This window comes from Nelumbo nucifera, chromosome 1 (assembly GCF_055504915.1).
Source record: "Nelumbo nucifera cultivar China Antique chromosome 1, China Antique-T2T, whole genome shotgun sequence".
In the NCBI taxonomy this organism is placed as follows: Eukaryota; Viridiplantae; Streptophyta; class Magnoliopsida; order Proteales; family Nelumbonaceae; genus Nelumbo; species Nelumbo nucifera.
This window is the reverse complement of record NC_142649.1, coordinates 94648065-94702114: the sequence shown is the minus strand read 5'-3', so window position 1 is coordinate 94702114 and position 54050 is coordinate 94648065. Positions and strand designations below refer to the sequence as shown.

Below are 54050 nucleotides of genomic sequence, written 5' to 3'. Positions count from 1 at the left end.
ATTTTAAATAGTTAAAATAACAAAATTATGTAATAAACTAAAAAATTTTATTAAAAGTAAAAAATCATTATAATCAATTCCATAATAAAAATACACGGAATAGAATGAAAAGATATTTTGTCTCTTTCTCAAAAGCAGAAGGGCTTTGTATAGACATTCTTGAGCCATGTTCCTCGCCCTAGGCTCACCATTATTTCATTTCATTCTATTGATGACCAAAGAACATATACATGGAGCTATGTCGACTTACATATGTCTCGTTGACCAAACGATCACGTATATCAATAAAGAAATTGTGTAATAATAGTATAACTGATAATTTTATGGATTATGAAATTCAATAAATAAATAATATTGAAATAATTAAACAATTATATTATTTAAAAAGATAAATAATATTGTAAATAATTAATATTAAATATTTTAAATATTAAAAAATTAATAATTAAATCATATTTTAAATATTATTTAAAAACAAATAAATAGATTAAATAAAGAAAATAATAGATTTAATAATATTTGATAAAATATAAATAATTTAATTTTTTTAAATATCATTGAAATAATGAAAAATAAATTAAATAATTTAGTATTGAATCTTTGAAATAACAAAAATAGGTAATAACTTTCAAAAAGTGTCTTCAATAGATATTAATAAATATAATAATAATTACTATATCAATTAATAATTCTAGAAAATAACTTTCAAAAAAATGATATTTATTAATAATAATTTTAAGATCTTAACAGAGTAGTGGATATATAGATAAAGTAAATGAATTTTATGCAATTTAATAAAGTAACGGAGATGAGAGAGAATTAGTGGCATTGGTTATTGAAGGAGAGAGTTAATAGCATAATTAATGAGGAGAGATTATTAAAAGAGTTAATGAAAAAGAAGAGAGAGAGAGGGAATGGTGTTTTAATGAGGAGTGTTAAAACTTAAAAATCTTAAAGGTGATATTAGTCACTTGAGTTATTTTGTTTAATTTTAAAATTAAAAAATTCAGAAAAACTAGAAAAAAGATAAGTGCCTTTGAGAAGAAACCAGAGAGAAGATAAAATGACCTTTAGAATAAACCATAGAGAGGGAAAGTGTCAGCTTGGCACAACAGGTGTCCATAATTCTGCCTCCCTCCTCTCGAACTCTCATCTCTTTCCTTCTTTGATGCTCTCTATGCCTCCCTTTCTCTCCCTCTTTCTCTTGGTTACGAAAGGATTTCAGTTGGACTTAGTGGTGTTAGTGTTTCAGTTGGGCAGCTGGTTGGTATTATTGATTGGGATTTTCTATCAACGATGTGGGTGGGGTTTATTGGTAGGTTTTCTCTTTGTTCTTTTTGTTTTCCTTGTTCCAAGATCTGTTTTTTGGTTGTTTTATTCTCTTTGGAATGCATACTCTCATTCTCCTCTTTGTTCTTCTCAGATTTGTTAGTTCTTCTCTGTTATGGGTTTTTGTTTTTTGGTTGTTTTCTTTTGCTTTTGTTGGTTAATGTGTTAGTTCTTCTCTGTTATGGGTTCTTTTTTTTGGTTGTTTTCTTTTCCTTTTGCTGGTTGGTAAGTGTTGCAGTGGCTTCCTTCTCTGATGGAGATGGCTTTGTATCTAGTGCATGGTAAGGGTTTGCAGTTCGTCTGTTGGTTGTTCCCTTATTGACACTGTGGTTACTGTGATTCATGGTGTCGATGGTGACACACAGTGGTTACTGTGGCTCATGGTGCCGATGGTGACACACACACACGCAGAGAGAGAGAGAGAGAGAAAGTCTGCTCCTCTTCGTTCCTCTCTGAATTGGCGTTGGCATGACAACACCAATGAGAGATTCTTTAAGCTTCTTTGAGGTAAGTCGTATTCCTAAAGTTTTTGCTTTTCTTTTGTCTCTCTTCCAAATGTATATGAGAAACATTCATCTGCTTAGGGATTTTTGTTTTTTCAAATTTTCTACTTATTGGTGCCATGGGGGCCTTCCAAGGTTCCTATCTGAGTTATGATCCCTAATTACACCTCCAATGCATTGAAGTCTATGTGAACCACGACTCTGGTGTTTCAATTTCTACTCGATACCCTCTGTTTTTCGTGCCCAGGGATTCCATTTTCCTGGGATCTGGAGTCAGGGCTCTTTCTTTGAGCTTTATCAATTTATTCTTTCATCTGGACTAACCGTTTTGTGACCTTGTAGAGTTGAGCTAGCAGTGAAGCTACTACTATAATGGATTCTTGTTGTACAACCTTGAATCCCAATGCCCATCCTGTAGAAGTTAGGAAAGGGCTTATTAATGCATACCAAGTTGGCGAAGAGTTTGAGAGCTGATAATGGAGATAGAAAAATCAAAAATGGCATTGCGGACTTCTCTATTCTTTGGGATGTCAATAACGACATTGTGGTAAGTAATGCAGTACATAGCTCATTTCCTTCATCAATAAACTAATTAAATACATGCTTATTTTCTTCATATTTATCACAATTACCCAAAAATTAGGTCACTTTCAAATTCTAGAATAGTTAAATTCTTCATTTTATGTCCAAGTTGAAAATAGAATTGGTATTGATTTTCATGGATCCTTTTCTGGGTTGCAATTTTTTGTGATTCTATATGATTAAATTGCCAAAAAAAAGTGATCAAATTTAAAAGTTCCTTTCTACTCAGATTATTTTATCTGAATATGCTCTCACCCTTTCATTTATGTTTTGACTTCAAAGTGAGACCACCCAAGCACCACTATTTGGGAGGCAGAAGGCAGACCCAAAGAAAGATGTTTATAAGCTGACCATGTGAGACGCACCTCGGAAAGATAGAAGCAGCTGCACTTTAACCCTCCTAAATCAGCACATAGGTACAATCCTGGGTCAAGACCAGTCTAGATACAAAATGTAAGGCCAGGCCTAACAACTTGCCAGGCCAGATGGGATGAGCTTCTCCACCAAGTTTGGGATAACATCTATTAGTTTTAAAATTTTTTTGTCATTTTAAATACAATAGATGGATGCTAATTAAATTTAAATTCATGATATCAGATTTCATAACAGATTTGGATCTAAAGGTTTGGTAATTGGATCTTAGATGGGGATGTAGCTGGATCGAATCTGTTTACATCCTTCCATCGGAGCACTTTCTTCCTGCTGCTTCTTTTCTTCTTGCTTTCAAGGACCCAATAACGTGATAGGTTCGGCTCCAATTTTGAGTGTTTAGTCTGATTTGTCTCTTTAATCATATGGGTTGGTAGCAGTTGGGTGTAAGTTTGTTGTCTACTTGAGGCCTGATGGGCCCTTTCTACCTTAGCAGGTATTACATATTAATTTAAGGGGGATTAAGGGTAATAGGGATTTCATGAAAGTATAAACTCTACATGCACTCTTAAAAGCAGAATGCATCCAATTGCACATTGGGAATATCTCTTTGTGAATTTTATATTAAGGGTGTCAACAGTATTCAAAAATCCAATTTCGAATTCGATATTCGACATAATCGAATCGAATTTGGATAATTCGAATATTTAACCGTCGAATTCGGATATCCTATTCTTACTGAATAGTTAATCGGATTCGAATTTGGATATGACCTGATTCGATTCGATAAATATCCGAATTCGACCGATTATTTAATTCTTATATATAATATATAATATATATAATAGTTAAGTCATATAAATAATTTATATATTTATATACTTTATATCAATAAAATATTTATTTTATATTTATTAATTATCTAAAATAATTAATTAATTGAATTCGAATCAGATATTCGCATATTTAATCGGATTCGAATTCAGATATTAATTTTCAATATCCGTCGGATATCGAATCGAATTCGGATACCGGATTTTCTAATCAAATTTGAATTCGGATATTGCCTGATCCGATTCGAATTTGATCCGTTTACACCCCTATTTTATATACTTTAAAATTTGATTTACCATTTTCAGCATGTTGATACAAATGCTGATAGTACCAGCATGCAGAAATGAAGTTGGTCAGCATGCAGAAATGCTGATGGTACCAGCATGCAAATTTGTGAATTTTATCTCTTTGATGTTTCATCTGGTTTTTCAGAAACGAAGTTCTATCCAACATGCCGCATTAGCTGGATGACCTCTGTGAGCAGTTTAATGGCATGAAAGAGAGGACACGCTGAAATTGGGTTTGACATGTTATTCACAAATAGCAAGGATTTCCTATTTAGTGAAGATATCAACTTGGTCAGACTGGGTGTTCTGCTTGTAGTTGTCTGGTTTGCAATCAACATTGTATTTCAGAAAATGGTTCAATGGTAATCATCTAACTAACTGAGTGAAATTTATCCAATTAATAAGTTAGGTTATTTATTTCACACTCTCTCTTTCTCTCTCTCTCTCTCTCTCTCTATATATATATATATGAATCAATGAAACTCTATCGAGAATGCATGTAGTGGAGTGGAGATGAAAAATTCAAATTGCTTTCTCCTAACCCCTGTTCTAAATTGTTTTTGTTTCGTAGTTTCGTCTGGGTTCTTCTTCAAAAGTCTTGCTGTATCAGTGAATACAAAGTCTTGATTCTACCTTGAGGTTTTGGATTTTCAATTCTAAGTGAGGATTACAATTTAGGCATGTCAAAGTCTTGATTCGTCTGGGTTATTCTTCAAAAGTCGTGCTGTATCAGTGAATACAAAGTCTTGATTCTACCTTGAGGTTTTGGATTTTCAATTCTATGTGAGGATTACAATTTAGGCCCGTCAAAGTTTTATTGTTGCTTTTTTGTTATTTTTCTACTACAGAGGCATGTTTTTATTTTTATTTTTTTTCTTTATTTCCTTCTCTTTTGCTTCTTGCTTGAGGCCTAAACAGGGGCTCTGCCTTTATCTTCTTATTCTTTGTGATGACAGCTAGCTTTTCCACCATTTAGAGAAACATGGAAGGTTCTCTGAGTCGAAAACCCTAGTGCTTTTCAGTCATCTAATGCAAGTTGTGATACTGTGATGTATTGTCATGACAAAGGCATTTGTATGTCAACAATTTCTTATTGGACTAGCAAGTTTAGGCATTTGTATTATGGATTTGTCATTTTGGTATGTTGGGTTTTAGATTCATAGGATGGATGAAGGAGACAAATGCAAGTTATATAAGGATGATGTTTTAACTGTAGATTAATTGAGTCGCAAGTGGAATGTTTTGGTCTTTTAGTACTAGATTTTTATATGTTTCCTCTTCATTCATAATCACATCATGTTTTTAAATTTTTCATTTTGTTATTTTTTGTTTTGGATAATCTATTCTTAAAGTAAGATCTATCCTTTTCTTTGTAGGTTTTGTTTATATCTATAGAGCATATAGATATTTTGTTTACATTATATTTAAGAATTTTGTTTCATATTTGCGGCATTGACAATATCCAATTGTTACTTCATGAAGAGTTCTAATTCAAATGATGGGACTTCACATTGAACCAAGGCACCACCTAATCAACTGAGAAGGCTTCTTTCTCCTTTCCGTCTCTGTGCTTTTTTTTTTTTTTTAATTTATTTTATTTGTTACTCCCTATAATTTGTATAAATTTGAACACCTCTCTTTAGTTTACAAGAATGATGATGAACCTGTCTTTTGAACTTTTCTTTTAACTCTCTCACTCATTATTAGCAATTAAAATGGTGACTCATTATATATCCTCTTTATTATCTTCCCAGACAAATATATACATCTATGTTTTTTGCATGCATCAAAGGGGAACATATTATGATCTTATATGTTGTTACTTATAATAGATAGTCATATACATTAGTTGTTTTTTTGTTTATTTCTCTTTTCTTTATTTCCCGATCCAAATAAAAGAAACATAGAATAGGGAAACCAAAAACTAATAAGCAGAAAGTAATTCTATCAAATGGGGGTGAACAACAAGCAATGTTTAGCCTACCAGAATTCTGCATCCAACTAGGAATTCCTTTGAAAAAAGCAAGAAGATATACAAATGGATGTGTAATAAAAGTAAAAGTCACACCATTGATTATTATATTTTGGTAAATCCATCTCTATACAAATTGTATGGACCTATAGAGTTGGGTTATGTATGCTCTGGTGTAACATATGGATAGATTAGGTTGTGCAGTAGATTTTTTTGATTTAGATTTTAATCCTTAGGCTGGAGATTTAAGATTATTTTTGGCTTTTGCACAAGTAACTTGGTGGTGTATAATAATAATCTAACATCTAATGTTCTGTTAAAACACACGTCATATGTTTCCAAAGTTTGCTACTTTGATCATGATCACATGGGTCATAGTTACAGAAATCTACTTTTGGGTCCTTCAGAATCCTTTAAATAGAGATTTTGAGTTCATTGGAAGGATCAAAATTATCTCCTAATCTAATATTGTAGGACAACCAATCTATTGAAAAGCCTTTTTTTTTAAATGTATACTTGTGATTTCCATTTTGAGTTTGTGGGTTTGTCTTGAGCCAATAAAATATAATTTTGCATGTCTTAAATTCATAATTCAGTAGTTAATCGCGACCCAGGTTTTAGCTTTAGGGTAAATAATTTTAGTTCATGGCATATATAATAATGACATGAGTTCCATGTGCTACAAGTATGTTTTTGTGGGCACGTGAACTATACAATCCAGACCAATGTTTAGTAGCCAAATTTTAGCTTTAGGCAGGATGATGCTGCTACGTTAGCATGTAAGCTATTGGTTTTGTTATTTATGATTTTAGATTAATGGACAATTCCAGACAAAGACAAAGCTACTTGTCTAGACAGAAGGAGCAAGTTGAAAATTATTGGATAATGGTACATTGGTACCACTGCACAATGTGTTGGAACCATATTTAGGGAACATGGGGATCCCACCTTTGATTCTATTCATTTTGTATTTAAATATGCAAGAAAGAGTAAAAATTAGGAAAGTTAATTGAGATTGAGTTTGTCTTTTTATCAATATTTTATATAAGAGTGAAAGAATTTGTAGGGACAGGATAAAAAAGATATAACATCGACCGGGATTTTAATCCTACTACCACAATTTTTTTCCTTATTTTTGTTCTCCCAATCACTCGCCTAGCAAGTAGTAAGCTATTTAATTTAAGCAATCTTCTCAAAGATGTGTCAAGTTAACTAATCACATTTTGCCTCGTAAAATGCAGTCCAATGGCTGTTAGACTCAACTATTAAAATAGGGATGACATATCATTTAGGGAAGACTCCATAATTCCCAGCTCTTAAACTCCTCAAATTCGATGTTTGGGACTGACTCCAAATCTTTTGGAGTCGACCCCAAACTCAGAGAAGCAATACCATCTTGCTCCAAACTGCCTTGGGGATGTCTCCAAATCCAATTAGAGACCACTCCAAATGATACTTAGAAAGATTTTTTCAACCTTTTCACCTTTTAAAGCTTCTCAAATCAAATCTAAAGTCTTCCTAACCAATCTTGAGATCAAATGGGAAAAGTTAAGCCATTTTAATTAATATAACATTAAAACCAGTTATGGAGAATGATTTTAAAACATTCAGGCCCACATAAGTGCAAAAGAATTGTTTAGACAAGAACTTAGGCTCAATTTGGAAAGAGCACTATTTTAAAAAATCATAGTGGACCAGGCGGTCGAACTGTTTCACCCAGGAACAGTTGTGTTTCTGGATCCATTTTTTGGTTGGACCACTTTTTTTTTGGAAAAAAGGGGTTCAGGATAAGGGTAACTTTTCGCCCCTAATATCAAATAAAAATAATACTTTTAATATAATAACTAAAGTAGCATTATGAAAAAATATCAAATAAGGGACTGTAATACAGTCCCCTCTTTAAACCCGTAGATTGTGCGGCAGAGACCTTCAAATGAAAGATATAAGCGACACAGAAAGAAAAAGAGGAGGGTGGTGTGGCAACAAGAACTAAGAGAGAGAGAGAGAGAGATGTTTGACTTTGAAGCTCACCAGATTTTGAATGTCGATGGCACTTGGAAATTTAGCGTAGTTGAAGACATTCCATAAAATATAGTAGTCTTAATTTCAAGCATTGAAAACTTTTCCCCAAATTGTTGAGTTGGGGTCAATATTATGGGGGCGTTCTTTTATCCGATTTTGAGAGGGGAAAAGTTGGTCAATGGGATTTTGGTTCCCATCAACCAAGAATCCCTTGTTCTTTTTTCAGATTTATGTGGGGATTAGGGAAAGTTTATTTTCCTGTATACCATTTATCTGGGTAAGTGATACCCATCTCCTAGGTGGGTAAATAACTTTCCCATCTAAGGGGAAAATTGCCAACACTTGAATGGGAAAAAAATGCCTCTTTTAATAATGGACTTTTATGGCTAAAATGGTCATTGCCTTATTTACATGAGAAATAAAAGAATGTGGATAAATGCATTTACCTAAGTAAGTTTTTCCTGGGAAACACTTACCTGAGTAAGTGCATTTACCCAGATAACTAACTTACCGAAAAGCGAACAAGGACTATGTGTCGATAATTTTAAATACACTATGATGTATTGGCACTAATCAATTGTTTAAGTCGTGCATCCTATAATGATTTAATTCTAGTACAAGCTACTTAATTTATTGCAAATTTTGGTTATCAAGCTCATAAGGAAGTCACGAAATTAATGAGCAAGCCAAAGCATGAAAGTTAAGCAATTTTACACAAGAACTAAGCAATTTGAAAAGAGTACAAATACAAATATATATGTACAGTGCAAATATAGGTTTAGAAATATAAAATTCAGGGCTTGCACAATACATATTTTGTTTATACTCTTACCCTTGGAAACAGTATAAATACAAATATGTACATTCTAAATCTTATATTTACACTGTACATATTTGTATTTGCACTTTTTCCCAAAGTGATTGATGAAAGGAGCAGGGTTAGGTGAGAAGGGGTGGAGCTGTATTAGGAGATCATTGAATTCAAATGGCCACAAAGTCCAGCCAATGGATCTCACATGCAGATCCTAATTCCACCATAATGTGTAATATGTAATTTCAAAAACCTCCCAAAAAACAATGCTTAGGTTAGATTTAGATGGCTATTTTACTTCTATTTCTTTTAACAAAGCCCATACATCCCACATATATTACCCTAGGACAATAAAAGATTCTCAATTTGATGCAAAGATCCCAACACACCACAGGCACCAGCTAATTGAATAGATGCTTCTCACCGGTCTAAGATGGTGACTATCAGCAACCTTGACATGGGTCATGGGTACAAAACCGAGCAACCAGAATAGCCCACCAGACATCATTCTTTTTTATTCTTGTATGAGGGTCCATTGTGTATTAAGGCCTTGTTCGCTTTTCGGTAAATTACTTACCCGAATAAATGCAGTTACTTGGGTAAGTTTTTCCTGTGAAACATTTACTCGGGTAAGTGTATTTACTTATACTCTTTTATTTCTCATGTAAATAAGGCAATGACCATTTTAGTCATAAAAAACCATTATTAAAATGGGCATTTTTGGCCCATTCAAGTATTGGCAACTTTCCCCCTAGGTAAGAAAGTTCTTTACCCACCTAGGAGATGGGTATCACTTACCCAGGTAAGTGGTACCCAAGAAAATAAGTTTTCCCTAGTCCCCACATAAATCCGAAAAAAGAACATGGGATTCTTGGTCAATGGGAATCAAAATCCCACTGACCAACTTTCCCCCCTCTCAAAATCTGAAAAAAGAGCGCCCCCTAAGGCCTTGTTCGCTTTTCGGATAGTTACTTACCCGGGTAAGTGTTTCTCAGGAAAAACTTACCCAGGTAACTGCATTTACCCATGTTTTTTAATTTCTCATGTAAATAAGGTAATGACCATTTTAGTCATATAAATGTATTATTAAAAGGGGCAATTTTGTCTCATTCAAGTGTTGATAACTTCCCCCTAGGTGGGAAAGTTATTTACCCACCTAGAAAATGGATAGGTAAATCTGAAAAAAGAACATGGAAAATCCAATCCTATTGACCAACTTTATCCCCTCTCAAAATCCAAGAAAAGAACATCCCCTAAGAGATATCCATTATGGTGGCATTACAGAGATATCAGCAAACCGGTCTACAATCTCAGTCTAATTCCACTATAATGCATTTCAAAAGTGGTCTCAATCCAAGACGTCGCCATTAAAACAAGAATGAAGTGAGTTGTTAAACAGAAGAGAACAAAACTAGAAAAGCAAAGACCTTAAACATCGATCTCATGTTCCAGGGAATCGCGGAAATATCATAGATTTCAAATTAATCATATGGATAACTTAGTGCCGAAAGGAGTGAGGGAGGGTGTCGCCGGCGGTGTTCAGTTTCCATGGAGTTTGGTGGCTGTAAAAAAGATGGATAGAGACGAAAGAGAGAAAAATAAGAAAGAAGCTACAAAAGAGATAAGAGTGCAGTGGCTGTTTTGTGTTCAGGTCTGGTCCTGGTTGCTGCAACCGAATATGGGGATTGGGGAGAAAGGAGATAGGGTGACAGAAGAGAGAGAGAGAGAGATGGGGAAGGTGCATTACTGTGTTTGGGCCCGAGGTTGAAGACGATGTAGCATCTCACCTCTATGGAATGAGTTGAATGAAAGCCTTGTTGTGTAGCCCCATGAAGCGAAAAAAAAAAAAAAAAGAAACAAAAATGAGAATAAAATTAAGATTTAAATATTACACACTTCATAAGTTCATATCATAAACAAACGGCCCAAAACATTTAGAGAGTGTCCATTTGTGTCAAGTGGGGCCTTCAATTGTATTGGCATTCGTGCCACTAGTGCAGAATATGTGGCATAAACTCACCTTTAATGGGCCAAACGTTGTTTGTGGCCTTTTTTTAAGTCATATTGTTGGCATAGCCATGGTTCTATTGATGGAAAATCAGTCCCTTTAAGCCAGTGGTGGGAAATTAATAGAATGAAGATAATAAAACTGTAAAGGTGTTCGGCAACATGTATGGTTTTGTTTTTGAAAACAAAAGCAAGTGCCATATAATTTTGCCGATGTACAAAACCAACCATTTTGTAGAACACCCCCTAACCCTAAACGATTGGCTTAAAACTAATGCATCTGTTGAACTTTGGTCATCTAACCGACAAACCATATTCTGCTGGGGAAAAAATGATAAGCTAATAAAAACATTGTTAGCTGGGTCAGTGACTTTTATGGGTCATGTAGTTGGGTTGTTCTCTCGTAAGCCCAAAATCATTCGGCTGGTAGTCAATAAGATTAACTCTTAACTCTTGGTTGATGTTACTTACAATTAAGCACCTAAAGGGAGATTATTTGGTGCTAATTCCACCCATACGGAGGTTTGCAATTGGTAGTTTCTTTAATGTAATATACTGAAATCTGCGATAACTCTTACAATATATTGAAATCAGATGGCCTAAAGTATACAACCATGCCAATTCTTATTGGAGGTAATGTTTTATTTCAGCCTAAATTGGACAGACCCATTTGTCAACCAGTTGATTGGTAAGGTCTACTGCTGGTCGTAGCGGAGACTTGAGATCGAATCCTGTGTGACACCTGGGTTGGGGGATGAGCTACCCGACAGACCCATTTAACTCGAATTTTTTGCATTACTCCAATAATAAACTCTCATGTTGCTTGTGAGGGCACGAACTTATATTAATGTCAGCCAATAAAAAAGCTGCTTGGTCTGTTGGTTTATACCTCTCCAAAAGTACACAACCACCATGGAGAATCATCTCTGTAATTGCTGGCTGTAGAGAATCACACCTTTCTCGAGTCTCGATAATGTTTGATTAAGAGACCATGTACTTGGTCCTTGTGTCCTGAAGCGATCATTCTAACTGTAACTTCTGAGCATTTGGTAGATGGAAAAGCTTTTAGGCCTTTACCCTGATCAATTCTACAAACTTGCAATTGAGGGGGGATTGTCAATGAAAAGAAGTATCTGTGGCATAAGCTCAACACTCGTAACAGAGAATTTTATTCAATGTGCCACGGCCTTTACCCTAGGCCCCTACTAGCTTTAGCTCTTTGTTGCAACTTCCTGTATCAAGCCAGTGGACTATGAGGAGTATGATTTTAATTCAATCTGCCAGTTACCACGCTGTGTAAAATGTTAGTAACCAATCACGAGTGAATATGTATGTGTTTTATAGACATGGGACCCACACCCAAGTGTACGGAGCACTAGTACAAGTGTAAACTCATAATTGGTTATATAGCTTTTTGCACAATGTGGCAAACAACAGATCCATGCTCGTGCCAGACCTGTGCCATGATGCTTGTTCGTTAGATCCCTTCACATATTAATATGTAGGTTTCTTTAGATTCATCAGAATTTCCAAGGGGCTATTTGATAACAGCCAAAGATGCTGAACTGAAAGCTTATAGTTTTGTCTCTTAGTGAATAAGATTTTAATAAGGTTGTGAGCTCCTTACTGAAACTGCAGTTGGGTAGACTTGTATTTTGGAAAATTTTATTATTTAATTACTTTAAACTAAAAGATAAAGCAGGTCATGTAATTATTTTATTTTTATTATTTATATCTTTATAAATTACAAAAAAAAAATAAGAAAAAAAAACATTTTTGACATTATTTGCATAGTTTTCAAGGTGTCTAGGCGATTCTGGGCAACGCTGGGGTGCCTAATCGCCTAGGTGATAAAAATCTTATAATACAAAAAACTAACTTATGGCTAGTTCCATAGTTTTATACTTTTATATACCATTCAATATGTATATTAATTGAATAATAACAATTCTCTTTATTAAGAACATTAAATTTCCTCTAAAAATATGGCAAATCATCACATCTAAAAGATAAAAGTCTTTTACATATATTAGTTTCATTGTTTTCAAAAATAATACTACTATAATAGGATTTAATAGAGAAATTTCACATCAATTAACTTTATATGATAAATATTCAAGATGGAAAGTAAAATAGAAAAAACGAGTATGGAGTTTCTGTTTTATTTAATTAGAAAGAGAGAATTAAAAAAAAAACAGAACCTTTGACCTTTTAAATGTCAATGGTAAAACATTAAAACAAAGTATAATTGATATATATAGCATAAATGATATTATAAAAGGTGTGCCTTGTCATTTTTGTCGCCTAAAAGGGCACCTAGCTGCTAAAAGTCAAGACATTTGGGCGAGGCACCCAGCCAAGGGCGCCTAGTTGCCTAGGTGACTCCTTTACAACTATGATTATTTGTTGTTGAAACAATGGGTTTGATAAATCTATCTTATAGTTCTTTCCTACCATGAAAATCATGTAAAATAAATTACTTTTTTTCAAATCCTTTCCAATGTTTTAGGGAAATCCAAACATCTACTAATGTAACCTAAAACACCATATATCTAATTGAGACATACTTTGCATTTCAAACAACAAAATATGCAGATTTACTGAACATTGAATGATTAAGTGAAAAAGGGGCAAAAACTTACCTCTCCCTCTTCTTGACTCCAATGGGTTTTCTTCCTTTTTATGCAAAATCTCAGGCATTTTTGCAGGTAGACTCTCTCACGTGCTTCTAAGGAGATGTGAAAATTGGAAGTGACAAAAAGCTATGGGAGAAAACAAAACTTTAAAAATACAGATTTCAACAAACCAGTCACTGTATCAGTCCGTATTGACCACTACATCTTCAATACCATGCAATACAAACAATACTGATATGACCTAACACCTAAATCCACTCCGCCCATGCCACATGTCAATCCCTTTGAATACTGATACCATACACCCTGTGCCAGATATATCATTTATACCTTGAACCACGTTTACAAAGAAAATGTAAAAGAACAGAAAAGAAAATATATAAACCATTAATACAACTAAAAAAACAACTTAACGAAGCAGCGAAAGTGATATAAATTAAACCAAATTTGGAGGAACCTGGATATTAGAGGCCGTGATGGCTCGCTTGAAAGGGGAAAATGAGATCCCTTAGATTTAACAAATCTAGGTAGACTGAAAAATGCGCTGATATCTGGTAAAGATTCAGACGGCATTGACATTCTTTTTAAATGCAATAATAAAGTAACCATCTTCTTCATTTCTTAAACTCAATTTTTACATCTCCAAGAAATCCCTTGTCAAGTAGTCATAAGGTTCTATAGATCATATACATCCTTTATGTCATACTTTCTTATGGTCTCATAAAAAGTAATTTTTAAATAACAAAATTAACCCTAAGCCTCTCGATGTTATCTCATCTATTTTTTATGTGACAAAGATATCCCTAACACTTGCTAATATCTCTCTTCTCCAGTTCCCCTACCCCTGACCCCAAAAAATATATTCTACAACTACTGTTTGATCAATGAAATGAAGCACATTGATCGCTGTCCATTAGCATGCCAAATCCAAATATTAAACTAAGACTCCTCAATTGATATGCCTTCATGTTCAACAATTTGTCACTTCAACAGGTACTTCAACTATAGGTTAATATCATTTTGTTCGCCTTCATGTTCAACAATTTGCCACTTCAACAGGTCCTTCAACTATAGGTTAATATCATTTTGTTCATCTCTAGAACAACCATTATTTAAGGGTATTTTGGCTATATTAAAGCACACATTTCTCTGATCAGTACATTGTCTAACGTGTAGTAATTTCTTATAAGGTTAACTATGCTGTATGGAGCAAAAAGTGTTGGACAGTCGAGAAACATATACAAAAAATGAGTGTGGCAGAGTAGTCGATCAAGACTACAATCAGTTTTGAATTCGAAAGCAAAAAGAAAGATTTCAAAAGAAAAGAAGAAGAAGAGAGGGAGAAAAGAAGAAGCACACGAAGGGTTTTAGAAAAGAGAGAGAGAGGGTCAATCATAATGATCTGCCGACCCACTCTTAATATTTATATATGTTGACTAATTGTAAAAGGGCTGAATTGCCCTTGTTGCTTACATGGCAAATAAACTAATAAAAAGCTGAAATAACAAGCTGTAACAACAAACTGAAATAACTATCAACTAACACTGACATAACTAACAAAAAAAACATATGCTATGCTGCCATACGAACACAGTGGGGACCACAGCAGTAGGGTCAACATCAGTGTTCTCTACACTCCCCCCTCAAGTTGGGAATAGATATTTATCATTCCCAACTTGCATAGGTCTGCCTCTAATTTCTTCCTTGGAACAGCCTTGGTAAGAAGATCTGTGAGCTGCATGCTGGAGGTGATATACGGGAGACACACTTCTTGAGACGAAACCCTTTCTCTAACAAAATGTCAATCGACTTCGATATGCTTAGTTCTGTCATGCTGTACCGGATTATGAGCTATATTAATAGCAGCCTGATTATCACAATACAACATTAATGGCTTCTCATAAGTAATACCCAACTCCTCAAATAATGACTTCAGCCATAGGATTTCAGCCACACCATTAGCCATAAATCTATAATCAGCTTCAGCACTAGAACGAGAAACAACACTTTGTTTCTTACTCCTCCAGGAGACAAGGTTACCTCCTACAAAGGCACAATATCCAGAGGTAAACCTTCTGTCATCAACACTCCCAGCCCAATCAGCATCTGTATAAACCTCTACCTTCATGTGATCATTATTCTTGAATAATATACCTCTACCTGGACATCTCTTCAAGTATGTTAATATTCTCTCAACTGCAAGGAGGTGAGTAGTTCTAGGAGAGTGCACATATTGATTAACAACGCTGACTGCATAACTGATGTCCGGTCGTGTGAGACAAAGATAGAGGAGTTTTCAACCAACCGTTGGAACATAGCTTTGTCTTCAAGAGGCTCTCCACCCTCTGCACTGATCTTGTGATTCTGTTCAATAGGTGTCTACAGGCTTAACACCCAAAGAGACTCAATCTCACTGTTATCATTCCCTGTCACTACAATATCATCCACATATACAGCAAGCAAAGTTAAGGAAGAGTCCACTCTTTTAATGAACAATGTATGGTCTGACTGGGCCTGTACATAACCGAATTTTTCAAGGGCTTATCTGAATCTATCAAACCAAGCTCTGGGGGACTGCTTTAGTCCATACAAGGCTTTATTCAACCGGCAAACCTTCTTACCTGTCTCTGCATCATAAAATCCAAGAGGTAACTATATGTAGACTTCTTCCTGTAAGTCTCCATTGAGGAAGGCATTTTTAACATCCATCTGGAACAAGGGCCAAGAATAACTGGCTGCAAGGGATAGCAGAACTCGAATAGGGGTTATCTTTGCTACTATAGCAAAATTCTCCAAGTAGTCTATACCATAAGTCTGAGTAAATCCCTTTGCAACTAACTATGCCTTGTACCTTTCAATGGAACCATCAGCATTATGTTTCACAGTAAATACCCATCTACATCCAACCGGTTTCTTTCCTTTAGGCTGGTCAACTAGCTGCCAAGTATTATTCCTCAGAAGGGCATCCATTTCAACCTTCATTGCATCTTTCCACTCAGGAACTGACAAGGCTTCCTGCACTGTTCTGGGAATAGGAATATCAGCAATGGATGTGAGAAAGAACCTGTAAAAGGGGGACAGGCGATCATAGGACAGAAATTGGGAAATGCAGTGAGTTGTAGATGTGGTGCAACGCCGTTTGCCTTTACGGACTGCAATGGGGAGGTCAAGGTCATCCAAAGAAGGTAAAGTAGCAACAGTGGAAGGTATCTCAAGGGGACCTGGATCTGATAAAGGGATTGTGGTACCTGGATCTGGATCCGCAAAAGGAATTGGGGCTGGCCTAGACTGCTGATGACCGAAACCAACCTGCCTCCACCGCATGTGGTAGACTCTCAAATCCTGACACCTCTGACAACCCTCCCCATTACATCCCTCATCACTCAATGGAACAGGTAAAGGAACTTCTGATGAGTTAACCCCACTCTCACTACTCTCCCCCTTAGGAGAAACCCTAGGGTAATAGGGTACCTCCTCAAAGAAAGTAACATCCATCGAGACAAATCTCCCCCCAAAAATAGGTTCATAGCAGCAATAACCCTTTTGAGTTTGTGCATAACCGAGAAAAGTGCATTTGGAGGCCTTAGGATCAAATTTGGAATGATGAGGTCCAAGAATCTGAACAAAGCAAGTGCAACCAAAGGTTTTAAGGGGAAATAAATAATTCTTTATCGGGGTATAGAAGGGTAAAGGGAGGCTTCATGTCAAGAACCCGTGAACTCGATTAATGAGATACACTGTTGTAAGAATAGCATCGCCCCAGAAATAGATAGGCACATTGGAGTTAAACATAATGCTTCTAGCCACCTCCAATATGTGCCTACTCTTCCTCTCAGCAACCCCATTCTGTTGTGGTGTACAAGGACAAGTACTCTGGTGAATAATCCCATGATCAAGTAGATAAGAGGCCAGTGGCTTGGTAAAGTATTCTTTCGCATTATCGGATCTGAAGATTTTGATTTTGACCCCAAACTGGGTTAAAATCATCTGATGAAAGATCTGGGTCAGAGCAGGAACCTCATCTCGAGAACGCATAAGGTAAACCCAAGAAAAACAGGTATAGTCATCAACAAACAACAAAAAATATTTGTACCCCCCCAAAGAAGGGATGTGATACGGGCCCCAAACATCGGTGTGCACAACATCAAAAGAATTACTACTTTTATTACTCAAGGAATAAGATGTTCTACAATGCTTTGCAAGCTCACAACTCTCAAATCTCAAATTTGACATCTGAACAGACTCAAACAAATTTGGAAACAAACTCTTCAAAGACCGAAAGGATAAATGACCTAACCGATTATGCCAAAGCATAACCGGACAAACAGACTGAGAAACAAAAGACTTCCTATCTTCATGATCTTTCTAATGAAAACTCTCTCCAAGCAGATAGATCACATTCGTCTCACGGCCAGTCCCAATCACCTTCCTTATCTCCAAGTCCTGAAAATACATCGGTCAGGGAAACAAGTTACTGAACAATTTTGATGTTTTGTAATACTACTGACTGAAAGCAAGTTAGTATCAAGCTTAGGAATATGCAGAACTGAAGATAAGGAAATGGTATTAAACAACTTGATGTCTCCCTTGCCAGAAATGGGAACAAGGGAACCATCAGCAATGGACACTTTATCTCTACCAGAAGATAAGTGATAGGTAGATTATGACTGAGATGATTGAGTTGAATTCCCAACTTCCTTTTCCAACTAAGTTAGGGCAGCCCGAACAGCAGCTAAGGTGTCTAGAGGCATGCCTTTGTGCCCGATGAGGATGCAGAATCGGTATTAATAGCCATATGGGCATTACCCCTTTTGTTCCTCAGTTTTGCTGGGACTAGATGAGGGTGCAGCTTCCAACATGTGTCTTTAGTATGCTTAGGTTTCTTGAAATCTTCACACACTAGATCCCGCTTATCTTCCTTCTTTATATCCCTTTCTGTATCACCACCATACTTAGGTTTAACTGCTACCAAGGCTGGTGGGAAGGGCTGATGCTGCATCATAACCTTTCTCCTAGTCTCTTCACTATGCACCAAGGAGTAGGCTTGAGATAAGGTCACACTGTCCCTTGTTAGTATTTCTTGTCTCACAATATCATAGTTAGGATTCAAACCAGCTAGGAATTCAAAAACCCTATTAGTTTCAATTTGCTTTCTATGAGTCTGCGCATCCTTCTGACTTTCCCACTCAAGTGTTTCTAGGTGGTCAATTTCATGCCACAGAGCTTCCAAAGTACAGAAATAAACGGAGACTGATTTCTCTCCTTGCTTAAGGTTATTAACCTCACACTTCAATTCATAGGCCCTAGCAACATTAAGGGGTTGGGAGTAAGTCTCTTTCATGACATCCCAAATTTCCTTGGCTGTTTTTGCCCACAAATAGTTTCGCCTGATATGTAGCTGCATAGAGTTGCACAGCCATGTCATAACCAAATAGTTCTCCTGAACCCATTTGGTATACATTTGGTCCTCCTTAGATGGTTCTTTCACATCTCCCAACAGGTAGCTAAGTTTTCCTCTACCCCCAATGGCCATCATGGCCGATTGAGCCCATTCTAAGTAGTTGGATCCATCAAACTTCACAATTGTAATATGAAAAGCATTCTCAGAAATGTTACCGGAATTGCTAGTCCCAAGAACACCTTCCCCCTTATTCTTGAACTCCATTCTTGGTCAAGAATTAGCAATAAAAAACTTTTGAAGCTACTGTAATAGAACAACAACACCTAAACAACTGATAACAGTCGGCCTAGGTCTTCCAAAAACAAGGAAAAACAGAATTCTGTATGAAACCAGTTCAAATCTGATCTGAAACCAACGACAGTTCTGAATTTTAGGGTTTTCTCTCAAAACCCTAGAAAGAAAAAAAGGTTTTCCAACCGCACCTCTCAGAATAGACCAAGATGATTCTTTCAAGGTTATTCTCAAGCAAAAAAAAACTTACTTTATGAAAGAAAATCTCTGACCGCCACCTTCTGTCTGATGCAGAAACTGATCTTGGACTCTTTATCTTCCTCTGATTCTTCCTGATTATCAAGAACACAATCCACACTTTGGATAGGCGCTATAGTTTCTGATAACCTCCAAGAATCAGCCAAAAAAGGGATCCTCTTAATCTTCCAGCCCTAGGAAACTCTCATGTGGTTGGCTAGATCAGACTCACATGAGAAACCTTAATCCTTGCTCTAATACCAAGTAGTCGATCAAGACTACAATCAGTCTTGAATTCGAAAGCAAAAAGAAAGATTTCAAAAGAAAAGAAGAAGAGAGGGAGAAAAGAAGAAGCACACGAAGGGTTTTAGAAAAGAGAGAGAGAGGGTCAATCATAATGATTTGTCGACCCACTCTTAATATTTATATATGTTGACTAATTGTAAAAGGGCTGAATTGCCCTTATTGCTTACATGGCAAATAAACTAATAAAAAGCTGAAATAACAAGTTGTAACAACTGAAATAACTACCAACTAACACTGACATAACTAACAAAAAAAACATATGCTATGCTAACATATGAACACAGTGGGGTCCACATCAGTGTTCTCTACAGGCAGAAATGTCCATGCTGAGTTTTTTTTTTTGTATTAATTGCATGTTGAGATGATTAAGTGGAAAAACTAGAAATGATAGGGTCAGAAATGAAGTCATTGGAAATAATTTAGGAATAGCTTCAATAGGTGACAAAAAGAGAGAAAATATACTAAAATACTTTTTTTTTTGGTATTCATATACCAAGATGGTTTGGTGACATGTATTGAAGACTTTTGACAAAACCCATAATAAGTGATTTGTTTGTTGCAAGTTGAAGGGGTTAGAAGGGGTAGTAGACCAAAAAGGACATGGATAGAAATAGTACGAAATTATTTAAGCACTAAATATATAACAATGGAATGATGGATATAGCATTAAACAAAACAGAATGGCAAAATAGGATTCATGTAAGCCAACACCAAAAAGTTGGGATAAGAGTTGGATGATAATGATGATTTATTGGAACCTTTTGAAGGAATGGGATATCCATCACATGGACGCCCAAGTCTTGCGGAATGGAAAGGGCGAATTTCAAAAATTTCTCCCATCTTTGCAGGGAATCGAATTCCCTATAATTGAAAAACATGTTTTTCAATGATCAATCTTGAATCAAGAACCAAACCAGATCTGAACCAAAAGGAGTAGGAGGGAGGATGTACCTGATACAGAGAAGCAATATCTCCCAATGGAGGTGTTCACGCCCAAGGAATGATCCAAAATCCGCTCCCACTGAAGATGGCGCAGTGCAGGATGGAGCAGAATCAACAATGTTCTTCCAAAAGAACTTGACCCTTCGCAAGAATCAACTGAACGGCTTGTGAGTACAGCTCCAACCAATCTTTTCCCAAAAGATCGGAATTAAAATTAGATCTTGATTTTTCCCAAGAACTGGAGATCAAACTGAAGGTGATGGCGGCGGCAGGAAGGAGGCGGCAAGAGAGAATTCGCAGGGTGCAGAAATCTCTCTTCTTGTGATTTTTAGCTCTGAAGAAAATTGAACATCAATCACTAACTGTTTTTGCCCCTTTCTCTTTTCATAATCTTAAAGGGATCAGCTCCTAATCCCATTAGGAGTTGCTAATCCAAATCATATTTGGATTAGAAGTCCCTTTAAGTGATAAGAAATAACCCTTATCTTATCTGCAGATCAGATCAGCCATCTCCTAATCTAATTAGGAGGCTTCCAGATCTAAATCTTATTTAGATCTTGGACTCTCTAAGTGGATAGGGTCTAGGCCCAATCCTATCAGCTGATCCATCTCAGAATTCGCCCATTTTAATTGACTGATCAAATCAGCCCAGTTCGAAATGGGCTTAAAGCCCATTTAAAGTTATGTACTCACTTAACCTTCCAAACTGCTACCCAGTTGGGCTTCCTTGTATGGCGTGGAACCCAAACATTGATCTACACATCAGTCACATGGGTTCAGCCCAGCCTTTGTTACAAGGCCTGGCCGAATACACTGTTATGGACAGTGCACCCCCTAAAACCCATCTTATGGGCTCTATAGGCCCAACACTTACCCTAAGTGGTCCCTGGGCCAAGCCACCTTGTAACACCCAGGGACTGTGGGCAGATGCAAGATTAGCCCATCAGGTATTATCCCCAATGGTCTTACACTTAACCTCTCAGCCCATAATAATCAAACACTACCCGACAAAGGAGGACCTCTCCCTTGATTGCAAGGAACAGTGTTGCACTCTCCGCTTACATGGATCCCGGGAATTAAAACCTTTTGCAAATCATTTTGAAACCATAACATATATATATCTTTATATATAAATGTATTTTGCAAAACAAAATCTCAACAATTGAAATCGGCTGCCGACAGTCTTGGTTTCCATCAGAGAGAGTGCATCCCCGATCATTACATTTGTCCGACAAAGGGGTTGATCCTGTCACTATGATCATCCACTTAGATGAATTCTCGGACAATCCCAACATACCCAGGTTTTGACCCCCGCTAAGGATCTCACTGATTGATACATCAAAGACAGCTCAATCCAACACCTAGTGTAGTATCATAATCGAGTCTAGGGGTCAGGTGTAACTTTCCAGTTTTGCCCATCTATCTCTAAGGTCCAGGGCAATACTGGAAATCTGGTCCGGTTCAGAGGTTCTATTAATCCTACACTACATGTGCTTCGAGTCTCACCCTGGTAGCTGAGACAAGTCACCCCAACAGTTGGCCGCACATCAGTGTCACCCTTGACAGGATAAATCTCCCCAGATTTACCCAATGGCTGTGAACATTCTAAACTAACACAAGTCTCATTAAGTGTCCAATTTAAGGATATTACACAGAAACACACCACAAGAACATGAATCAAATGAGTACCTTATTTATTTACAATAAATTCATAATGTACATAATTCTGATTGAAGCTAAGGGCATACAACTGTCCAACACCTTTGACAGGGAATTCCTTGGAGATATCTAGAAAGACTCGGGAGTTTAGGCATTGTCAATAAAGTGAAAAGGAGGTTTTAGAAAATTCCCCTAAAAATAGAAAGAAAAACCATCATAATACCAAATTGTCTTCCAGCAATGACCTCAGACATAAAGCTATTACAGTAGGGCTGCATTTTGAAAGAATGCAAGTGCAGAACCAAAGTGAATTTGCACTTCAATTTGGTTTTGCAGGTTGTTAGTAAGAATGCATTTTTGTACTGAAAATGAAAGTTTTTTCAACCAGTTTTGCATTCAAAATAAGAGAAAAGTTTGATACAAAAATGAAATAAGTTGGTTAATTTAAAATCACTTTTTACACTAATTACCAAACGCAACCTTGAGGATTCCCAATAATAAGCTCTCTTGACACAAATTATGCTAATAGAACGGAACAGACTACAAAAGTGCACTAAATTTGTACAGTAAAATGGACTAGCATGGCAATACACTTCATTTTAGAAAGAACACATCCAACAAGAAACAATACCATACTAGCTTAGCAAATACGTAAGTGGATATATGTATTACCCATGTTGGTTAGGATAAACACAAATAGTATCAACTTTGATCTAGAGTATTACAATATGGGTAGTACTGCAATAATTGAAAGATTAATAAATTTTCAATGAGTCCAATCTTCATAACAGCAACCACATTACCAGAAAAGCAAAATCAGTCCATCTCCTGAGTCCAGATCTTCACTGTCTTGTCATTCCCAAGTGCACCAGATGCAATCATATTCTCAGATGGGTGGCATGTGACAGATATAACAGTATCTGTATGACCTTCCAATACCTGTGCTATTTTTCTAGTTTGAAGCTCCCACAGGTAAACATGGTTATCCTCTGAACCGCTGACAATATACTTTCCATTTGTTACAGAAAAAGTCGAAGATATGCAAAATTTTGAATTAACATGACCAGTGTATGTCTTCAAGAATTTCCCAGTTGAGAAGTTCCAAAGTCTCTGCAAAACACCATAGCATAGATCAAGTCCAGAGTGTGTCAGTAAAAAAGCAGAGCAACATATGCATATCACACACTTAATCCACACAAGCGTACGCACACACACAAACTAACATGGATATAAAAATCTCCAAGAGGAGAGCAAGCATTGAAGATCCCCCAGAATTGGCCCCTAGCTATTGAAGAGTGAAATTTTAAAAGTGTATCCACATGTAGTAAGTTGCAATGAAGCAAAAGGTGTTCAGTTGATTCCATAAGGTTTCCACACAAGTGACATGTATTTACCAATTGCACACCCCTGACTACCAATCAATACATTTTTTTGGTAGTAAATAAAAAAGAAATTTTATTAAGAAAGAAAGAAGAGAGAGAAATTACAAGATGGATATCACCAACAAAACAGTAGAAACAATTCCAAGGCCGGAAAATTCCCTCTAAACTTAAACCATGACCATCCCAAAGTCGAGATAAGAAAGCAACATAGCCAACAGTTCACAACAAAAAAAGACCCTTTGAGCAATTCTTATCCACCCAAAAAGAAACAAATTGTCCCAATAATTCACAGAAATGACCCGCCTAATCAACATGAACTCAAAAATAGAAAACTTCACATCTTTATATTCCCTACAATATCTCGACCCAAAAAAACCCTGCAAACTAAACATTTACTCTATTTCTCCAATAGCATGAGAAAAAACTGTGCCTCTTTGTTTTCTTTATCTTCTTATTAGGACCCACCCCGAGGAGACCCATCTTCAATGTTCAATCTGGTGAAAATTCTCTATACTTCAATTGTTTAATGGTGCATTTATTCTTAAACCTTCTTATTACACCAAGCAATTGTTCTCTTTCATTTGAGTCTTTAGACTTATTCATACCTTTCTAATTCAAGAACCACATTCTTCTCAAATGTTTAGGCCACCAACTGCTCTCCAACTCCTTCAACACCTTCTACAACCTCATTAGAATTTCGCAACTCCTATTGGTCATTCGTTGGCCTTCCCTTTCCATCCACCAAAACAAAATTTTCTTTTGCTTCTTTATTATTTGACTTTCCACAGTACTTTTCTTCTAATTCCTTGAATGTCTTCCTTGCAAGAGAAGCACGAGTTGCACCTCAAAAAACAGAAATTGCAACCTCAACAAACAGTAATCAAAACATATAGCAGTAGAAGTAACCCAAAATACAGCCTATCAGTATCGAGGAGAAGGCAAGAAAGTATGTTACAAAGCAACCCAAAACAGATGCTCTCTATTAACTCCTTGTTTTGCAAGAGAATCAGCCAAAGAATTTTCCAACCATCATACCCACTGAATTTTGACAGTCATATTCCCTGTTAGCCAAAACACTCTCGTGAGGATGTCCGTGAAACACCAAACTACTCATTCTGGGTCCCTTAGCCACCCCACAACTATTTGAGAATTACCTTCAATTGTAGCCTCTCTATTCCAATTTGGTTTGCAAGCTGAATTCCTTGCAGTGCAGCTAATAATTCTGCTCTAGTCAAATCTCCTGAACCGCTGGGCCTGAGAATAAGGCTAAAAGATTGCTGCCTTTATCTCTCAACACCCCACCTATACCTAAAGGGCCAGGGTTACCTTGGCTACTTCCATCGAAGTTCAATTTAACAAAACCTTCATGGGGAAGGGGGGACCCAATCTGTAAATAAACCTTCCCTACAGGAAGAACTCATAGCCACTGCAGCCCAATTTTCCGAAAGTCAGCAAAGGAGAAAGAATGAAACAAAGCTGTTGTTTTCAACCATTGTATTACCGTTGTCAGAATGCAGTCCTTGACTTTCTGAGAGGCTTCTTTCCTTCCCTTGAAAGATTCTGTTGTTCCTTTCCTCCCAGAGAGTCCAAAGTGAAGCTGCTCCGATCACTTCCACATCAACTTTCCTCTTTTTGTAGGCCAAGCAAAAGCTGAGGACTCAAAAAATAGAGCTACTTCTGTTGGAAAACTCCACCTACACTCAAAAAGAGCAAAAATCCAAGTCCAAAATGTTGCAGCAAAAGGGCAGGATAAAAAAAAGTGAGAACAATCCTTGCTATTAGATTTGCGAAGAAAACACCAAAAGGGGGAAATGCATAAGTGAGGCCTTTTCTTTTGCAATAAGCCAAAGTGTTGGCTTTCCCATGAAAAACCTCTCAGCAAAACACTAAAACCTTACGGGGAACAGGCCTAGTCCAAACATCCTGAACTGGGAAACCCAGAGAGGAAGTGATGTAAGATCAGCTCAGTTTTGGTCATTAGAGAATGTTGAAAGGTCTTATTGATCAGGGTTTTATGGCTGTCAATGGCTGTAATGGCTTCTTGAAGGAAAAAGAGAGAAAATACCGGGAATCACTCACAGGGTGCCTAGAATCACTCTAGGACATGGGAATCACTCACCATAGTTAGCATAAGCAGAAGAAAAACTCAATAAACTTCATTGCCTTTGTGTAAAACGTCCATACATACTTATAGACTCTAAACTCATAATAATCCTAGGAGTCAAACTATTAGACTCAATAATCCTAGTAGGACTCAAACTAAGCTGTCATATCCTATTTCAATTCAAAGACTCAATAACTCTAATCCTACTTATGCAATGACTCTAAAATTTTAAACATAAACAAACTATAACTAGACAATTTAAACCCTATTATTGGACCCCACAAAAAATGCAAAATGACAAAAATACCCCTACTGTCCAAAAATACAGAAATACATAAAATTCCAATTTTGCCTCTTCAGCTCCTGCATCATTCTTCCCCAGTTCAAAAAAACTCATCCTAGAGTTTTGAAGAACATGAGGATGAAAAGTTGATATGCCCCAATTACAAAAGGGGTAGGACTTCCCACAGCTACATGCTTGGACTGTAGAGTAAAGGCCATGCACAGAACTAGAAAAGGAACGTATTTCTGAAACACTGCCTTCCATAACCATCTTTGTTAAATCATCAATAACATTAGTTTCTAGAACACTTAATTCATCAACCAGCTATTGTGATGAATCTTCCCCTCACTTATCCAAACTCTCAACTACAACATTTGGAGCTTTTCCTTCAACCTCTAGCTTAGGAATCATCTCTATGTGTTCTGCTATCCTTGGTTCTTCAACAAACTCTAGGACTCCTTCCATTGTTGATGTTGGGGGAACTTGTGCTATGTTAGGTTGTAATTCTTGAATTGGTTCTAGTTGAACTTGAAAGGTAAAGTCACTTACATCCATACTAGGATCTACTACAATCAGCAGATTTGTATTTAACCTCAAGCTGATCATGGGTGTCGGAAACTCCAGTAATTTCTATTTTCTCTTGGCCTGCACCCTCTTGATTTTTAATATCTACAACTTCTATAGCTTGAAATTCTTCTTCTTTAGCTTCATCCCTAACTTCAACTTTAGGATAGGCATCAACATGCAAGGAATCATCTACTTTCTTTTTAACTTTGTACCTTCTTCCCCTTGACTTCAAGTTCTTTGTTGTAACCTATTGCTTCTTCTTTTGCTTGAAATTAGTTAGCTCCATATATAAATCATCATGGAAATCTATTGGGATGTACTTTTTTTGCAAACACCTCTTCATCTCTGCCCATGTATTAATTGGATTATCGCCTCTTTTTTCTAGTCGTTGCTCAAGAGTTCTCCACCATACTTTAGTATGACCCGTCAGCTTCATGCATGCAAATCTAATCCTTTGTTTGTCAAACATATCATGCCAATCAAAATATTCTTCTAGTACAGCAACCCAATCAAAGAATGCTTGCAGATCATCATCTCCTTTGAAATCTGGTATTACCCTTTCTCTTCTAACATGTTTGAAAACCTTGCTCCCATAGCCAACATTATTGGATTTGTTTTCTTCCACCATCTTCTCAAATAAGTCAACCAGAGAGCCTTCATATGGTTCAAAAGCCCAATTATTATTGATTCTAGACCTGTAAGATTGTGTAGAAGATACCCTAGGCCTATAGAATCGGTAACTTTGTGAGAACATAGTGAATAAACTGTAGAGAACATTGATGTGGGCCCCACAGCTGTGGTACCACTCTGTCTGTAGGGTAGAATGTATCTAGTCACAGCTGTGGTTATTTTGTTGTTCTATTATTTCTAGTTTCAGTTTTATATTGGTTGTTATTTGTTAGCAGTTATGATGTAAACACCAAGGGCAGATATGTCCTTTCATGTAACTAGCATAACCTATATATATATATTAACTTAAAGTGGCGGCGGCAGAACATTGACATTCTGTTCTTCTCCTCAAAATCTGTGTTCTATTGCTCTTCCATCACTCTTTCTTCTACATCTTCTTCACTTTCTCTTCTCATCGAACCTAAAATCTCTTAGTGATCAAGACTGAATAGCAGTCTTGAAAACCTACATGGTATTAGAGCCAAGTTAGGGTTTTTCATGTGAGTCTAATACCAGCCGACCACATGAGAATCTCCTAGGACTGAAAGCTGAAAAGGAGGAGTTCGCAGACTGATTCTTGGAGATCGCCAGAGGTACTAGCAGCTGTTGGAAACTTGCTAGGGTTGCAAAGTGTTGGTGGTCAAGAAAGATCAGAGAAGACTAGGGTTCAGGTAACCCTAGAAGGCAGCAAACTATTTTTTCCTTGTAAGTTGTTACTTTTTAATAGAAGTTCTTTCAGAGAAGATAGGTTGGACCTATCTGGAGGGGAAGGCCGAACCATTCTAGCTCTTTCTCTCTTCGATTTCCTAGGGTTTTACATTAAACCCTGGACCAAACTGTGTTTCTCTCTACTCTAGGGTTTGAAAGTGATCTGCGGAAAGCCCTAGTGGTTGACTGAACTCTGTGATCTACCTAGAGCTACTCTTAAGTTGATTGGTAGGTCCGATCAGATTCTAGGGTTTCTTATTAACCCTACTGCAAGCTCATCTATACAGTTTGGACTGTGCGACTGAATTGCTTCCTTTCAGGACTGATTAAAACCCTACTGAAAGCTCATCTATATAGTTTGGACTGTGCGACTGAATTGCTTCCTTTCAGGACTGATTAAAACCCTAACTTTCCCTAGCATATCAGTTTTGTTTTAAAGCTGTTCTCAGAGTTCTAAGGGGGTTAGAGATCTACGGACAGCTACTGCTGTGTTGGCTAGTTGGTTTCAGATCAGAATTACTTCGGTTTTGTGCCCATACACTGAGAATACAGATCAGGCCTATACTGTTCTGATTGTGATTGGTGATTCAAGTACTGTTTTGAGACTTGACAGAAATGGAGTCTAAAATTCAGGCAGAAGGCAGTCTTGGGATCATCAGTTATGGTGGTATTTCTGAGATGGGTGGTCAGATTACGACCGTAAAGTTTGATGGATCAAACTATTTAGAATGGGCCCAATCAGCCATGATGGCTATTGGTGGAAGAGGTAAATTAGAGTACCTCCTGGGAGATATGAAAGAACCTTCCAAGGGAGACCCGACATATACCAAGTGGATGCAAGAAAACTACTTGGTTATGACATGGCTGTGTAATTCTATGCAGCCTCATATTAGCCGGAATTATTTGTGGGCAAAGACAGCTAAGGAGATATGGGATGTTATGAAAGAAACTTACTCCCAACCCCTTAATGTTGCCAAAGCATATGAATTGAAATGTGAAGTGAACACCCTTAAACAATGAGAGAAACCGGTATCGGTCTACTTCTCTACCTTGAAGTCCCTGTGGCATGAGATTGATCACTTAGAGACTCTTGAGTGGGAGAGTCCCAAAGATGCTCAGACCCATAGAAAGCACATCGAGACAAACAGAGTGTTTGAGTTCCTGGCGGGACTGAACTCAAAATATGATATTGTGAGGCAGCAGATTTTGACTAGAGATAGTGTGACTCTCTCTCAGGCTTACTCATTTGTACACAGTGAAGAAACCAGAAGGAAAGTTATGATGCAACCCGTATCAGCCTTTGTAGCGGCTACACCCAAATCAGGGGGTGATTCAGAGAAGGACAGGAGGAAGGAAGACAAGAAGGATGTAGTATGTGAACATTGTAAGAAACCCAAACATACAAAAGAGACATGTTGGAAATTGCATCCCCACTTGGTTCCTGCGAAGTTAAGAAACAAGAAGGGCACTGCTCATGTAGCCATGAACACTGATTCAGCATCCTCATCTGGCACAAAAGGAACATCTTTGGAGACCTTAGCTGCAGTTCAGGCTGCCCTAATACAGCTAGAAAAGGAGGTTGGAAATTCAGCTCAGCCATCGCAGCCTCCATCAGCCCCTGTCACATCTGCCTTCGCCCATTCAGGTACTCGAGCTTCAGCCTATCATGCCTCAGCTCCAGCTATAGTGTGAAAGTTGTGATTTTGCTAAGCATTGTAGAAAGCCTTATTTATTGAGTAATAAAAGGAGTGATAATTCTTTTGATATTGTGCATACTAACGTTTGGGGGCCTTATCATATCCCTTCCATGGGTGGGTACAGATATTTTTTGTTATTTGTTGATGACCATACTCGCTTTTCTTGGGTTTATCTCATGCGTTCACGAGATGAGGTACCTTCCCTGACCCAAAATTTTCACCAAATGATCCTAACCCAGTTTGATGCCAAGATCAAAGTTCTCCGATCTGATAATGCAAAGGAATACTTTGCTAAATCATTGACATCTTATCTTCTTCATCATGGGATTATCCACCAAAGCTCTTGCCCTCATACACCTCAGCAGAATGGAGTTGCCGAGAGGAAGAATAGGCACATTTTGGAAGTGGCTAGAAGCCTCATGTTTACTTCCAATGTCCCTATTCGCTTCTAGGGGGACACTATCCTCACGGCGGTATACCTTATTAATCGGGTCACTTCTAGGGTCCTTGATATGCGATCTCCTTTTTCGCTTCTACACCCACGTGAGGACTTGTTTTCTATTCCCCTTAAGACATTCGGTTGCACTTGCTTTGTTCAGCTTCTCGGACCCCATCCCTCCAAGTTCGAACCCAAAGCCTCCAAATGCATCTTCCTTGGTTATGCACAAACTCAAAAGGGTTATTGCTGTTATGATCCTGTCTCCGGGAGGAAGTTTGTCTCCATGGATGTCACTTTCTTTGAGGGGACACCCTATTATCCTCGGGTTGCCCCTCAGGGGGAGAGTAGTGAGAGTGGGGGTTTGAGTTCTTGTCTTCAGGGGGAGAGCAGTGAGAGTGGGGCAGTTCCTTTACCTATTCCATTGGGTGATGAGAACTGCAATGGTGAGGGTGGTCAGAGGGATCAGGAGTTGAGGGAAAGCTGCAATGGTGAGGGTGGTCAGAGGGATCAGGAGTTGAGGGTTTATCACAGGCGGTGCAGGCAGGTTGATCCTGATCATCAGCAGTCCAGACCAGCTCCAATCTCATCTGCAGCTCCATGTCCAGATACTTCAGTCCCAGAGCCCACAGAGACTTCCCTTACAGATGATCTTGACCTTCCAATTGCAGTCCGTAAAGGGAAACGACATTGTACCACATCCACAGCCCACTGTATTTCCCATTTTTTATCCTATGATCGCCTATCTCCTACCTACAGGTCCTACCTTAGCTCCATTTCCAATGTCCCTATTCCAAGAACAGTGCAAGAAGCCCTATCCGTCCCTGAATGGAAAGATGCAATGCAAGTTGAGATGGATGTTCTGTTGAAGAACAACACCTGGGAGGTAGTTGATTTGCCAAAAGGAAAGAAACCAGTTGGATGCAGATGAGTATTTACGGTGAAGCATAATGCAGATGGATCTATTGAGAGGTATAAAGCTCGGTTAGTTGCAAGAGGGTTTACACAGACTTATGGCATAGATTACTTGGAGACATTTGCATCGGTAGCCAAGATGACTACTATTCGAGTTCTCTTGTCCCTTGCAGCAAGTCACACTTGGCCTTTATACCAAATGGACCTGAAAAATGCCTTTCTAAATAGAGATCTACAAGAAGAAGTTTACATGTGTTTGCCTTCTGGCTTCTATGATGCAGAAGTAGGTAAGAAGGTCTGCCGGCTCAACAAGGCTTTGTATGGTTTGAAACAGTCACCTAGGGCTTGGTTCGATAGATTCAGACTAGCACTTGTGAAGTTTGGATATGTACAGGCCCAGTCAGATCATACCCTATTCATCAAGAGGGTGGAGTCCTCTTTGACATTGTTGGCAGTATATGTTGATGATATTGTGGTCATAGGGAATGATAGCCATGAGATTGAGTCTCTTAAACAGCTTCTTCACCAAGAATTTGAGGTGAAGGATCTTGGTGTACTCCGGTATTTTTTGAGTATTGAGGTTGCTAAATCCAAACAGGGAATCTTTATATCTCAGAGTAAATATGTCTTAGACCTGTTGGCAGAAATTGGAAAGTTAGGTGTCAAGTCTGCAGATACACCAATTGAACAAAATCACAGGATTAGTGCTGAGAGTGGGGAGCTTCTTGAAGACAAAGTTATGTTCCAGCAACTGGTAGGAAAGCTCCTATATCTCTGCCTCACTCGACCAGATATTACTTATGTTGTTAGTGTTGTCAGCCAGTACATGCATTCCCCTAGAATCACACATCTTCTTGCGGCAAAAAGAATCTTAGCCTACTTGAAGAGATGCCCAGGTAGGGGTATACTTTTCAAGAACAACAATCACATGAAGGTGGAGGTTTATACTGATGCAGATTGGGCTGGGAGTGTTGATGACAGAAGGTCTACCTCGGGATATTGTGCCCTTGTGGGAGGAAACCTTATCTCCTAGAGAAGTAACAAACAAAGTGTGGTCTCCCGGTCAAGTGCTGAAGCAGAATACAGGTCCATGGCCAATGGAGTGGCTGAAATCCTATGGCTAAGATCTCTACTTGAGGAGTTGGGTATTGAGTATGAGAAGCCCCTAATGCTGTACTGTGATAATCAAGCCGCCATTAATATAGCACATAATCCAGTACAGCATGACAGAACCAAACACATTGAAGTTGACCGCCATTTTGTGCGAGAGAGGGTCTCATCTCAAGAAGTATGCCTCCCTTACATCACACCAATATGCAACTAGCCGACATTCTTACTAAAGCCGTATCAAGGAAGAAGCTAGAGGCGGATCTATCTAAGTTGGGAATGATGAACATATACTCCCAACTTGAGGGGGAGTGTAGAGAACATTGATGTGGGCCCCACAGCTGTGGTACCACTCTGTCCGTAGGGTAGAATGTATCTAGTCACAGCTGTGGTTATTTTGTTGTTCTGTTATTTCTAGTTTCAGTTTTATATTGGTTGTTATTTGTTAGCAGTTATGATGTAAACACCAAGGGCAGATATGTCCTTTCATGTAACTAGCATAACCTATATATATTAACTTAAAGTGGCGGCGGCAGAACATTGACATTCTGTTCTTCTCCTCAAAATCTATGTTCTATTGCTCTTCCATCACTCTTTCTTCTACATCTTCTTCACTTTCTCTTCTCATCGAACCTAAAATCTCTTAGTGATCAAGACTGAATAGCAGTCTTGAAAACCTACATAAACCATTAGCTTTGATACCAACTGATGTAGGACCAGCTCATTTTAGTCCTTAGAGAATGTTGAATGGTCTTATTGATCAGAGTTTTATGGTTGTCAGTCACTGTAATGGCTTCTTGAAGGAATAAGAGAGAAAGAAGAGAGAATACCTGGAATCACTCACAGGGTGCCTAGAATCACTCTAGGACATGGGAATCACTCACCATAGTTAGCATAAGCTGAAGAAAAACTCAATAAGCTTCATTGCCTTTGTGTAAAACGTCCATACATATTTATAGACTCTAAACTCATAATAATCCTAGAAGTCAAACTGTTAGACTCATAATAGTCTTACAAGTCAAATTGTTAGACTCAATAATCCTAGTAGGACTCAAACTAAGCTGTCATATCCTATTTCAATTCAAAGAAGACTCAATAACTCTAATCCTACTTATGCAATGACTCTGAAAGTTTAAACATAAACAAACTATAACTAGACAATTTAAACCCTATTATTGGACCCCACAAAAAAATTGCAAACTAACAAAAATACCCCTACTGTCCAAAAATACAGAAATACATAAAATTTCATAAAAATCCAATTTTGCCTCTTCAACTCCTGCATCAGGAAGAGGAAAGACAAAGTGAATTAAAAAAGGAAGCAACAGAGAAGGAACCTTTTGGGGATGGAGACCAAATTCTTCCGTCCGGTGACAAAGGGTTTAGGCAGACGTTACCAAGAAGAGAAAGGAGATCTGCAACACTGGCTAATTCAAAATCCCTTAAACCTCTAAGGAGGCTAAGATCCCAATTACGAGATAAAGGGGTTAAAGGTGAAGAAAGACAACTGGCAACCGGTTCCTTTTTGTGAAAGGAGATGGAATAAAGAAAAGGGAATAAATCCTTAAGAGCTGAATTGCCCACCCAAGGATCTTCCCAAAACTTACTAGATTCCCAGAGCAAACATCATACCTGATAAACTGTAGGAATCGAGGAAGGAGACTAAAGATTGCCTTCTACAATGAAGCCAAAGTAGCCTATTGTGATGTACCAGCATCCTAGCCATTTTACAAACAGCCATGAATACTACCAATTAGCTCATGCCACAGCCTCTTTCTCTCCAATGGCCACAGCCATTTTCCTAGAAGAGCCATATTCTTCTTGGCTATACTCCCTAAACCCAGGCCTCCCTGCTCTTTAGTCCTACATACAATCTCCCAATTGACTACGTGATCCTTTTTGACTTCCCCAAGTTCCCAAAGAATGTTCCTCATTAACTTCTCTGACCTCTTAGATTCCCTAGAGGGGATTCTAAAGATAGAAAGGAAGTAAATTGGTAGGCTAGCTAGTGTGGCCTTAATCAGAGTAACTCTACCACCCAAGGAAATGTAGTTCTTTTTCCACACTGCCAATCTCTTTCCAAACTTTTCTAGAACCAGATTTCAGAATCAACTTAAAGCCAAGAAGAGGTAGGGCAATCTAAGCACTTTGCAATGTCCCTTATAGCCCGATCTTCTAAATAGATGACTTCCACACAACTCTTGTTCCGGTTCAAATTGATAACCTCTTTTAGATTCCTCACATTCCTTAAATCATCCCCTTCACCAAAAAAATATAATGTCTTCAGCAAATTGGAGGTGAGTGACTGGGATATTATTCCTACCTATTCTCCAACCCCTAAACACTCCATCTTTGTCAAATTTTGAGATTAATCTACTAAACACATTTGTTATAAGGGTGAAAAGGAATCGTGACAGGGGATGATCACCTTGTCTTAGGCCTCTAAAAGCTAGAAAAAAAAAAGTCCTTCACTAGACCATTATCTAGCACTGAGCCCAAAATTTTACTGACTTCCACCTCTTTGTTCACCACTGTCTCCAAATATATTGCACATCCAATTTCATGGTTTCATCTAAAATCACCCAATCATCATCTTCCTTAACTTCTTCCCCACCTTCATCTTCAATTTCCTTATACTCAACCTAGGGAAAAGTTTCGTATTTTCTTCGCCTCACAAGTTTTTGCAATAGGCAATATCAAATTTCCTTTTCCTAACCCTGTTTCCTTTCCAACTCCTTCAGCTCCTACCTTTAAACCTCCTTCTTCCAAACTATCATCATCAACATTACCTTTACCCTCATCCTCTAAAATAGAATTTTCAACCAAATTTACCCCGTCTTTGCCCCCCTTTTCATTTTCTTCTCCCCTTCCCTCACTCCCTACACCAAGTTGTTCACCAAGCCTTACCATCCAGATCCCATCTCACCTCGTGATTCTCCTTCAGCTTCTCTACTTACCCCTCTGGACTTTTCTTCTTGAAACCCTTCACATGGATCTCCTCCCTTCTTAGCTTCCTCTTAACTAGACCTGTTCATGGGTCGGGCCGGGCTTTCACTCTGTATTAACAGATTTTTCTAAAACCCGAGCCCGAGCCCGGCCCGACCATTGGGCCTACAACTTGGGCCCGAGCCCAGCCCTCATAAAAAGCTCAAAACCCGGGCCTGGGCCCAAGCCTGAAATTTAGCCCATGTTGTTACTACTGCTGAAGCGGCTGAATAGAGAGAGAGAGAGAGAGAAATTATAAAGAAAAAAAAATGTATATATTAAATTATAAATATATATATTTCAATAAATATTATATTATTTATATATTTTATATAATATATAAAATACATATTATGTATTTTATAAAATATATAATGCTGAGTCGGGCAAGGCCGGGCTCGAGCCGGGCTTTTTGATAAATCCCGAGCCCGGCCCGTAAAACAGTCGGGCTTACTGTGTTAGGCCCGAGGTCAGGCCCGCGGGCCTAATTACATGACCAAGCCCGACCGGGATGCGGGTCGAGCCGGGTCGAGCCATCGGGCTACCCAGCCCATGAACAAGTCTACTACTCTTAACTCCTTAGTCCTTACCTTGGAACTATAATCCACACCCTGTACCTCTAAAGCTTTCAAACTTAAACAATCTTTTAACTTCTCAGAACTGACCCTTGAACATCGCAACCTCAACCTGATAATGCATGCCCCCACCCCTAGCCTGAAATCTTTATCATCTTGCACTTGCTTTTCCTCCCGACTTTATTCTTGTAGAGATAAGATGTTGTACACCAAACAAACCCAACTTAGCAATCCATACAAACTACAACGAAAACCACCTTGGAAGGTACTTTTACCTTCCATATCTAACTCCAAGCCATAGCCCCAGCTCTAGGCAAGGAAAAAGGCTCATATATGACTTAATCAAGAACCCCCCTAATTTGGCTATTTTCCATAGTCAACAATCCTTTGCATACAGCACTTAGCAGTGGCAATTGGGCGAGTTGGGTGGGTTTGGTTTGGGTTGAGCTTCAACCCAATCCATCTAACCCACCAACCCATTAATGACCCAGTTATATAAAATTAAATGGGTTGGGTTCAACCCAAACCCACCTTGACCCAATCCAACCCGCCCAAACCCATTAATCTTATATTTATGTAGTTAAAACAAAAAACTAACTCCCACTTGACAAATAAGTTGGTCATAGCTTGGAGGTAATAGTAGTTTTACACAAGTGGCGAAGGTTCAAATCACATTACATGCATGTTATTTTTACACAAGTGGCGAAGCTATTTGATTATGTTCAGGTTTCAAGTTTGACCGAACCACTTAGGTTCAAACTGGTCAGACCAACTTGAACTATCTAATTGGATTATCTTCGAGCTAATCACATTAAGAGTGGTTGAACCGTTTTGGATTTAGATTAGTCCAGTCGGACCAGACCAGACCAATTCAGTCGATGGCAGATTGACTCGAACCGGCCCATATTAGGTTGTGCACAGGTTTGGGACCAAACCGACTGGTCCAAAGCGGGTCACTCAAGGGGAGTAAATTGGGCCATCCAAATTTGGGTCGGCTGTACGAATGTAGGCTGGGTCGGATGATTCAAAGCATGTCAAAGCAGGATGGGCAGATTTCGCGTTGGATCGTACCAAGCATGGGTCGAACCAGTCTAACTAGCCCCGCTTTGTCTTCGAGTCGATCGGGTCGAGTTCAAACTAGGCTGGCCAACCCGGACGAACCGAACCGAGGTGATCGGGTCTGTTTATATTTAGACTGAGTTGAACTGGTCTGGACTCGGGTCGAGTTGATTTGGATTTATGTCGATTTGGTTGAAGTGTGTTGATTTGAGGCAAAACTAATTTTAGTCAATAATTAATAGAAAATTAATTTATTAATTATAAATCACTTCACACAAATGAAGAAAATTAAAACAAATGGCTAAGGAATTAATACTTATATCTTTAGTGGTTAACCCAATGGTTATCCAAAACCCAACCCATTTAAATTGACCCAATGGGTGATCAACCCATTTCCAACCCGCCAAGTAAATGGGTGGGTTGGGTGGGGTCAACGGGTTGGGTGAGAAATTGCCACCCCTAACAACACTAGGTGAAACTAGCGGATCAGTTCAAACATCTGAACAAGTCTGTTAGCTTCCCAGTTAAACAAACTCCTCAGCCTTGGGTTCCATATTACCTTGTCTTCTAACACTTAGTTTTTCTTGATTGTGGCATCCTTATTGTTGGCCAGGTTAAAAGATCAAGAATTCACACAACGGCCTAGTCCCACACCAAAAAATCTTTCCAAAAGTTAATACATTCCCTATTACCTAACCTAAAAGTTGTGATTTGCGAGAACTCATTATGTTTCATGATTCCCTTCCAAATACCTAAACCATGAGATTCTTGAGTAGGAGCTCTCTCCCAATCTAACCCTTGGCTACCATATTTACTTTTAAGAATTCTTCCACATATCTCCACTGCCATTTTTTGAGTAGAATCTCAAGTCCCGTATTCCCACACCTACTTCATACTTCTGTTTCCAAAACTTCCCCCAAGACACGAATCCTCTCATTCTGAGGATCCCCCCACAAGAAATATTGCCTGAGTTTCTCCAAGGTGTTATTGACTAAGAGCAAGGCTGAAAATATGGATAGGAAGTAGGTTGGCAAGTTCGACAAAGCTGACTGAACCAAGGTTATCTTCCCTCCTTTTGACCAAACTTTTCTTTTCCAGACAACAGGCTTATGTCTATACCTTCCTATAATTGGATCCCACATATCCCAATGTTTTAAAAGTGCAACTGCACAAGGCGCAAAAAAGGCACAAGGGTCAATTTGCGCCCAAGGTGCGAGGCGCGCGCCTTTTTGAAGCAACACACAACAATAAAAAATGATAAAAAATAAAAAAGAATGTCAAAAAAAATCAAAAAATGCAAAAATAAATCAAAAAATATTAAACAATAATATTGAAAAAAATATAAACTTTAAATTTTAAAATAAATGTTTTAAAAAACCTATTATCTAAAATTAAAATTCATAAACATAACATGTAAAGCATATTCAAATGTGAATTTAAAAATAAAATCAAACATATAAAACATTCTCAAGCATGTAAAACCCACAATCTCTTTTTTTTCCTCAATTGCATTACTTAAAGTAGCTAATGTGATGTAAAACTAAAACATATTACATTCCTGATTCTACAAGCTGCCTTTGTGCCATGCCCCTTGAGGCAAGCCCAAACAAGTCCATGTTAGGGTCCTAAATTCTTAGTTCTCACACAAAAAATAATGATTTTATAATTTTAATTGCTTTTTAAGTAGATATTTTAGTAGGATGAATGAATGAACAACATTACTGAATAGAGGGTTCTCACAGGGGTCCAGGGGCGGAGCCCCCGGCCCAACCGCTAGGTTCAAAAAAAGCAAAGAAGTGTCAAACTTTCAAAAGGCACACATTTGGGCTGAGGCGCAAGGCACATCAGACGTACACCTAGTCGCACCAAGCGTGCGCCTTTTGAAAGGATTGTGCCTAGGACCTGGGCAAGGCACCTACCCTAAAATGTGCCTTGCCTGTGCGCCTAGGCACGCCTTTTAAATCACTGAGATATACTTGGATCTATATGGTATATGGTGCCCCCCCATTTATGCCTCTTGTGCAAAACAAATGGTGAAAATAATTTCCACCCACTAATCTCGTGCAACTTTATATTTCTAATTTGGGAATTCTTTTCTCAAAAGAAAAAATCTTTTCTTCTCTTTTGGGTTCAAATGGTCCCCTCCAACTAATCTAAAATATTGTTCAGCCCCTCTATTTCCTTCCTTCAAAGAAAAGAGATAAAATTGTGTGGTGTATGAGGGTTGCACAAGGTTCAAAGTATTTTTTTTCTTTTGAGATAGAGGGAGACTTTCATTAAACAAAAAAAAAAAGAGGATGTACATGAGATGATGGTGTATCATATTGGAATGCACCCAAAAAGGGTTGCACAAGGTACAAAATATTGGTATCACATACCATATTGGGAAGATTGGATATAGATTCTGGATACAAATATACTGGGAATAAATGTAGATACTATGGAAAGATATGGATACACCTAGATACATTAGGGAAATCTTACAAATCCCACAAATACATCAATAACACTAAATCTTACTAATAATACATCAAACAATGTTTGAGTTTCCAATCTACCAAAAATCCATCACAAGACACATCAAATTGTTGTTAGATCAATGAGTTTGATAGATCATAGATAGGTCCATCTTATAGTTCTCATACCATGAAAATCATTTAGAATATATAAAATAAGTGATTTTCTAATTTTTGGTGTCTTTCTAAAAAATAAGAAAAATTCATTTTTGGCATAAATAAATCTTAGATCAATGAGTTTAATAGATCATTGATAGATTTATATAATAGTTCTTTCCTGTAATGAAAACCATTTATAACATATAAAAAATTGTTTTTGATAATTTTTGGAAAAATCCATAGATCTAACAAGTTTGGACTGCTGGTATAGATGAAAAACAATCAGCAATAGGTTCTTTGTTTAATCAAAGAAAAACAGAAAAAAGGAGAGGAGAATCAATGCTAAAGGAAGGGAGAACAAGAGAAAAGATCAGAAGAAGAGTCAACCGTACATCTTACTCCAACCCCTAATCACTTTTATTAATCACAATTAGAAACTAATAGGCCAATTACAAGATTGCCTTTAATGGGCAGTTGTCAATAACCATAAAGAAAAAAAAAAAGACTAAAGGCCCATTATCTCAAGAAACTAATGGACAAAACATTAAAAGATTATGGTCCATCCGACCGACTATCTCTACACTCCCCCTCAAGTTGAGCATAGATGTCAATCATGCCTAGCTTGCTTACATACTGGTGTTATTTAGCCTTAGGAACTCCCTTGCTAAGAACATCAACTAACTACTCTTCAAATGCAATGAAGGGTAGACAAACTTCCCCAGATGCCACTCTTTCTCTAATGAAGTGTTTACCTCAATATGCTTCGTGGTCATGTTGGATAGGATTATGTTCTATGTCCATGGCCACCTGATTATCACAATACAACATCAATGGCTTGTCATATTCAACACCCATCTCTTGCATCAAAGACCATAACCACAATAATTCAAATACACCATGGACCATGGCCTTATATTCTGCTTCATCTGAAGACCTAGCAGACCACTAATTGTTTCTTTCTCCTCTAAGAAACCAGATTTCCATCCATCATAGTAAAATACCTAAATGTAGACCACCTATCATCAATACAACCTACCCAATCTGCATCTATATTGGCCTCTAGTTCCATGTGATCATGCTTACAAAAAGGGTACCTTTTCTTGGTATATCCTTCAAGTAACATAGAATTCTCTACTGCAACCATATGTACATCTCTAGGGGCATGCATAAACTAGCTAATGACACAAACAGCATAAGAAATGTTAGGGCGAGTCATGCATACATACAACTTCCCAGGCAAACTCTAGAACACTTCCCTATCCTCAAGTAACTCTCCGTAGAAGCTAAGAGCTTTTGGTTCAAATCAACAGATGTGGTAGGTGGTTTTACCCCAAGTTTGCCTATTTTAGTAAGCAAGTCAAGCACATACTTACATTGGAAGATGAAGATGCCATCTTTAGATCTAGAAACTTCAATCCCCAAGAAATACCTCAATTCCCCCAAATCTTTTATTTCAAAATCAGCATTAAGGAATTTCTTAAGGTTATCAACCTCTTGCATATCACCACTAGTAATTAAAATGTCATCCACATAGACAATCAATAAGGTAAACAATGCACCTCTCCTCTTCACAAAGAGAGTATGATCTAACTGTGTCTATGTATATCCAAAGTGAACAAGGGCAGCTCTAAATCTTTCAAACTAGGATCTAGGGGATTGCTTAAGGCTATAGAGTGATTTATTCAATTTACATACCTCACCTTGCATTTCTTTTCCACATACCCTAGGAGGAAGAGACATATACACTTCTTCATGCAAGTCCCCATTCAAAAAAGTATTCTTTACATCAATCTAATAGAGCAACCAATCAAAATTAGCTGCCAAGGATAATAAAACTCTCACAAAAATCATCTCAGCAACAGGGGCAAATGTCTCCAAGTAACCTATCCCATATGCCTGTGCATACCCCTTGGCAACCAACCAAGTTTTGAACCTTTCAATAGAACCATATGCATGATATTTTATGGTATAAAACCATTTGCACCCAATGGACTCCTTCCCTTCAAGCAAATCAACCACATCCCAAGTGTCATTCTAATACAATGCCTCTATCTCAGTTCTCATAGCATCCCTTCGTTTTGGTTTTTGATAGTGCTTTTGATACAGAGTTTGGGATAGGCAAGAAGAAACAAAGACTAAGAAGGAATAATATGATAGGAGAGCAGTCCATAAGAGTGGTGCTTTGAAATGCAATGTGCAACACACTTTCTTTTTACCTTTTCTTATGGCAATGGGTATATCTAGGTTAGGGAAAGGGGATTGCAAAGGCATGGCCTCAACACTTGTCTCTTCAGCAACTAGAAGTGTAGGAGGCTTAACTATTGGAGTAAAAAACAACCTATTCATTCTTGAGCCTTTGCCACTAGTACCACCTCTGAAGGACAGGTGGAGTAACAAATGAGGGAGGATGTGGAGGCAGCTATGGAGGAACTGGAAGAGAAGAGTTAGGAGATGACTCAACAAAAGGAGACACAATGAAGTGACTCAATAAGAGGTTCACCACTAGACTCAATAAGAATAGGAAGGAGATCAAAGAACTCAAATGAATACTTCCCCTTAGGAGAAAGACCATAAAAGAGAACAGACTCCGCAAAAGTAACATCCATAGAGACAAAACGAGTGCCACTAACCATATCAAACCAATAGTAACTCTTCTATCATAACCAAGAAAAATACATTTGCAGGTCTTTGGTCTGAATTTGTCTTGAAGAACTAGAATATGGACATAGCAAGTGCAACCAAAGACGCAAAGAGGAAGGGGGAAAAGGTCTTTGTTGTGAAAAAGTAGGATAAAGGAAGACTTGAAACCAAGACTATGGCATAGATTGACAAGTTTTTGTAGTAACAACATCCTCCCCCCACCAAAAAAGAATATATATATATATATGAGGAAAATAAAATGCTTCTGACTATTTCAACAATATTACAATTTTTCCATTCAATAACTTCATTTTGTTGTGGAGTGCGTACAAAAAGAACTTTGGTGAATAACCCCAAAATCATCAAGATAAGAAGCAAGACTCTTTCCAAAATATTCATTTGCATTATCTAACTAGAATATTTTGATACAAGTATCAAATTGAGTAACAATAAACTTAGGAAATTGTTCACAATCTTTGGGAATTCATCACGCAAGTGCATCAGATATATCCAAGTGTACTAGAAAAAATCATCGATGAACAAAAAAAATATATATTGATAGCTACCCATGGAAGGTAAATGATAAGACCCCCACAAAGGATAGTGTTTCTACAATGCTTTGAAAATTTGCATGACTCACAATGCAGACTTAACAAACTAACTCCTTTAAACAATTCTGGAAATAAATGACTCAAAGTTGAAAAAGATAAGTGACCTAGCCAAAAATGACATAACATAATACAACTAATGGACTCTAACGAGGAAGAATCCAAAAGCAACTTTTAGTGGTTGTCCTTGCCTTTGCTTAGGAAAATCTAGCAGATATATTCCATTTGCCTCGTGGCCACTCCAAATCACCTTAAAAGACTGCAGATCCTTAAAAATGCAACAAGGAGAAAAGGTTATACAATAGTTTAATGATTTAGCCAAGCTTACAAACAAAAGGTCAGTGTGGAGTTTAGGGACATGAAGGACAAAGGTAATTGTAAGGGTATTTGTGGTCTCGATGTCTCCCTTGCCAAAAATAGGAGCAAGGAAGCCATCATCCAGGGTTATTTTATCACGACCAAAAAGCAAGTTATAGGAATTGAACAAAGTAGAAACACTAGTCATATGATCAGAAGCTTTAGAATCTATAACCCCAAGGGATTCTACGATTGTTTGAGGTAGTTGCATTGTTGGTAGTAGCCCGTATATCTTAATGTGCAAAAGTAGAGGAAGGTGAATGGCCTAAATGATTAGAAATTGTTGCAACTATGCTTTCAAGGTGATTAATCATCCTCCCATACTTCTCAAATTCGACTTTTACTACTGTCAACTACTCAATAGTAGTATTCTCCTCGTTACAAGTTTACAACCCTTGTCACCATTCGCAACCATGGTAGCATTTGCATTCCCAGTCTTTCCATTTCCAACTTTCTTACTGTTATTACAATTTCTAAACCAAGCTAGCAAAAGGTGTGGGTGTAACTTCTAGCAAGTATCCTTCGTATACTTTATCTTTTTCTAATACTCACATATAACATCTTTCTTTTCCTTAGTTGCCTTAGATTTCATCCCTACATTTGCAAAGTGGTCAACTAGAACTAACCCTTGAACCTAAACCCACCTTCTGCTTTCCTCCCTACTCACCATAGAATAAGCCTGAGAAAGGTTGCATTAAGTTCACCAACCAACCAATGACAGTATAGTTTTCTTCCATCCATTTCTCGTTGGAAGGATCATCCTCCTTAGGCTTTATTACTAGAGATATATCCCCAATTTCCTCTACTACAAATACTACAAACATATATTCTCATTGACTGTGACCAAGCCAAATAATTGGTTCCATCAAGCTTCATTGTGGTCACGGCCAGTAGAGGATCTACAGAAGCTCTCAGAATCTATCAACTTTGAGCTTTGCTTGATCTCTACTTCAGAGTGCTCCATTACTTCCAAAACTTCAATGAACAATTTTCAAATACCAAATAAGGATGACTAAAAATGATAATAACTGATACTGACCTTAATAGGATACCCAAACTATGGTTGCACCGCATCCAGCAACATGGGAGAAAACAAAAAATTCCAGCCACTCCTTGTAGTATCTCAGAATCTAATTCTACTTGGATCAAACTACGGTTGCACTACATCCAGCAACATAGGAGAAAACAAAAAATTCCGGCCACTCCTTGTAGTATCTCCAGAATCCAATTCTACTTGGATCAATCTTTATAAGAATCAAAAGGAAATCCTTCAAGCCTTAAGTGCCAAGTTAGAACCCCCTTTGGGACCCTTCACTCAAAATCTCCAGTTAGCTAGGGTTTCGTGCAAAAACTCCAAGAACTGCCTTGAACAATAATCTGATTGCCCCTTTTCTCTCAGAATCCTCTACCAACTGGACTCAATATCTTCTTTAATCAATCAACCATTCAGTTCTCCATGCACATTGTGTATGGGATTAAAATGAAAAAAGAAAAGAATAGTTGCACCACTCTGATACCAAGATGAAAAACAACTAGCAATAGGTTCTTTATTTAGTCAAAGAAAAGCAGAAAAAAGGAGAGGAAAATCGGTGCAAAAGGAAGAGAGAAGAAGAGAAAAGAGGAGAGAGAAGGAGAAGAGTCAAATGTGCATCTTATTCCAGCCCCTAATCACTTTTATTAATCACAATTAGAAACTAATAGGCCAATTACAAGATAGCCCTTAATGAGGCAATTGTCAATAAACATAAAGAATGGATGGTGATTCTAGCAATGAGACAAATAAGATGGCAAAAAGCCTCTGGATATCCTTACAAGATGGGAAACGCAATTTCTGGATGTTAGGCAGTTTCTTAGGAGAAGAAGGTGGCAGTTTACATCTGAGGTCAGTCGGAAATTGCATAGTAATTGAGATAGAAGGAACTAGGAAGATAGTGCTAATCAAAGGGGAAGGAAAAAGATCATATGGGAGAAGCTTTTCTTATGCCTAATGAAGATCCTAACTTGGAACATTCAAGGGCTAGGCAGAGAGCAGAAAAAAAGATTGGTAAAAGAGACTCTTCTTAGAGAAAATCCAGATGTGGTGATTTTACAGGAAACCAAAAACGAAAGCTTTAGCAGGAAGCTGATTAGAGAAATTTGGGAGGTGAAAATAAAAAACGGACTTGGATTGCTTCCATTGGTGCCTCAGGAGTGCATGTTATCATTTGAGGTGAAAGCTCTTTGTCGAGATTGGAAATCGATAGAGGACAGTTTTCAATCTCCATCCTCTTTTCTTCCCTCTCAGATGATTTTAATTGGATTTTAACAAGAGTTTATGGCCCAAACAATCAAAGAGATAGGAAGTTGTTTTGGGAGGAATTAAGCTCAATTGGTTTCTATAGTCAATTGCCTTGGGGTGTGATTGGAGATTTTAATGTGACCAGATTCCCCCACGAGAAATCCAACGGTGGTAGGCGAACCAAAAGTAATGAGAGCTTTATCTACCTTCATTCAAGAGTTTTCCCTCAATAGACCCTCCTCTGCAAAATGCTTACTTCACTTGGTCAAATCTTTAGTCAAGCCCAATCAGTTGTTGTCTTGATAGATTTCTCATTTCCCTAGATTGGTAAGACTAATTTCCAAAGCTGGCTCAAGTTACTGGGCATTGGAGTACCTCGGACTACTGGCCTATGATTCTAAACACTGACTCAGTTCAAATGAGTAGACCTTTCAGATTTGAAAACTTTTGGATCCTACATCCGAACTTCAACTCAGAAGTTATTAAGCGGTAGGAGTATGAGGTGGATGGTTGGGCTGATTGTAAGTATTCAAAGAAGCTTCAATATGTGAAATCTAAATTAAAGGCTTGGACTTGGAGTAAAGAAATTTTCAATCCTATCCCTAAGGAAAAGAGAGAATCTGGAAAAAGCTTATTCTTCTTGATGAGAAAGAAGCTAAAGGCCTGCTTGATAGGGAGAATTGGGAAAAGAGAGGTAAAGTGCAGGAGACCATCACCACAAAGAGGAAATCTTTCGGAAGCAGAGGGCCAGAGTGCTTTGGATCAAGGAAGGAGATGGAAATACCTGTTAATTCCACAAGTATGCAAATGGGAGAAGAAGGAAAAATCTTATCCTAAGAAATAATAAAAAAAGAAAAATCTTATCCTAAGTTTTAAAGTGGAAGATCAGTTGTTGGATAACCCATTTCAAATCAAAGAAGAGGTTGTTAATTACTTCAAAGGCCTTTATTCCAAGGATAGGGTTTGGAGACCAAATCTGTTGGTTTGGAATAGACCCAGACTCTCTCGTGTTAGTAAATGCTGGCTGGAAAGGCATTTCAGTGAAAAAGAAATCAAAGAAGATGTTTTTTCTTTAGATGAAGATAAAGCCCCGGGGCTGGACAGCTTTTCCTTGGCCTTTTATCATGAATGTTGGGACCTGGTAAAGGGGAACCTATTGCAAGTGTTTAATGACTTTTTCAAATTGGCAAAAATCAATAAGGGAACAAATTGTACCTTCATCAAGCTTATTCCCAAAAAGACTGGATCTTTAGAAGTCGAAGACTTCTGGCCTATTAGCTCCTTGGAATCCTTTACAAGATAATTCCGAAAGTCCTTGCCAATAGATTAAAAAAGGTGATTGATGAAGTGGTGGGCCCTTCTCAAAGTGTCTCTATCCAAGGAAGACAAATTGTGGACAGTGTGTTCATTGCTAATGAAGTGGTGGAAGATGGGAAAAAGAGAAGTCAAAGCGAAGTAGTTTGTAAAATTGATTTGGAGAACCTATGACAAAGTTGATTGGAATTATTTGTGAAGGATTCTTGAGTTGAAGGGATTTGGTGAAACTTGGATCAAATTGATGAAAGGATGCATCAAATAGGATAGGTTCTCTATCCTCATTAATGGCTCCCCTCAGGATTTCTTCAAAGCCTCTAGAGGACTGAGACAAGATTGCCTTCTCTCCCCCCTCCTCTTACTTTACTAGCCGATATTTTGGATTATTTTATGCAAAAAGCCAAAGAGTTGGATCTCACCAGGGGTTTATGGTTGGAAGAGACTATTCATATCTCTTACCTTCAATATGCTGATGACACCATTTTTTTAGAAGAGAATGTTTATGTTGTCCAAAATCTTAAAAGGATCTTTAAATGCTTTGAAGCAGTAACTGGGCTGAAGACAAACCTTGATAAGAGCACCATCTTTGGTATAAACACCTCCACTGAAGTGCTGAATGTGCTGAAGGAAGCTTTGGGTTGTAGAATTGAGTCCTAGCCAATCACCTACATGGGAGTTGGGACTTCCCCTCCCTCTCTATCTCTCTAAAAAAAGACCAAAACTCCCTTTGGGCTTCAATCATCTCCAACAAGTATGGTCGGAGAAGCCTTGGAGGGGGCAGCAACCAACTTCTACCTGAGTTTTCTACAGTCAATCCTTGGAAAGGCATTCTCCACTCCCTTGTCCTTTCTCCCTTTTCTCATATTCAAACTAGGTATCGGTGAAACTATCAAGTTCTGGACAGACTTGTGGTGGGGAAATAGACCCCTCATGGAGGCTTCCACCTCCCTCTATTGGTTAGTCCAAGATAAAAACACCCTAGTTTCCTCAACAGTGCTCCAAGACAATATAAGCCTTTCCTACAACTTCAACCTCAACTTTAGAAGAGCCCTGAAAGATTCTAAGATTGAAGAGCTCTCTTCTCTCCTCTCACAGCTCTCAAAGGTCATCATTTCAAACTCAATCCCTGATTCCCTAATCTGGTCCTTAACCCCCAATGTCAATTTCACTACTAAGTCTTTTTTTCATCAGCTTGTTGCCACCTCCAGTTCCTCGACTCCTCCTTTTCAGGCTAGAAAGGTTTGGCTCTCTTCAGTTCCCCCAAGGGCCTCTTTCCTCGTTTAGAAAGTGGCTTGGGGAAGACTGAATACTTTCAACATTCTCCAAGAAAGAGAGAGGGGAGGGGGTTCTCTCTCCCCATGTCTGCTCCTTGTGCAAGTGATGGGGAATCCATTGGACATCAACTCATCAACTATCAAGCAGCAAGAAGATCATGGCAGTTCTTCCTGGACTCTACTCTCGGGGCAAGTTACAGCTAGGTTCCCAAAACACTATTGGTGATCTCCTCAATCAATGGATTTGTTATGGTATGGGTGAGAGGGGTAAGATCTTTTCGAAGGCTATAAGCCTATAACACATGCGATCTTGTAGAACATTGGAGAAGAGAGAAATAGAAGAGTGTTTGATAACAAATCTTCTCCTTGGGATGCTCTCAAAAACAGGGCGTTGTCTTTGCTGTTTTCTTGCATGAATACGCATAAGACCTTTGAAGGTGTAAGTTTGGCAACCTGAGTAGATCCTGGCAGGACAATTTATTTACCTCCCCCCCCCCACCTGCTGATCTCCCCTCATACACTCTTCCACCCAGACAGGCTAGCAATTTTATCCTTCATTTTGATGGTAGCTTCAAGAAAAATTCTTCCTCTCAGTCGGCTGCTGGTATTGGTGGGATATTCTACAGTTCTAGGGGGATATTTGCTGGGCCTCTAGTGGCCCAATTACAGCTGAGGATGCCTCGGAAGCTGAAGTTTGTGCCCTCCTTCAAGGTTTAAGATTTGCAAAGGTCCTCCATTTCAGTTCACTTACAATGGATTATGGAAGATGATTCTAGAAATGCTATCAATAAAGAGCAGGGTCCGGGCTCTTGGAGACTGTCCAGCTTCTTACACTTTTTGGCTGACGGTTTAGCTGTTTAGCAAAGTTGGGTTTGGGAAGGGATTTTTTGTATAGTGTGAATATATTGCCTAACTAATATTGCCTCCTTTTTGTCTTTGAGGCTTGTACATCCTCTAATGTACACCCTTCCTTTTTCTTGTGTTTAATACAAAGTTATCTTTCTTTAAAAAATAAAAAAAAGGAACTAAGGCCCATTAACTCAAGAAACTAATGAACAAAACATAAAAAGATTATGGCCCAACTGGCCCACTATTTCTACATGTATAATTGGATAAATGTTGGTGGTCTAAATTGTCAAGACAGCTGACGGCCTGTAAAAACTGTCAAAAAGTTTAGATGAATATTGAAGATCTGCGAACCTATGCTGGCAGTAAACTTTTAGTGACAGTTATGACTGCCACTATAACTTTTAGTGGCATTCATAACCAATGCCATAGGCCCTGAACAGCATCATGTCATTCCACCCCTGCCACATGCTGAGCTTTCAAATACAAATATGATACCCGTATTGGGTGTATCATGTCAATATTTTGAACTTGAGGCTGCAACGTTATAGTGTATGTGGGAGGAAAGAAATGCAAGAAGTATCAATAAAAATGGCAAGGGGTGTATGTAGAGGAGATAATTGAAAATATATATCAATCAAGTTGGCACATTGAGCTAAATCAAGGGGTGAGTTTAGATCCTTCACAATTGATGATATTTTAAGAAATTGGAGAATGGTGGTTGACTCTTCAACTATGAGAACTATTATCAGCAGCACAATGAAACAAACCACCTACAAGTTTATTAAGATGAACTTTGATGGTTGCTGCCTTGGTAATCCAGGCTAAATCAAGGGGCACTGAGGCAACAATTATTTTGGGCTGCACTGTAAATTGGGACAGAAAAGTGTACTAAATTGGGAACAACATTCCCATCACCAAGTTGTACAAATTTGTCTTAACCTTATTTTTAAATAAAATACTTGTTTACTGATCAAAAAAAAAATCCAGGCTAAATCAAGGGATGAGTTTAGACCTTTCACAATTGATGATATTTTAAGTTTTTTTTTTACGAATGATAATATTTTAAGATTTTTTTATGAATGCTGATATTTTAAGAAATTGGAGAATGATGGCGGAATATTCAACTATTGAGAGCTATTACAGCAGTACAAGGGAGAAAACCACCTACAGGATTCATTAAAATGACTTTTGATGGTTGTTGCCTTGGTAATCTGGGACATTTTGGTGTAGAGGGTGTTTTTAGGGGCAAAGTAGGGCATATACTAGCATTGTATTCCAGCCCAACAGGAAATGGAGGCTTGGTCAGAGCAGAATTGTGAGCTGTGTTAGAAGTAAAAGGGCTAAGACTATGAATTAGAGCTATTTCATCAAAGAAGGTAATTCTCGAGTGGTAACAGGACGGGTGAATTGGTGAAAAGGAATCAAGGGAGTCCAAGGAGATATAGGCATATCATAAGGGAGGTAAAGGACACCATGAAGGACTTAAGAGCTACAATTCAATGGGTTCCAAGGTCTACCGGTATTACAATATCAGAGGTTTTGGGGACAAATAGGGGGAGCTCTGAGGAATTATCCATTTGATGCATCCAATGTACATGAACCACATCACTAACATCCATCCAAGGTACATGAGTTACATGATCACACTGGATTGGCCACTGAGATACTAAGAAGGTTGCAGGTCCATTGGATAACCTGATTTAGAGGCACATCCTTTCAGACTTATTTCTACCCCCATGTTTATTATAACAGTCCTATGAAAGTGTTGAGGACCAGACTGACTGCATCACTAACTAGTCAGTCAATACTCATTATGTGGTCATCTAGGACAACTAAGCATCTGCAAGGTTGACTAGTCAACCTAGTTAACTACAAAGCTTTATTTGTTTGTTTGTATCTGTAATTATTAGAAATAGTAGTAATAAAGAACATATTTGCATTTTGTTATATTCATGTTGTTGCTTTAAATATTTGTGATGGAACAATAATTTTTTATATCAATAACAAGAACTTTCATTAATCAGTTATAAAGAATAATTACAAGCAGGGGGAGGTAAACTATCTCTCCCCGAACAGAAGCTAGATCCCCCAAAAAAGAAAACAAAATTACAAAAGAGCCCAGAACAGAGATTCCTGAATCACCTTTTGCTTGGCTAAGCCACCAACAAATGAATTAGCAGATCTCTTCACCCAACTGTACTTTACTCCCATATCCTTAGCCAGCCACTTGAAATTTTCTTTTCATTGTTGTAGCCCCACAACCCAGTCTTATCTTCTTTTAGCTACCCTACTACCACCTCCAAATCACTTTCAACTATAAGCCTCCTTATATTCAATTCTTTTGCCCTTCGAACTCCTTCCAATGCCGTAAGAATCTCAGCCCTGAGGGAATCACCAATTGGGCCTGAGAACATGGTTGATACAATCCCATTCTCATCCCTGAATACACCCCCAATGCCAGATTGCCCTGGGTTCCCTCTACTACTGCCATCAAAGTTCAGCTTTATATAACCAGTAGGGAGAGGGGTCCAAGAAGGACTTAGCCCAGTTCTAACCTGGGCAGAGCTAGCAATCTCTTCCCACTTTCTCAGCAAGTCATCCAGAGTGAAATCAGTGAACAAATCTGAGGACTTTAACCATTGTGCCACCTTTAAGTGGATCAGTTCTATTACATTTTCAATGCTCCTCTCCCTGTCTGAGAAGATTCTTGAGTTTCGTTCTCCCCACAAGGACCAACATACAGCAGCCCTTAAGCATCTCCACATAATCCTACCTCTTTTCAAATGCCACCTAAAAAATGAGGAAGAAAATAAACTTTGCACATTCAATGGGGGATTCCACCTACACCCAAAAAGGGAGAAGACCCATTCCCAAATTGTTCATTCAAATATTGGATGATGGTATATAAAATAGAAAAAAGAATAAAATAAAAGAAGGCAGTGGAGGAGTTCTTTTTAAGTTTTCTTCCAAACAGTGGTATATTGGTATAGAGTTTCCACAGACAAATGGCACATTGGATAGTCAACTAGTCAAGGTTGCACTCTTTATTTGGAAACAAAGGCTGTGATTCCCTATCCTAGCCTATCCAGCTTAACTTTTTCTTTGTTTGCAAAACAAAGATTGTAAACTTAATGATCAATACCATTCCTTTCTTTCATAATTGTAGTCTATATTTATAATTTACTTATGAGACTGCATTAATATCTGAAATTTTGAAGATAAGTTTTTTTATAAACCGGTCAGTGCCTAAACATTGACTAGTCATTGCATTAACTAGTGAGGCCAAAATGACTAGTCATCATGAACCACATTGATAACACTATTAGAATTACTTTCCAGATTTTCTGTTTACTTAACTTAATTCTATTCTAAACCTTACACTTTAAAGCATATATCCTGAACTGAATTCAATCAATCTTTAGTCCTATTAACCAAAGCTATGTCATCTTCAAACAACATACACCATAGGTCTTCCTCTAAGACAACAAAACGCATATGAAGATTTCCTCTCGTATTAAACATACCCGCTCCTTTGGAATGAATATATTTAAAGGACTAAAAAAACTAAGAGGCACAATATGCAAAATCCCATACAAACATGCAAGAAATAATCTAAGAGAAGCAAGCATACTACTCATAGGTGAACTGAACAAGTTACTTGCAGGCAGTACCATAGCTTCACAGAATCGATTGGTGTCACAAATTATCAAAATATTAAAAAAAATACTACAGTAATAAGAGTTTTTGTCTTTCAGAATACGTAATTTAAACAAAAAATTGTCAAGAATTAATTCAGAAACAGGGATCCAATAGCAACTGCGAAACAAGAAGTATGTTGATAAAGCAGTGCTCTGTTAGTCGCAAACCACTTTGTATACATTGAATAACAATAACAATAACAATAACAATAACAAAAACAATAACAACAACAACAGCAATCATAAAGGAAATATTTTTGGGAAAAAAAAAGGAATCCCTTTCCGTAAGCAGCTAAAGCAGTGTCGACATACCAATGTATTATCCAACGTCCCAGCCAGAATAAACTTCCCATTAGGTGAGAACTTCACAAAGGAAACCGGCGGATTCTCATCATCAATGAGAGTCTTCATACAGTGCCCCGTAGATGCGTCCCAAATCCTACACAAACCATCATAACTACTTGAAACGATCAAGGACCCATCTCGGTTAAAATTAACGGCTGTAACAGGGTCCGAGTGAGCAGGCAAGACCTTCAAACACTTCCCCGTCTTCACATCCCATATTCTAACCGTCTCATCGAACGAACCCGAAACAATCATATTCGACTGGGGATTGTAGTTCACGCAGAAAACATAGTTGGTGTGACCATTAAGAGTCTTAACGAGTGAACAGGTTTGGACGTCCCATATACGCACGGTCTTGTCATCGGAAGCCGAGCAAACATAACGGGAATCAGAAGAGAAAGCAAAATCGGAGATGCCTTGTTCGTGGCCTTCGAACTCTTGAATGAAAGAGCCGTCGGAAGGACGCCATAGACGAATAGTCTTATCAGCCGATGAACTGCCCAGGAGCTTGCCGTCTTCGGAGAATTTGACGCTCGAGATGGCGCGCTTGTGTCCTGTTAGGGTTTGTCTTAGCTTGTATGGTTTCATGGCTTCAGCTGAATCCGAAGCCATTGATGGAAACTTCTGTGTCAAAAGATTCCTTCTTCTTCTCTGTCAGTTGGATGCAAAGCCGGATTTTAGTGGCTTCGGAAGAAGATAATGCGGGGGAAATTCAAACGAGTTGATCGACGATGACTAGCTGATCTCCCGAGGGAAACAAAAACTAGCCAACTAGAAGTAGTAAGTGCCCGTTTGGGACCTGAGAGGACTTTTCTTTTCGCTTCATGGGGCTACACAACAGGAGGAGTAGTAAGTGCCCGTTTGGGACCTGGGAGGGCTTTCGCACAGCGGCCTTTGGCCTTCAAGATGAGTCCCACATAAAAGCCTAGAAGTATGTTTGATGAAAAACCCGGAAGGCCAAAGCTGAGATAGGGGATTCGAATCCCGCTGGCCGCTACCAACAACTTTGGGAGGGGTTACTTATATGTGAGGTGGGCTTATCACAAAATACCCAAATAAAAATCTAAAACTCTTCACTGTTTTTAATTTCTCTTAAATACCCATCGTCAATTCGTTACAAACTTACCTTCTGTCGTGTCATTGCTAATAAGGCAAATTTCTTAAACTAGGCCTCTGTTTAGTTAATCGGTAAATTGTACCTTTACTGTTTAATTATTATATTAGGGAAAATTCCTGATAGGTATCCTCTATTTTAGGCCAAGTGCCAATTTAGTATTCGAACTTTAAAATGCAACAATCTAATATTTGAATTTTCATTTTATGGATAAATTAATACTCGACGTTAATTCATCATCAGTTAGAAGAATTAGATGATATTAAATATTTTCAAAATACCA

General features: G+C 38.0%; 1 protein-coding gene and 1 long non-coding RNA gene across 2 annotated transcripts; one reads left to right on the top strand and one right to left on the bottom strand.

Annotated features, from left to right (window-relative positions):
- Positions 1-1017: 1017 nt before the first annotated feature.
- On the top strand, positions 1018-5647 carry LOC104605533 (uncharacterized). The gene is made up of 2 exons (XR_016076912.1): positions 1018-2379; positions 2697-5647. It is a non-coding gene; the product is annotated as an uncharacterized LOC104605533 (long non-coding RNA).
- A 17138-nt stretch (positions 5648-22785) lies between these two features.
- LOC104605612 (COMPASS-like H3K4 histone methylase component WDR5A) lies at positions 22786-53643 on the bottom strand. Its single transcript, XM_088889150.1, has 2 exons — positions 52621-53643; positions 22786-23298 (listed from the first exon to the last, which is right to left on the bottom strand). The coding sequence occupies exons 1-2, from the start codon at positions 53263-53265 to the stop codon at positions 23005-23007; spliced, it is 939 nt and encodes a 312-aa protein (XP_088745276.1). The 5' UTR covers positions 53266-53643; the 3' UTR covers positions 22786-23004.
- Between the last annotated feature and the right edge of the window lie 407 nt (positions 53644-54050).

Bases quoted from the DNA above. Each gene is read 5' to 3' on its own strand.
- LOC104605612 (XM_088889150.1), bottom strand. From the start codon at position 53,265: ATGGCTTCGGATTCAGCTGAAGCCATGAAACCATACAAGCTAAGACAA. The intron at 23,299-52,620 runs GTATGTCGACAC...GGTGTTTTGCAG, and splicing joins GGACGTTGGATAATACATTG to AGACTTTGGAACTTCTCAAC.